Here is a 60,948-nt window from a genome sequence, read left to right on the forward strand (position 1 = left end):
TGCTATTTTCTTGATCTTTGAAATACAACATGTAGTGATTTGGACAAGCATCTATCTTTTAATACCCCATACCTAGAGTGTTGACAATAACCTCTGCATGGTAGAAATTTTGTGGCAAATTTTCATCTTTGGGCAACATAGTCTTCATAATAGAGCACAAACGATCAAAACATGATTGACTCAAATTATACTCTGACTTCAAATTCAGTAGTTGAAGAACTGTAGGCAAGATAGTGCGACTCTTGCAACCATTCCATAATGGCTCATAAGCATCTAAATAAGTCATAAAATTTACTAGCTGCATCGTTTGTTGCTTCTTCCTCTATTCTAGTTGGTACATCACTAGGACCCATAACAGAACTCAGTTCTGGTCCTGCGACATCAAATATCAAATCTACATATGGATTATAGTGCACCATATCCACCAGTGCGTCAAAATTATTCCAAAATTCTTCACCATGAAGCGTCCAATTCTGATAACCACTCACAAAACCCTTTCTGTATAGATGATGTCTAATGCCATGAGGTTCTACAAATTGATTGTTCTTACACATCATGCAGGGGCACCTGACCCGACCGGTGGGATCTATTGTACGATCACTTGTCGTTGTAAATTTAATAAAACTATCAACATCATCCATATATTCAAGTGACATCTTATTATCAAGTATCCTATGGTACATTCATTCACAGTTTGCGGCCATTTTATCCTATAATGTTACGAATATTATCTTCAACAGTTAAAAGAGAATCATAATAATGCGTCAATGAAGAAAATATCTAATTTATCATGCATTGATGGTGGGTGTAATGATTTAATATATATATATATATATATATATATATATATATATATATATATATATATATCACAAAGATATTTAAAAAGATGAAATCACATTCACAAACACGATACATTCAATTTAAGCATGTTTTTATAATACAATTTTACATGAAATGCATAATCAAATCGAAAATAACTTCATGCAAGCATGAATAGTCATGTCAAACATTGCAATACATTCAATCATTCATAGCACAACAATGTAAAAAATGTACCTGCAATAAACACACTCCAATATCCCGCTAACTACAACCATGACTAGCATGAAATTCGAACTAAAAAAATAAAAGCATTTCTATTCTCATACATTCAAATCATGCTCAGCATGATCTCCAAACTCCAGCAAAACAGTCCTACAGATCCACAACTAAGTGAGTGTGTGAGTAGGAAAGTGTTGCATCTAAAAAAGTAAATAACATGTGATGTGCTTGCATCACTTACTCACCATGGGTATTTACCCGATTTGCATGCTTTTGCATTTGCATTTTTCTTGTTTCTTTTTGCATGACATTTTAAGCCGTATGCGATGTTTAGCATTAAGCATCACGCATTTTGCTCTGCTACGCACCTGCAATGCATATTTATATACGAGCTAAAGGTGCACATTTTGCTTAGCATTCTTGTATCCACTTTCCCCTACCTTGGGGGTTTCGGGGGTTGCACATGTCTCGAGTATACGAGCTAAAGGTCTTAGGCCATCGGGCGCGTGCGGCTTCATCGTGCGAGCTGCAAAGACACAACATATTAGCACACTAAATAATAAAAATGAAATAAGAAGAAGGGGTAGGGGACACACCCTTGTCGAATAGGGAAATGAAAAGGGGCAAGAGGCGAAACTCTTGTGCTTGAAACACAAAGGCACCAGGAAGCCTCGCCCTTGCCTGTCGAAGGGATAACAGAGGCAGGGTCTAGGCCCCTGCCTACCGAAAATCAGAGCAGGCATGAGCCTTGCCCCTGCCAATTTGACCAAGCCGATGGCAGGGGCTTCACCCTTGCATGATAGATTATAGAGAGGCAGGGGTGAAGCCTCTGCTTGTTGGAACTTTGAAATGGCAGGGGCTTCGCCCTTGCCTGACGAAAACTTAAGATGAACGGTCGGGGTTGGATGCCCGGTGAGGCTGCCAGAGAGGGAGGGTGGGGTTGCCGGCGAGCTGCAGGCCAACACGAGGGAAAGGGGCGACAAAGAGAGGGTGGGGTTACCCGATGAGGCTGTCGGAGAGGGAGGGTGGGGTTGCTGGTGAGCTGCAGGCCAACACGAGGGAAAGGGGCAATAAAGGAAGGGTGGGGTTGCCCGGCGAGGCTGCCAGAAAGGGAGGGTGGGGTTGCCTGGCGAGGCTACCGGAGAGGGAGGGTGGGGTTGCCGGTGAGCTGCAGGCCAACACGAGGATGGAGAAGAGAGACGAGAGACAAGAAAGAAGATGAAAAAGAATACAACGACGAGGGGGGAAGAGAACACCTGAGAGGGCCGAACGTGGAGTGGGGGTCATCGACGTTGGGTGGCCGAAATACGAATAGCGGGAGAGAGGTCTCACCCAAGGGAAAGGGGCGACAGAGGGGGAACGACCGAGGGAGGAGAACGAGAGGTGGTCGGCGAGGTCTTCGGAGGGTGGTCGGTGGGTCGTCGGAGAGCGGGGGCAGAGATGGCAAGCAGCGCAGAGGCGTTAGGCGAAAGAGGGGGGAGAGAGAGAGAGAATAAAGTTAATTTTATGCCCTAAATGAGCCGTTTTACATAAAAAATTAGCGGCGAAAAAATTGTCTCAAAATTCATGGCTAATTAGCGACAGAAAAATTTGTCGCTTATCTGTCGTGAAGTTGTGATGGAGTTTGAGATAAAACGTTTTCGTCGCTAATTAGCGACGGATTTTGAGACAGAATTTTTCCATCGTAAATTCTACAACTAATTCTAATTTTAAGGATAACTAATTTTCTCTCGCTAATCCATCATAAAATTGGGATGGATTATTTTCGTCGCAAATTTTTGAATAATTAACGCTTTTCTTGTGGTGAACACGAGCTGGCTCGTGTACATAGTATATACTTTTTATATATTATACTTGAAAATATATATAATTTTTATAAATTATACTTAATAGTTCATATTTTATGTATATATTCTTCATTAGTCTTTTTTATATATTTTATGCATTCTTCTTTTTGTATATTACACAATATAAAAATATATATTTTTTATCTATACGAGCACTATCGAGCCAAGCCGAGCTGAACACCTTGTGTTCAGGCTCAACGCATTGCATTGAGGTTGCCACTGATGGTGGTGTGGATGAAAGAGAGAGAGAGAGAACTTTTGATAAGAATTTTTTTTCCATAGTTTAGGTGATAAGAATTTTTTTTCCATAGTTTAGGTGAAGAAATTTTTCTCATAAAAAATTATACCTTTTAGAAAATGTTTTTTTTTAAGATTTTCTCTTGTTTGGGACGTTTGAAAAATATGCACTTTTTTTTTCCTACTTTCACTTTTCTTACTATTTTCTTACTTTCAAAAGTGACCCGGGTTTTGGAGAGATTTTTCCTTGTCTAAAAAAAAAAAACTGCTATGTTAATTCTGAAATACTGGAGAAGTAATAAATTACATGCTCTTAATAACCAAGCAGCATATTGACAAATATCACGAGATTTATGAAAAATCTTAAGATAATATCGTGAGAAATTGCCTAAAAGTTTAAAACGGCAAAATTTAGCCAACACCCAGATTGATTTATGAAAATCTCGAGATTTGGATCTGATCCAGCGGACTTCTGATTTGGTGTCACTATCCGTTGGCGATGAATGAATGACGTTTAAATTTAGCCAACACCCTGCTTGCCCAGAATACACTGGTGGACATGATTAATTCTCCAGCCAACATGCCGAAATCTAAGGTAATTTCGTTTCCTTTCTTTTTTTTTCCCTTTTTTGTTACGGTTCCATTTACACCCTGTTTGGAAACTAGTAGCTGGGATAGGAAGTGACATTTCAGAAAGTGGCAGCTGCCAAATCCTAGATTTGGTAGCTGTCAATTCCATTTTTTAGTTTTAATACAACGCCACTTCCCACCCTAAATGTATTAACTCTCATCCCAGCCACCAGTTTCCAAACAGCCATCAGAGGTGGTAGTTTGACCAACTTTTTGCCAAATGCATTAACACCTATCTCAGTTCCTAAATTTCAAAGAGGCCCTTAGTTTTCCCTCTAAAATGCTTTTGAAAAAGTTTAGTCTCATAGGAGAGAGAAACTTTTAGGGGTTTAAATTGGGATTTTTTTTTTTATTTGAATAATTTAGAAACCCACGTGATTTGGGGTTTCATGCAGACGATGATGCCTAACACGTGAAGGCGCTTTGCTCGTACACTTATCATAAGTCATATTTTTTTATTCATTGGCAGCTTTTTGTGAATAGTTTATAAGTTAGCTGGCTTCTTATAAGTTCTAAACAGAGCTGCCAATGAATAGGTTTTGTGCCTAGTATCGACCCAACCTGAAGCTGAATGTCCGGGTATGAACACAAAAATGCTGACCCGAATATCATTTGTTTCAACCCAAACCCAACTCGAGTAACATGTTGCTTGCCAGATATCCAGTCTGACCTGGCCGAGCCCAGATTTTATGTATTTTAAATAAACACCTTCATTTTAAACACACTAATAAAGCTTAAACTCGGGTTTTATCAGGTCATGAAAATGAAATCTCAAACCCAGATCCGTATAATTTTAAAAGTTTAAAATGCATATAAAACACTTATGCCGGGTCGGATAACCTAAACACCCCATCCACATATTATTTGGGACGGGTTTGGATCGACCTGAATATTTTTCGGATTGACACTTTTTATGCCCATACCCGAAAATTCGGCTTAGGATCGGGTTGAGTATCAGATACAAACCCAATCTATTGACAGGTCTAGGCCGGCCCATCCCATCACGTTTCCTCTCGTTAAATATAAAAAATAAAGTCGCATTCGCACTTGGCTAAACCAGCTTGAACTGGGCTTGAGCTGGACCCAAGGCCAACTGGTGACCAAGCTCAAAGTTAACAAACCAAACCTGAACTCAGCTTGTGTGCAGTCCTAGTGCAAACAGGTCAAATTTAATTAGAAAACAAACCCAAATAATTAGGAGTCTCGGGGGTAAGCTCTTTGATTTCTACGTCAATTATCACTTGCCAAACACGAAGGTTCAGCTTGGTTCTAACGCAGTGTTCATTAAAGACACCGACCATGTCCAGTATATAAATAGAAGAGAAAGGGGTATGTATTCCTCAGCACAGGAGAAGCTTAAAGGCATGTGGTTTCCCAAGATCTTTCCTCCTTTAATTCATTGTTTTCTGGTGGTGCTCTTCCTTGGGTTTTGCTTCCACTTCCCTGTTTCCAGACTATTTTTTTTTTCTTCCACAAAGTTTGAACAAATAATTAATATTGTTGTATAGTAGTCATACAGAAAAAACCAAGGATCTCATTTACCATTCAACTCTGAATCTAAATTAACAAGACTTGGGTATTTACTTGTTTTGGGGTACGTGTATACACACACGCATCTAATATAGATGAGGATCTTTTAGGAGCATTAAGAATGACTGATCCATAATGCACTAAAAATTTCCATCGAAAAAATCGAATTTTTAATCAAAACATCTAGATATGAAGTATGGCTCCTAATGAGATGAGTAGTAGTATATTATGGTACTTCAAGCAGTGGTCAATATTTTCCCTTTACAAGGTTTCATACCCTTGGGCCCAATTTGCTTCAAGCAACATAAGCATTCTTTTGAATCACCTAACCTGATTCTCTGTTATCTCCATTATCAAATGCATGGTATCTTTCTGTAGATTTTATACAGTTGGCAATATGATAGTTTTTCATAATACCAAGCAAACTTTTTAAAAGGTTAGGTATAACTCATACATGACAACCAAAATATAGCTCATAAATTCCATTATATTCATAAAGAAACAAAGTGGGTGGGGATACAAGATCTTGGTGCCATTAGGAAATATGAGTTGGATGTGGATTGGATTCAGACCTGGATGCAGTCAAATGTATGTGGATCCTGGGTTTTCGATTAAAAACCAACAAAAATACCATTTTAGAGTCACGTTCCATAGATAAATAATTGAGTTCAATTAAATCGAAATCTGAAATACTCAACTGGTTTTTGGTTGAATATGAACTTTTGGAACCAGATTAAGGTTGCCTTACAAAATGACATAATTTGCCCCATAGATATTAGGGGAACATTGAACAAGGTCGGGTCAGATTCCAACCTGAGGTAGACCCACTTTCAGTTAAAGGAATGTCATAAGTTCGAAACACATGGATCGCATCCATTGTCACAAGGTCGAAGCTAGGTGTTCTCCCCTGTGGACAGGGGGGACTTCAAGGGTTTTACCAGTTGGAGGCCAGCCAATGTGTGGTTGGTGATGGGAGGGTTTTACCTTACTATGAAGAGGAGAAAAGTGATTTAAGGTTTTTGAAGAACCTGCTCTCACTAACCAATTGTTTGGCAAAAAATACATTATTTATTGACGAAAACTTATTACAATAATAATATTTATAGGTCTCTCTCTCTCTCTCTCTCTCTCTCCAACCTCGGGGTTGTAACATAAACAATGGATACCTAATTTCATTTTCATGAATGTCCACACGGAAATTTAGAGTAACATTGATAAAAAATGAGGCCATCAGAATGAAATTGGGTTAGCTTTTCTTCTAACCAAATGAAAAATCTTGCAAGATAACATTGTCAAAAACTACACAGCGGCATTTATTAATGAAACAGGAATTGTATCACCACCAGCTTGACCATCAAAGATAGGAAAAAGAGATATAATAAACACAGTGATGATGATGGTTGTGGTCAGATTAGAATCTGCATGGAGATTCAACAATAGTATCCAAGGAGGGTGTCCACTGCAGAGAAGACTTGCGCCTGCTTAGGCACACAGGGGCCTTGGCCAAGTTGGCTTCAACATTCTTTGATTTGAGCTGAGAAGGGAAGAGGAATAGCTCACCCAACATTGGAAAAATCCTTGCAAAATTCTTATAGCACACCTGCTTTGTAGCTAGAGAGGCCTTGAGTGAGAGAGACTCCATTTCTCTCTCTGTCAGGACAGAACAAAGCAATTCAAAGGGTAAGAGGAAGTACATCCTCCGCTGCTCAAGCTCTTGGTCTGCTGATACTGCCAGAATCCGGTGTCCGGCATGAAGGCGACGGGGATCACAGATGAAATGATGTGGGTTTTGCAGCATTAGCTCAGCAGCCTTCACAGGCCTTCTGTATTCCTCCACCCCTCCATCAGTGTTCAGGACCTTGACAGCTATTGATGATGAATTGAATGGAATTGGAGAGCAGGACATGTAGTTCCCCATGTGTTGAGAGAGAGAGAGAGAAAGAGAGACGATCTTCAAATGATCCGTGTAGACATGGTTTTATTGACTCTCATTCAAGTTGTTGGCATTAAATAATCTCAAAACAAATGTGAAAAGGACTAAAGGAGATATTGACATGATATATGATAAAAGTAACTCCTTTAGAATTGGTCATTTGTTTGTATTTAAAAATATACATGAAAGGAATACCAGCTTTCCATAATGTATCATTGGCATTGAGTTGACAACCCAACATTAGGCACCCCTTCTTATTGGGACACAAAGTAGTGACCCGTGGTCCCTACCATCCATAGGATCAAGACTCTTCCAACCACACATTCTTCTAAATTTATAGGATGCTGACAGAGTGCTCTCAATGTGTAATCCGGATCTGAGACCTACCAGACTGAGGTCTGCACGGTCATCTGCCTAATTCACAAAAAATGCTCATTCAGTTAAATCAGCAATAACTGCAGCTTTGGCATTGCTTGAACTGGAACCATTTCATACCTAAGATTTGGTCTGTCTGGAAAAGAAAGGGCTTGGACAACTAGTCAATCAAGTTATGATGACTGGGACATGATCAATCTATGATGCATCCAGTTCAATCTGAAGCTGGATCTAGAATCTAGATAAGGATCATAGTTACAAGGAAGCAAAATGGATACGGGAAGCAGTGTGTAAAGCCAAAGCTAAAAAGTGAGTGTTAAATAGTATGAAGTGTGAAGCAAGCTTCATTTTGAAACAATTATGGAAGCGTGTGAGAAACAAAAAAAAAGAAAACATGAAGGAAAGCAGGGATAAGCAAAGGGAAAGCAAAACAAAATTACAATAACATGAAATACAAAACACAAGGGAGAATTGAGGGGGAAACAAAAAAGATGCAAGAGAAAAAACGATTTGGGAAGCAAGTTTTCCTCACATTTCCCCAGGGAAGCGTGCCGCTTCCTTAGGGAGATGGTTCCGGTAACTATTGTTTGCTAAATGGTCAGACAGGGACAAAAGAGTCAAACCCCGGGCGTCCAACTCTTTTGTCCCAAGAAGTGGGTGTCCAGGAGGCCCGTGTCCTAGGACGAGAACATGGAATTACAGTCTAGTGGTGGTGCCAGACATTCGTGCAAATGGTTTCTGAAATGTGGAGCAGGAACAAAATCCTAACCATTGATGTGGTTGTTCGGGTGTTGAACGTCACAAACTAGACTCATCTAAGCTAGCTCAATCATTTCGCATGTCAAAGTTTAAGGGCGTGTGTGTAGAAATTCACTGCCCTATTTTTGTCCTTGAGGATGGATATACAAAGGATTTCTCTAATTTTCAATAGAAGCTTTCATGATTTTTACCAAAGAGATTCTCGAGTTTAGAAGGAATTCTTTTCATAAAGCAATGGAACACATGGTTAGGCCAGTAGGGCTTCCATTAGGACGTGGATTTTGACAAACCAACATCACTGGCTTTAGGTGATTACCTAGAGATAGAAACACCATTTTACATCCCTTTCACCCCTTATTAGTTCTGTCGAGTGATGGGGTCCTAACTGATCAGGTCCACTTTTCATGATGTGCCCAATTTAGTTGGCCTGGTCCACTTTTCACCCCTTATCAGATATTAAATACGCTTCTTTCTCATATGGATCTGCAATGTCCAAGATACGGTCATTAGCCTATTCTGGTTCAAGTTGTCCCCTCTTTTCATGCTATGGCGTAGTAGAGGTTGGACGCGGACTTGAGACCAGTTGGAACAAACAAGAACACGACCAGATTTTCAAAGTCCTACTTATTTGTTCCTTCAACAGGGTAGGGACATTTGATACACCTAAAACAAAAATCTTACCCCTTGAGTTTTCATATTTACTATAAGCATGTAAGAGATCTTTGTTAATTCACAAGGATCTTAATGATCTCAGCGCATGCGGACGCACACACTAGAGAGAGAGAGAGAGAGAGAGAGAGAGAGTAACACCCCAAAATTTAGGACTTGTAACTTTTTATGAAAAGTTTGAAAGCTTTGAAATCGATCATTTTATAGAGTTTAAAAGAGTTATTCAACAGAAAAATGTGTTTAAAATAGCAAGTCAATAGACCTTGAGCGCAATACTAACGCAAACTTTACTTCACACAACAGATTTGAAACTCCGTACATTTATGAAACCAAATAATTTCATAAATGTAGTCTTTAATAATTTAAGGTTTATACAAATGAGGGATTTTCAAGGAAACTTTTATGCGAAATTTCAGAAATGTCTTCAGGAGAGAAACGTCAGGGAAATAGTCTCATCTTGATCTCATCACATCATCGTGTCATCGCAGTCCGTACAGACCCAATCATCAACTGTGCTCATATAATGAGTCAGTTCACGAAAAACTAGTAGGTGAACAAGTAATACAGTATGAAACAAAACTAAAACAAAAAATTTTATGCTAGCATAATAAGCAGTTTAGTTCAGGAATTAAGTTATACTAGCATGAGCAATTGATTATTTAAGCAAATAAGCATATAACTATCTTTATAATCACACGATATAAGCAGTTAATTGATACAGATAAATAATTAATTAACACAAGAGGCTCAATCACAAGTATTGTAAATAAAACTAACATATGCATCAAATTCACTTATTATACACAATTCAACAAGTTAACGTGAACAAATCTAGATTCGACAATTAATCTGAACTAATCTAGATTCAACATTAATGTGAGCAAGATAACTTTTGTTTCGATATTAACTAGCCTGCGGGTACGCACAAAGCACAAAACGTAGAAACAACTCAGACTAATCTGAGGGTTTATTATGTCATGTATTTTAGATACCCCAGTTAGCCAGCTGAATTTGCTTCTAAGGCGACGACCAATGACTGAAAGAGAATTCTCCAAAGGTCACTTGTTCAAAGAATGCATCCAACTTCTACAAAAGTTCATGGGATCTACCACCTAGGATAATTTTCGGCAGTCCCGTCCCCTAACTCCGATGACTGGGGATGCCGAGTCATTTGCCTGAGGAGTGGTTGTTAACAACTCATCCATCAGAGTTTTTGTATCATCTCATCCTCTCTATTGACAGAAAACAACGGGTCAAATGGATGCGTCAGGTGTTATTTAACTGAAAACCCATTCTATATGCTCTAGTCTCTCAACCCACTCGAGCATCTTGCCTATGAAGGCAAATCATCACCATTTATATGATTTTTATTTCATCATTGTGCATTTGCACGTTGCGAGGTTACCATAAACCTCTCATCCAATCATCGTAGTAAAAATATACCATACCTATCTAAAAGTACAACTACAATGAGAGGGGTATGAGTTTCTCAAAAAGAAACTCCAACTCTAATGTGTTGTGAAAGAAAAGATATAATCATTTTAATACATTTGACATGCTCTGGTCCTTTAAACCAACACAAGCATCTTGCCTGTGAAGGAAAAATATCACTATGTAAATGATTTTCATAATGTGTCATATGCATGCTTCGAGGGTTACCACAGACCTCTCATCCTACTCATTGTAGTACAAACAATACCGTACCTATCTAAAAGTACAACTATGATGATAATGGCATGGGTTTCGCAAAGGATAACCCAACACAGAGTTTCACAAGTACATGATGTAAGTAATTCAAAATTTAACATGCCTAATCTTGCGAAACAGGAAACAACTTACATAATTTAGGATTTCCATGGATCTGAAATGCTTCTCCCAAGTGTACCAACTTAGGGAGAGCTGGTTGCTAAATTGTAACTCACAACATTCTCTAGCTTTTCTTTGCAAAACTGCGAACTCGAGAAGCTGGGATTTATGCAAGAAATCCTTTTCTCGAGATTGAAGTGTTGGTACGCAAATTTACGTCTTTTCGAAAAGACCAAAAATGGTATGTGCTCTTGCACACCCTGCTAGACTTGCATTTAAGGAATAACAAGTACCAAAAAATATAAGTTTGCGCTCTAAGTGCGATGGCAAGGAAAAACAATAGTAAAGCGAAAGCAAAAGCCCGTGCACATAAAGCGTAACGACAAAGCAAGTGCAAAATAGTAAATGCAAAAACAATCTTGTACACTATAGCGTGGCGGCAAAATAAAGGCAATAAGCAGGAAAGACAGAAAAGCAGTTAGAACAGAAAGTAACTCTGAAAGCAAAAGCCTGTGCACATAGAGCGTGACGGCAAACTAAAGACATGAATAGTAAAGATAAAATGCAGTAAAGACAGGAAAGTAATTGCGGAAATAAAAGCATGTGAACATTAAGAGCGACGGCAATTAAAAGCAGTAAAGACAATAAAGTAAATGCAGAAATAAAAGCTTGTGCACATCAAGCGCGGTGGCAACAGAAAGCCGTAAAAACAAAAAAGTAAAAAGGATCGCGAAACCGCATCCTTGAGTTAAAGGCGTATGTATATAGGTATACGTATACATAAATATGGTCCATTGTCCTTTCTTTTTCCTTGCTTTATTTTAGTTCGTTCAGTGTCCTTTCTTTTTCATTTTAATTTTTAATTACTTTATTTTAGTTTGTCCATTGTCCTTTGCACAACTTTCTCCTACCTTGGGAAGCCGCGGTGTTGCAAGCATCTTCGAGTGTAAGTAATGAAGGTCTCGGGCCGCAGGGCACGAGCGAGATCCATTGTGCAAGCTGCAAAAAGCAAAAGTGTGAGTATACATACAATTGTTCGAAAGGAAACAAAAAAAATGGTAGGGAAAAGGTGGGTTTCACTGCCAGGATGAGCTCGTCCTTCATTTAAAGACAATAAGGCCGAGGGGTGGACTCGGTTGTCAGGCTGAGCCCAACCCCAACTCTCAAAGCGCAAGGTCGAGGGGTGGGCTCGGCAATGAGCCTGACCCCGACCCGCCAAGGGAGGAGGAGGGAGGCAGGGGTTCTGCCCCTACTTGCCAGGAGACGCAGAGGCAAGGGCAAAGCCCCTACCTGTCGGAGAGCGCAGAGAGAAAAGAGAGGGTCATGTCCCCTCCTCTGTGTACAGAGGGAATAGGGAGGGGCTCGGCCCCTGCCCTGCACACAGAGAGAGCAGGAAAGGGGGCTCAGCCCCTCTCCTGCACACAGAAAGGGGGCTCAGCCCCCTTCCCTACTGACCTAACAAGAGGGGGGGGGGGGGGGGGGGGAGCACCCTCCCCACTATTGCGCATAGAGGGCGAAAGAAGAAGAAGACCGCATGGAGAGAGTGGAATGCACCTGGGGTCATGCAGCTCCGACGAGTCGAGGAGGGGGGGCTCTGCAGAGGGGAGAGCGATGGGAGGTCGCAGGGAGGGTGGTCAGTGCTTTGCAGAGGAGGCGCCAGACGATGAGGATCGGGGGTTGTCAAAAGGGAGAGAAACCACAGGGGGGGTGTCATGGGTGCCTACTGACGCAGGTGGCCTCCAGTGAGGCGAGGACCTCAGGAGGAGGGAGAAGGGAAATGAGTGAGAGAGAGAGGGTTCAAGGGTCGCTCGCAGGGGAGAGGTGGCTGGAGAAGAGGTGTCGGTCGGGGTCGGGTGCCCAATGACAGAGGCGAGACACAAAACCCTTCCTCTGCATGCCTTTAAATAGGGGGGGGGGGTCTTTTAGGGTACTCGAGTTTGGGTCCGGGTCGGATCCGGATTTGACCCGGGTCCAATTTTTTCTCTCTCTAAAAAATTTGGGTTTTACATCCTACCCCCTTAAAAGAATTTTGTCCTCAAAATTTCCCTTAAAGGTTACACTGTAGAGATCATAGTCTAAGTTAATTGATGTCAACGAGGATGCACAACATGTGTGTGTATTTGACACATAAGATTTTAAAGTGATCAGGAGTACTTATAATAATTTTCTTAGAAAAGTGTTGAGTTATCCAAAATTCATACGTGATTTCATTGATGGACCTTTGTCTGGCAAAATCCGTACTTGAAACACAAAAGTTTTAACCTAAGACTATTAGAGTGTCTATTTGTTATCTTCTACTTATTTTGTCACGGAGGAATAGACATGGTCTGCCACTTCTCTAGTTTTTTTTTTTAATGGGGGTCTCTTTATTTTATCATTATCAGGTCATCGTTTATTGCTCACACTATTTCTAACAAACTCTTTGTCCTAAATAACCTTAACTTATTCTCATTTCTCAAGGCCTTGTACGGTCAATTGTCTTCTGTTGTGACTTTGCTTAAGGTGTCATTCTTTCCCAGAATGACCCACTTTTTTTACAGAAGACACAAACATAACATCATATTAAGATCTAAAATCAATACAGATCTGATTATCTAATTATGTTACAACAAAAAGCCAAATCTATAGATTCATAACTGGCTATCTCAATCAATCTCAGAAAATCATCACAACTCACCATTACACTTTGTTTAATAAAAAATCACAAGATCAATGCCGGATCACCTAGTCTGAAAAATGTACAACCTCACAAGGAGTTACCGCCCTAAATAGTCTACCTAATCTTGGACAATACACTTCCTCACAGGAATATATCGTCTTTATGGCTACCTGTGCTTGGACACTGTACTTTCTCACAGAGATTTACCGCTCTAGCTGGAGTACCTGATCTAGTCATATATACCCTTATAGAGAATTCTTTGAGGACAGGTCTTCTATAGGTACCATATTCAGTGATACATGCATCAATATAAATGACCGCTTTCAGGGTCAATAGCCACCAACACGGGCACAAGCATGTATATCATCAATATGTTTTGCATCACTTCATATGACACTTAAATCATAAAATGAGACATTTAACCAATAATGTTTCACGAACCATAGTTCGCTATTGAACTTAAACATTTATCGCATGCATTCATAGCATTCATAATTTTAAATAATGTGGCATTTAAATCACATCATACAAAAACATATTATCCTACACATCATATCATCGCCACAAGAAATATTGCATTTCGTAAATTAAACCTCAAAGCATGCGTAAACAAAGCATGAGTTCCATGTATACAAACGTGAATAGGTATATTTCATAATATGAAGCAACTAAACCTCAACATACGTAACTCTTACGTAGTTTGAGTTATACACACAGGATTCAAGTCATATATGTATCTAAGATATTTAGATCATTGCATAATTTTTATGTGCTTTCATAATTCTTATAGACAATAAGTCAAATCATATTCGACCATTCCAGCGTGAAACACACACATATACCTTCTAAGTAATTTAGTTATATATTCATGATACACATTAATCATGCTATACATGTATGATATATTCACTCAAACAATCATAATGCAATCATTTGCAATGAAGCTATGTAGGCGTGATGTATCATTTGTCTAATAAGTCAAAACTAATCAATTATAGGCATGATTTGTCATTCACCTAATAAGTCAAAACTAATCATTTATATGTGTGATGTGTTATTCACTTATACGCTAACATCAACATCATAATCATAAGGATCTCGGAGCACATTTGTCTTGAGAGAGAGTCTTTCTATCGTCCAGGACTGACAAAACTTGGAACACGCATTCTACCTAAGTGACCTAGTTTTCAGCCATATCTGGGTCAGTCTTGTCGACGAAAGTTGGAGGATCAAGTTTTAGAAACTTTTCATATGATAATGTTGTATGCTGGCTTGGATCAGAAAAGGGAGCTTGATCCCATTGCGAGCAAACTTGGCTTCGTATCGCCTTAGCTAGGGTACTAAGAAAATCCATCACGAATCTCCATTGTTTCGACCATTCGTCTGCCAGATCATCATTCGTGCTCTGCACCATCCTTTATATGTCAAAAGATGCATGTATCAAGATTAAAAGAACTCGAAAGAACAAAGTCAAAAGAAGGTTTCATATTCTTATATTTTTTATAGGTAGCATACAAAATCCCAGCAAAGCTGGTAAATATACAAGAAGGAAAAAAATTATCTGCAAAAGGCAAAGGAGTTCATAGACTCCTCTTGTGCATTCAGGGGGCCTTCCACCTCCGCTGCACTAGATGCAACGTTATGGTTAACCCGAACATGTGACAACATACGATCGTCCTCCAGAAAGTGTATTGTTGCCCAAGTCATGGCTAGCGGCTCCAGCTAGGCAACAGGAGGCGTAAAGCCCCACACATCTGTAAACGTGGGTGGGGGAGGCTTATTAGCACAAAATTCTGCCCAAGACGTCATACATCCGTTCCTTTCTATGACAGGACCCCTACCCCTTAATGAGCGGCCACACGTCCTACGCATGCCACTGCTCTGACCAATTCTGACATCAAAAGAGGGATTCATAACTTTAAGCAAAAACTTTATGCAATTCAATTTTAAGTATAAGAGACTTTACTTACAGTGCGATGCAGATGTCGAATGAACAAGAATCACTATTTTCCTTGTCGCTCTAATACCAAGTTGTAACGCCCCAAAATCCAAGACTTATAACTTTTTATGAAAAGTTTGAAAGCTTTGAAATCGATCATTTTACAGAGTTTAAAAGAGCAGTTCAGTGGAAAAGAGTGCTTGAAATAACAAGTCAATGGACCTTGAGCACATTACAACGCAAACTTTCCTTCATACAACAGATTTGAAACTCTGTACAGTTATGAAACCAAATAGATTCTGAAATGCAGTCTTTAATAATTTAAGGTTTATACAAAAGAGGGATTTTCAAGGAAACCTTTATGCAAAATTTCAGAAATGTCTTCAGGAGCGAAATGTCAGGGAAAGAGTCTCATTTTGATCTCATCATGTCATCGTGCCATCACAGTCCGTACAGACCCAATCATCACCTATGCCCATAAAATGGGTTAGTTTCACGAAAAATTGGTAGGTGCACAAGTGAGACAATATGTACCAAAATTAAATGAAATCATCTTATACTAGCACGATAAGCAGTTTAGTTCAGTAATTAAGCTATACTAGCATGAGCAATTGATTATTCAAGCAAATAAGCAGTTAACTATCACAAGATAAGCAGTTCATAATCACACGATATAAGCATTTAATTAACACAGATAAACAATTAATTAACACAAGAGACTCAATCACAAGTATTGCGAATAAATCTAACATATGTATCAAATTCATTCATGATACGCAATTCAATAAGTTAAGGTGAACAAATCTAGATTCGACAAGTAATCTGAATTAATCTAGATTCAACAGTAATATAAGCATGATAACTTTTGTTTTGATATTAACTGACATGCGGGTACGTACAAGGCATAAAACATAGAAACAACTGAAACTAATCTGGGGGTTTATTATGCCATGCATTTTATATACCCCAGTTAGCTAGCTGAATCCGCTCTTAAGGGGATGGCCAATGACCGATAGAAAATTCCCCAAAGGCCACTCGTTCAAATGATGCATCCAATTTCTGCAGAAGTCCATGGGATCTACCACCTAGGATAATTTTTGGTACTTTTGTCCCCTAACTCCAATGACCGGAGACGATGAGTCATTTGCTCGAGAGGTGGTTGTTAACAACCTGTCCATCAGAGTTTTTGTATCATCCCATCCTCTCTCTTAAAGAAAAATAGCGGGTTGAATGGGTGTGTCAGGTGTTATTTAACTGAAGACACATTCTACATGCTCTAGTCTTTCAACCCACTAGAACATCTTTCCTGTAAAGGCGAATCATCACAATTTATATGATTTCCATTTTATCATTATGTCTTTGCATGTTGCGAGATTACCATAAACCTCTCATCTAATCATCATAGTAAAAATATACTATACCCGTCTAAAAGTATGACTACAATGAGAGGGGTATGAGTTTCTCAAAAATAAACTCTAACTCTAATGTGTTGTGAAAGAAACAATATAATCATTTTAATTTACATGTAACATGCTTTGGTCCTTTAAACCAACACAAGCATCTTGCCTGTGAAGGCAAAACATCACTATGTAAATGATTTCCACAATGTACCATACGCACGCTTTGAGGTTATTACAAACCTCTCATCCTACTCATCGTAGTACAAACAATATTGTACCTATCTAAAAGTACAACTACGATGATAGGGGCATGGGTTTCTCACAGGATAACCCAACATAGAGTTTCATAAGTACATGATGTAAGTAATTCAAAATTTAACATGCCTAGTCTTGCAAAATAGGAAACAGAAAACAACTTGCATAATTTAGGATTTCCATGGATCTGAAATGCTTCTCCCAAGTGTACCAACTTAGGGGAGAGCTAGTTGCTAATTTGCAACTCACAATATTCTCTAACTTTGCTTTGCAAAACTATGAACTCGAGAAGTCGGGATTTGTGCAAGAAATCCTCTTTTCGAGACTGAAGCGTCGGTATGAAAATTCACATCTTTTCGAAAAGAGCAAAAATGGTATGTGCCCTGAGAGACTTGCATTAAAGGAATAACAAGTACCCAAAAATGTAAGTTTGCACTCTAAGTGCGGCGGCAAGAAAAAACAAGAGTAGTAAAGCAAAAGCAATAGCCCATGCACATAAAGCGCAATGACAAAGCAAGTGCAAAATCGTAAATGCAAAAACAAGCCAGTGCACTATAGTGTGGTGACAAAATAAAGACAATAAGTAGGAAAAACAAAAAAACAGTAAAGAACGGAAAGTAACTATGAAAGCAAATGCCTATGCACATAGAGCGCGACGACAAAGTAAAGACATGAATAATAAAGACAGAAAACAGTAAAGACAAGAAAGTAAATGCAAAAATAAAAGCTTGTGCACATCAAGCACGATGGGAACAAAAAATAGTAAAAACAGAAAAGTAAAAATGACAAGGATCGCAAAACCATGTCCTTGAGTTAAAAGCATACGTATATAGGTATATATACATATATATGGTCTATTGTCTTTTTTTTTCTTTGCTTTATTTTAGTTTGTCCATTGTCCTTTCTTTTCTATTTTAATTTTTAAATACTTTATTGTCCTTTACGCAACTTTTCCCTACCTTGAAAAGTCACAGTATTGCAAGCGTCTTCGAGTGTATATGATGAAGGTCTCAGGTTGCAGGGCATGAGTGGAATCTGTTGTGCAAGCTACGAAAAGCAGAAGCATGAGTATACATACAATTGTTCGAAAGGAAAGAAGAAAAATGGTGGGGGCAAAGGTGGGCTCGGCTGCCAGGCAAAGCCCATCCTTCGTTTGAAGACAACATAGCCGAGGGGTGGACTCGACTGTCAGGCCAACCCCGACTTGCAAAGCGCAAGGCCGAGGGGTGGGCTCGGCAGTGAGCCCGACCCCGGCCCACCAAGAGAGGAGGAGGGAGGCAGGGGTTCTGCCCCTGCCAGTCAGGAGACGCAGAGGCAGGGGCAAAGCCCCTACCTATCGTAGAGCGCAAAGAGAAAAGAGAGGGGCCCATCCCCTTCTCTACATATAAAGGGAATAGGGAGGGGCTGAAAGTGCACTAGGATCGAGGCAACGAGCACTAGAGGGGGGGTGAATAGTGCTTTTAAAAATTTCTGCGGAATATTGAATGATTTTGCAAATCTCAAAGCAAACACACAAAGAACACAAGATTTTATCCTGGTTCGGTCTAACCCGACCTACATCCAGTCCCCAAGCAAAACCCGCTTGAGATTATCCACTATCAACCTTGTTAACTACAAGATCACAAAGACCATAATCGGTCCCACTTTCAGTAACAATCCTACTGAAAGCAAACAACTCCTTTACACCAAGGAGTCCTTCTTTTTACAGAAAAGAAATAACAACTTACAATACAACCTATGAGCCTTCCTTTTGAATGCAAATGAGATGCAATTGGCTTTTGAGGTTGTTGAAACACTCTACTCACGAATTCACTATCTCTCAAAGTGATTTGAGTGAAAAACTGAAGTGAAAATATCACGTGAATGAGAAAACAAATACTTGAATGAATAGGAGTGAAAAGCAAGAAGTAATTCAATATAATTCTATTGAATTTTTATTGTTTTTGAGTGTAGAATGCACTCATATTTATAGCTGAAAGTTTTCATACGTTGAGAGTATGAAAGGGTGTCAAAACGGTCCGATCAAAACGTTTGAAAAATGAAAAGACACGCCTTTTTGAAGTTTCAGGAAAACGGCAAAATTAGTCGACTGAAACATCAGTTAGTCGACTAATAGTTAGTTATTAGTAGACTGACAGTTATCGTCGGTCGACTGATCTGTTAATCGAGCCGTTTGAAAATCTGAATTTTTGAAACTTAGTCGACTTGAGAAAAGTTAGTCGACTGATAATATCATCAGAAGACTGAAAAACCTTTTAGTCGACTGCTGCTAAAAACTTCTGAAAAAACAAACATTCTGTTCGGTCGACTGATAAAAAGCATTAGTCGACTGCTGCTAAATTTTTTCAGAAAACACATGTTTTGTTCAGTCGACTGATAAAACCATTAGTCGACTGCTGCTAATTTTCCAGAAAACAGACATTCTGTCCAGTCGACTGATAAAATCTTCGGTCGACTAATTTGACAAGAATGACTTTTTAGAAAATATGGCGCGAAAGGATTAGTCGACTGGTAAGTCTATTGGTCGACTAATAAACATGAAAATTTAAGAAGAGAGTTTTCTAAAAAGATTTTCAAAAGTGTTTCTTTTAGAAAAGTTTTTCTAAAGACTTTTAAGGTGAAATGCAACCTAAATATGCACTCTAAGTAAGGCTCTTACAAGAATCTAAGACTTTTAATGAATTAAACATTTGCACACTAGTCTTCAAAGATTCTTCACTGAATTCTTCAATTTCTTCATAGCCTTAGCTGAAATGCAGTTGATTCCACTTGCTCATCATTAAAACCTTGTACTTGAAGTATCATGTATGGCTTCATTGTCGTAACAATCTCCCCCTTTTTGATGATGACAAACTTAATCAAAGATGAAGCATTTAGATGCATAGATGGAGATTTTACTCCCCCTATCAATATGCTGCAAAACATTAAAAGTTAGCACATTTAAAGCACATATATCACATATTGATTGGTTTGCATTTCCATTCATCATTTCTTCATGCATTTAGAAATACATTCATTCAAAGATTTTTTTTTCTCTTAATTTTGCATTTCTCATGCAAGATCTCCTGCAATGTAATTCTATCTTTATCTTTTTCTCCCCCTTTGTCAGAATAAAAAAGAGTAAGGGCAAAAATAGCATAAGCAAAATAGAGATACAAGTTTAAAAATATTACAACCCATAAAGTATGAAAGTTTAGACAACAAAGATCATAAAGTATAAAAAATTCTCCAAGTAATTTCGAATCAAACTCGATTTCAACATCACGAACAAGAGAGGACAAAACTCCAGTTTCATGATTCATTTGTAAATTCGTGTAAAACAAGTGAATAAGAAACGGATAGTGAAGGGTATCTGCACAAGCATCAAAAAGATGTGAAATACTAGGAAATAATTCTCTTATTTTGTAATCAGAAAACAAGTGAAATAGAACATTTCGGCCTGGTAAAATAGGTAGTGCAGAAATTGATCCAAAAGTATCATAGAGAAGAGGATTGCGAAGTAATCTTAGTGAAAAACCATGTCTTGAAGTAGGTGTAGGAGAAGGAGAACCTAAACCTTTTGCAGATGCAGACTTCGTACGAGGCATGGTAAAAAAGTTACCAAAAAAATGTCGGCTTCCAAATGACGTCCGACAAAGGGAAAAAGCTTTCCGGCGATAAAAAATGAAGGTCGATGCGGTGGCTAACGGCGAGGAGAAGTCGGCCACAAGGGGATTCCGGCAAAGCACTGTCACGGCAAGAGAGTTCCGGCGTCTCCCTGTTACGGTAAGAAAATCCCGACGAAGATGGAGTCGAACGACACTCCGAGGGTTTTTCGGAAGAGAGAGAGGCAAGAGAGAAAGAGGGGGTTTCGTTTTTTTAAGGGTTTCATTTTTAAGAAAAACGAAAAGGTTTGAAGTGAAACGATGCCTCTTTAAAAAAAAAACGGGTTTTAAAACAAATCCAAGGGGTGTCGGGTCCCTTCATTTAAATTAAAAAAAAAAAAAAAAAATTTAGTTGACTAAAACTTTATCGGTCGACTAAAAAGTGCGATTTATTCTAAAAATATCATCAGTCGACTAGAAATATATCGGTCGACTAATATGATGCGATACATTCCAAAATATAAAACACCAGTCGAGTATAATTTTATCGGTCGACTAATATAGTGCGATTTTGAGATTTTGTTCAAAAATTAGCATTTTTATAAATCCAAAAACGAGCAAATACCTAGTTCTCTCCTAATTCTCATAAAATCTTCATTTTTAAGAGGTTTAGTGAAGATATCGGCATGTTGTTCTTTAGTGGAAATAAAATTTAACGAAATATCTCCTTTTAACACATGATTTCCTAAAAAATGATGTCTAACTTCAATATGCTTAGTTCTTGAGTGCTGAATTAGATTTTTCGAAAGATTTATAGCACTAGTGTTATCACAATAAATAGTTGTTGTGGAGTAATTCAAACCAAAATCTTTTAAGGTTTGTTTCATCCAAAGTACTTGTGAACATGCTAAACTAGCCGCTATATATTCTGCTTCAGTTGTTGAAAGTGATACTGAATTTTGCTTTTTACTAAACCAAGAGACTAAGGAATTTCCTAAGAAATGACAAGTTCCACTAGTACTCTTGCGATCAGATTTACTTCCTGCAAAATCTGCATCACTATATGAAACTAAATCAAAGGAAAATGATTTTGGGTAAAACAAACCGAAATCTGAAGTATCTTTCAAATAACGAAGAATTTGTTTTACTGCAGTTAAATGAGATTCCTTTGGATTAGCTTGAAATCTTGCACACATACAAACACTAAATATAATATCAGGTCGACTAGCAGTTAAGTATAATAGAGATCCGATCATACCTCTGTAGAGCTTAGTATCTACACTTTTACCATTTTCATCTTTATCAAGAGAAGTAGTTGTACTCATAGGATTCCTTCTTGATTTCGATGAGTCCATCCCAAATCTCTTGAGAAGTTCTTTTGTATACTTAGCCTGATTGATGAAGATTCCTTCTTGAGTTTGCTTTATTTGAAGTCCAAGGAAGTAGTTTAATTCGCCCATCAAGCTCATTTCAAACTCTTCCTGCATAACTTTAGCAAATTCTTTACAGAGAGAATCATTAGTAGAACCAAATATTATGTCATCAACATAAATTTGTACAATAAGAATATCTGAATTAAGATTTTTAATAAATAAAGTGGAGTCTACCCGACCAATGGAAAAACCAGATTGTTCTAGAAAATTTCGTAGTCTTTCATACCACGCTCTTGGTGCTTGTTTGAGTCCATACAAAGCGCTTTTCAATTTTTAGACTTTTTCTGGATATTTCTCATTTTCAAAGCCTGGAGGTTGCTCTACATAAACTTCTTCATTGATGTGTCCATTTAAGAATGCACTCTTAACATCAATTTGATATAACTTGAAGTTCATGTAACTAGCAAAAGCAAACATCGTTCGAATTGACTCTAATCGAGCCATTGGTGCATAGGTTTCATCAAAATCTATGTCGTCTTCTTGATTATAACCTTGTGCCACTAGCCTTGCTTTGTTACGAATGACTTCACCATTTTCATCCAGCTTATTTCGGAAGACCCATCTTGTTCCAATTACTGGATGATCCTTTGGTCTATCAACTAGATCCCAAACATCATTCCTAGCAAATTGGTTAAGTTCTTCAGACATGGCTAAAAGCCAAAATTCATCATCACATGCCTCATTGATATTCTTTGGTTCTAATTTAGATATAAAAGCAACATTTGCAATATATTTTTCCAACTGCCTTCTAGTTTGGACACCACTCTTTATTTCACCAATAACTTGTTCATGTGGATGATTAGGAACTTCTTTCCAAACCGGTTGAAGAGGAATATTTTCTTGAGAAGTACTTTCTATAAAAGGTTCTTCTTGAAGTATTGTTTCTTCTTCTTCGCTTAGAGGTATAACCTGCTCACAATTCTCATCAAATGCAACATGTAAAGATTTTTCAATACAAGATGTTCTTTTATTGAAAATACGATATGCTTTACTTCTAAAAGAATATCCAAGAAATATTGATTCATCTGATTTTGAATCAAACTTATCAAGATTATCTTTGGTATTTAACAAGAAACATTTACTACCAAAAATTTTGAAATATGAGATCTTTGGTATACGATCATAATATAATTCAAAACATGTTTTATGTAAAATTGGTCGAATAAGAACACGATTTAAGACATAACATGCTGTATTAATTGCTTCAGCCCAAAAATATTTTGGTAAATTTTTATCTTGAAGCATGGTTCTAGCACATTCTTGCAAAGTTCTATTCTTTCTTTCAACAACTCCATTTTGTGGAGCCGCTCTAGGAAAAGCAAAGTTGTGAGATATACCATGTAAATCACAAATCTTTAGAAAAGATTCATTTTCAAATTCACCACCATGATCACTACGAATTTTAATAATAGATGTAGATTTTTCATTTGTAATTCTTCTACAAAGTTTAGAAAATTCTGAAAAAGCATCATTTTTGCTTTTTAGAAAAATCACCCATGTAAACCGAGAATAATCATCTACTATAACAAAAGCATACTTGCTACCATTCAAACTTTGAATTCTAGATGGTCCAAATAGATCTAAATGTAAAAGTTCAAGAGGACGTTTTGTTGAAACTATATCTTTTGCTTTAAAAGAACTCTAGATTTGTTTACCCCTTTGACAAGCATCACATAAGTGATCCTTTTTATATGGTATTCTAGGTAGGCCTCTTACAGGATCATTCTTGGATAATTTTGAAATAATTTTAAAGTTAACATGTCCAAGTCTCTTGTGCCATAACCATTGAATTTCATTTGAAACAATAAGACATTTTTCATTAAAAGAGGGTAATTCATCTAGATATAGTTCATACACATTGTTTCTTCTTTTACCTTTAAAAATGATCTTTTTAGATTGAAAATAAAAAATTAAGCATCAATCATTTTTAAAAGAGACATGAAAACCTTTATCACATAATTGACTGATAGATATTAAATTATGCATTAAATCATCTACTAAAAGAACATTTTCTATCAAGGGAAATTTTGGATTACCAATATTACCAATACCTATCACTTTTCCCTTGTTATTGTCACCAAAGGTGACGGTTCCTTCATCCTTATTTTGGAGGGTGGAAAATAACTCCGGCCTTCCAGTCATATATTTGGAACAGCCGCTGTCCAATATCCATTTGCTCCTTATGTTGTGTACCTACAACAAAATCAGAAAACAGAGCATTTGACCTCTTTCTATTTTCGGGTCCATGAGAGTTAGTCTTAGGAACCCATATCCATTTGGATTTTAGTTTCCTTTGATAATAAATATTCTTTCTATAAAAGGATTTAGAATAAACGTGTCTAGAATAATCATATCTAGATGCATTTCTATTAAAACTAGAAAGTTTAGTTTTATGAACAAAAGGTTGAGAATAATGTCTTTGATTTTTCACCACATAGTTTGGTCTATTTTGAGTATCAAAGAAGCTATATCCCAATCCGGTTTTATTAACCGAGCATCTTTGAGAACCAAGAAGTTTTTCTAGATTCTCTTGACCATTTGTGAATTTGGTCACTATAGAAAGAAGATCTTTTGACTTTTCTTTAAGACTAAATATTTCATTTTGTAAGAGATTGGTTCTAACTTCAATTTCTTTTATCTCAAGTGCTTGGCAAGAATTTTCCTTCTTGAGATCTTCTATTTCTTGAAGTAACACTTTATTTTGAGAGTCAAGAGTTAAATTTTCAGTTTTTAACTCTTTATTTTTAGAACTAAGACTCTTAAATTTAGCATATAAATCATTAAATGCTTCAAATAACTCATCATAGTCAAATTGACTTACCGAATCTTCTTGTGCTACAAAACACATGTTGGCGACTTCTTCATTTGATTCTTCATCGGAAGAGGAGTCACTATCATCCCAACATGCTTGAAATGCCTTTTTCTTCTTGAATTGGTCCTTGGGCTTGATTTTGAGAAGAGGACAATCTTTCTTGATATGTCCTGCCTTTTTGCAGTTAAAGCACTTTACTTCATTGGGAATGAAAGAATCTGCTTTCTTTACCTTTCTTTGAAATCTTCCTTTTTTGATGAATCTTCTGAATTGCCTTGTGATGAGGGCAATATCTTCATCTTCATCTTCTTCTGAATTTTCTGAGTCAGAAGTAGCCTTAAAAGCAAGAGATTTCTTCTTAGGCTCTTCTTCTTGTCTGTCTTGAAGTTGGACCTCATATGCCATTAGGTTACCAACTAAGTCTTCAAGAGTGAGAGTATTGAGATCATTTGCTTCTTCAATAGCAGTGGTTTTTCTCTCTCATTCAGGAGTTAAACACCTTAGAATCTTTCTGACTAAATCCACTTGTGAATATTCTTTTCCAAGGGATTTCAAAGTGTTAGTTATATCGGTCATTCTAGTTACCATGTCCGATATAGATTCATTTTGCTTCATTTTGAACAATTCAAATTTATGAACTAAAGAAGCAATTTTAGATTCATTTACCTTTGACGTACCTTCATGAGTTACTAGAAGAGTATGTCAAATTTCATTTGCTGTAGAGCATTGAGAGATGTGATTGAATTCTACCTTGTCAACGCCACAATATAATGCATTCATGACTTTGGCATTCAGTGAAGCAGTCTTGTTTTCATCATCGGTCCATCGGCTGAAATCAGTTGATGGAGTTTGGTACTTTTCTGAAACAACTCTCCAGATATCGAGATCCATGGATTGCAAGAATACTGTCATTCTTACTTTCCAGTATCCATAGTTTGTTCCGTCGAAGAGAGGAGGACGAACAGAGGAGCTTCCTTCTTTGTGCTGAGATGTTGTAGTTGCCATGCTAGATGATGGTCAAATCAAAGTAATAGCAAACCTGCGCTCTGATACCAAATGAAAGTGCACTAAGATCGAGGCAAGAAGTACTAGAGGGGGTGAATAGTGCTTTTGAAAATTTCTGCGGAATATTGAATGATTTTGCAAATCTCAAAGCAAACACACAAAGAACACAAGATTTTATCCTGGTTCAGTCTAACCCGACCTACATCCAGTCCCTAAGCAAAACCCGCTTGAGATTATCCACTATCAACCTTGTTAACTACAAGATCACACAGACCATAATTGGTCCCACTTTCAGTAACAATCCTACTGAAAGCAAACAACTCCTTTACACCAAGGAGTCCTTCTTTTTACAGAAAAGAAATAACAACTTACAATACAACCTATGAGCCTTCCTTTTGAATGCAAATGAGATGCAATTGGCTTTTGAGGTTGTTGAAACACTCTACTCACGAATTCACTATCTTTCAAAGTGATTTGAGTGAAAAACTGAAGTGAAAATATCACGTGAATGAGAAAACAAATACTTGAATGAATAGGAGTGAAAAGCAAGAAGTAATTCAATATAATTCTATTGAATTTTTATTGTTTTTGAGTGTAGAATGCACTCATATTTATAGCTGAAAGTTTTCATACGTTGAGAGTATGAAAGGGTGTCAAAACGGTCCGATCAAAACTTTTGAAAAATGAAAAGACACGTCTTTTTGAAGTTTCAGGAAAACAGCAAAATTAGTCGACTGAAACATCAGTTAGTCGACTAATAGTTAGTTATTAGTAGACTGACAGTTATCGTCGGTCAACTGATCTGTTAATCGAGCCGTTTGAAAATCTGAATTTTTGAAACTTAGTCGACTTGAGAAAAGTTAGTCGACTGATAATATCATCAGAAGACTGAAAAACCTTTTAGTCGACTGCTGCTAAAAACTTCTGAAAAAACAAACATTCTGTTCGATCGATTGATAAAAAGCATTAGTCGACTGCTGCTAAATTTTTTCAGAAAACACATGTTTTGTTCAGTCGACTGATAAAACCATTAGTCGACTGCTGCTAATTTTCCAGAAAACAGACATTCTGTCCAGTCGACTGATAAAATCTTCGGTCGACTAATTTGACAAGAATGACTTTTTAGAAAATATGACGCGAAAGGATTATTCGACTGGTAAGTCTATTGGTCGACTAATAAACATGAAAATTTAAGAAGAGAGTTTTCTAAAAAGATTTTCAAAAGTGTTTCTTTTAGAAAAGTTTTTCTAAAGACTTTTAAGGTGAAATGCAACCTAAATATGCACTCTAAGTAAGGCTCTTACAAGAATCTAAGACTTTTAATGAATTAAACATTTGCACACTAGTCTTCAAAGATTCTTCACTGAATTCTTCAATTTCTTCATAGCCTTAGCTGAAATGCAGTTGATTCCACTTGCTCATCATCAAAACCTTGTACTTGAAGTATCATGTATGGCTTCATTGTCGTAACAGAGGCTCGACTCCTCACCTGCAGTAGAGGAACAGAGGGAGTAGGAAGGGGGCAGGGAGGGAGGCTCGATCGCCTTCTCTGCCGAGCAAACAAGAGAGAGAGAGAGAGGAAGCATCCTCCCCCCTGCTGCGCATAAAGGGTGAAAGAAGAAGAAGACAATGCAGGGAGAGAGAGGCACACACCTGGGGTTGTGTGGCTCTGGTGAGTCGAGGAGGGGGGGCTTTGTAGAGGGGAGAGCGACGACAGGTCGCAGGGAGGGTGGTCGATGCTTCGCAGGGGAAGCGTCGGACGATGAGGATCGGGGGTTGTCGAGGGAGAGAGAAACCACTGTGTGTGTGTGTGTGTGGTGGGTGGGGGGGGGGCTGCCAGTGTCAGGTGGCCTTCAGTGAGGCGAGGACCTCAAGAGAAGGCAACGAGCGAGAGAGAGGGTTCGGGGGTCGCTCGCAAGGGAGGGGTGGCCGGAGAAGAGGTGTCTGTCAAGGTCAGGTGCCTGACAACAAAGGCGAGAGGCAAGGAGGGTTTTGCATAATGCAAAACCCTTCCCCTGTGAGTCTTTAAATAGGCATGGGAGATTGTCTTTTAGGGTACCTGGGTTCAGGTTCAGGTCGGATCCGACCCGGGTCCATTTTTCTCTCTAAAAAATTTGGGTTTGAGAGAGAGAGAGAGAGCACCTACCCGTCTCATTTGTTGATGGAAGTACAACCTTAGAGCTGCAAATGGGCCAGACCATCCTGGTCTTGGCCCATCCAAAGCTGGATTCATGTCCCATCCGGACCACTTGTTTTCATGTTAATTTGTTGCCTTCTTTTCTTTTCCAGTTTATTGTGGCTATAGCGTATAGGCAACACCACAGAAGACAGGTATATACTTGTGTTTGTACATTTCCTAGTATCTGTTCCTATTGCTTGTCCGAATCAATTATTTTTGCAACTCCAAAATTATTGAGGTGACAAGAAATATGCTCTCTGAATAAAACATGCTTTTGTGGGGCTAACACCATGCCAACTGTCTGCGCTCTCAAGTTCTTCACATTGACAACTAATATTCCCAAACAATTATCTAACGAATGTGACATATTATGTCATCGTTCTTCACATTGACAACTAATATTCCCAAACAATTATCTAACGAATGCTTCTGTTAATTTTGATGTCAAACTTGACATTTGATTGAATGGAAAATTTCAATCTTTGTTCCAATCGGTAGTATTAGTTTTATGTCATAATTGTTCATGCGGCTCTACCTGCAACTAAGAATACATTATCTCTGTCACAAATCATTGATATTCATGGCAACCAATCTTCCCTTGGAGATCTTTACGCCATGATGAAGGTAGACAATGAGGGCCTAACTTTGCACAAATTGCATATTATTTGTTTCAGAACAAAGGCACATTGCCAATCAAAGGTATAAATATTCAGAAGAAACATCCATAGTTGAAGATCCTGACTATTCTAACCTTCATTCATCTGTCAAACATTCTCTTCCCTGGTGAAAGTCCAGAAGAGATGAATATCTGGAGCACTGACCATACCAAGTCAAGTATCAATAGTTGGACTGGTTAGAGTCTTACTATCATAAACCTGCGTCGTGTCAGAATCCTATTGAGGACTATCCCCCAGCTTGTCTATTGATTTTCCAGCCCAAACCCAGCAGACCCACCCACCGACACACACACACACACACACACACACACACACGAATGCACACTTACACACACAAAAGGTATAAAGACTTTGCCGAGTGGGCATACCACTTGAACAACATGGACGTGAATTTCTTGTAAGAGTGAAGATCAAGTCTAAAATAATATTGAAGTATGCATAAAGTAAACCAGTTCTCTACATTCATGTTACCTCCTTTTGCAGGGACCTTACGATCAGTGGATGTGAACAGTATGCAAAATAGCTGGCATGGGAAAACCACTTGTTCTTGGTTTCATGGTGACATTAACCATAACAGACATGCTAATCTTGTTTATAGAGATAGCAGGGAAACGACACTGGGATAGAATGGACAGAATAGCCTAGTGCTATTTGATTGCTCTACTGATTAACTTGAAATTGGATGGCTGCTGAACCAACAGAATGAAAGTTCTGCCGTTCAAAATAATTGAAAGGAAACTTCCATCAAAGGTACAGAAAGATCCCACACAAATCACCCTTTTTATTTATCTTCATTTCCTTTTTCTCCCCTTCAAAGATCAGTGCCCACAGAATGAACATCTAGCGTGATAGATCATCAACATCAACAACACAATGGTCAAACCTTAGCCCGATTACAAGCATGTATCATACTACATTCATCAAAAAACAGCAAAGGTAGAAAATCATGAATCCTCCATATCAAGACAAATGATCTCAATTTTTCATAAAGTGCTTTTCACGACCAAGGTGGTGACTTTGTTACCTTCTAGTTGGTTGATCCTGTGTTGAAGCACTCTCAAAGTGTGTGTCAAGTCGCCATGGAGAATGTATCCATGCCTAGGTGACATTAACAAAAAGGAAATCCGATTTGATGGTATGGGTCTGTAATGTTCTGCCCTGTCCTGTACTAAATGAACTGCCTCCAATCCATAGAAGATCATCAAGTTTTGTTACACATAAGTATATCGGCATTACCCTCATATCTTTACGAATCTGGATTTAGACTCTCCAACTGCACTAATTCATCAATGGCATCATTGTGGATAAATATATTGCCAGTCCTTGGAAACATGCAGTTGAGAAGCCTCCTCCAGGTTCCCATTCGAGGAACAAATCCATGCTGTATCATCTGTCTTAGAATCAACTCAGCATCATCTAGTAACCTTGCAGTACAGAGCCCTTTAATCAACAATTTGTATGATCTAAAACTTGGAGAAAGGCCTTCTGAAATCATCCTGTACGTAAATATTTTTGCATCAACAAACTTCTTTGTATCCAACAGACCATATATAACTGCTAGGTAAGATCCAGAGTTAGGGAAACATCCCTTCGACTTCATTTTATCCAATAAATCCACTCCCTCCATCACTCTCCTTTGTTTGCAGAGCCCAGAAATTAATATATTAAACGTTATTGTGTCATGATGGCAACCTGCTCTATCCGTTCTTTCATAGAGTTCAAAGGCTTCATCCACATTGCCTTGTTCACATAGATAATGCATGAGTGTTGCATAAGTTTTTCTGTTAGGCTTACAGCCTTGTTTAGGCATTTCTCCAAGCAATGAATATGCAGCACCTATTTTTCCAAGTTGACATAAGGCCTTGATGAGAATATTAAAACAACAAGTGTCAAGCTTGACACCCAACCGAGGAGCTCTCAAGTATACCTCATGAATGGTCTCATATCTCCTTGTGCAAACTAGCATATTAAGCACACAATTAAAAGTTGCAACCGTAGGCCAACAGCGAAATTCTGGCATTTCATAGAGTGCTTTGACAGCCCGTTCAGGGTTGTTTGCCACATGAGCATATAACTTAATTAAATTACGAAAGAACTCATCTGACATCTTACATCGCTCAATTTTTATTCTCACCAAGAGCTCTTCAATTGCATCAAACATTTGTGCATGAGAAAGCCTCTCAATTATCATGCTGTAAAGAGCCTCATTAGGCTTATAGTCCTTACGGAGAGAAACTTTCTGGAAGGTATTGATAATCAGCTCAGGATCTCTTAATCCACTGAAGATTTTCAAGACCTCATTTGGAGAAAGCCAGTCCCTGTGATCTACTCGCTTGACATCAGATACCACTTGAGTCAGTGTTGAGAAAGAAACAACTGCATTTCTCAGCTTAGGACTAAAACCAAACTTGCAGCAATGAAAATGAAATTGGTTGCAACCTTCTTTTGAGATGAGTGCACGAGTACCCATTGCAATGGCCTGTCAATTCCCAGTACTACGAAACAAATAGCACCTTCTCTTCTGGTTCAAAAAATTCCTCTCAATTCAGGCATAAAAATCCAATACTGGTATCAGAGCACCATGCAGTCTAGTAATTATAACCATGCTTGATCCGCATTCAACTTGCAGCATGTTCAATTTCATTGCCAACGTGTTCTGCTTGTTGTGGTTCAATCATAGTTGTCTGCAGCAGCTTCCAAATTTGCTCATAAAAAGAGTCTAGGAGTATTTAAGCTATTGAGGTAAGCAAATCTGCCTCTTTGAGGCACTTAGGCAAACGCTTATTCTGCAAACCTGTTGCTGCACACAGTGCAGTCTTTTCCAGGCTGTCAACAAGGTGGCTTAGTAATAAACTCGAAAGGTTGCTCTGCACACACACCGTCTACTTTTCTCCTTAACTGGATTGTTAGAAGGCCCCTTTACAAGAGGAAAAAGGACTCTCCGCTAAACCCTCACCCAGTTGGTTTGGGCTTTTATACAAACTCTTGATGTGCATCAAACATGGTGCACATCAGCTCTTCATTGGGCACTTCTAACTGTTTACTGAGGCATTTCAGCAAACGGTTAGCACGCACTCGTGTCGCCGTGGGCTTAAAGCCCTCTTCAACATACCTCCCTTTTCTTTTCTTCTAAGAGGGACTATACTATATAAATAACGGATTACTTCGTTCCTGATGCCATAAACAACACATAAAAAGACAATTTAGCTCAAGAAAAGAACAATCTCGCTCTCTCGCTCTCATTAAAAGCAAATAGTAAAACAAATTCCTAGCCTCTATAAATCGAATGAATTCACTCACAAACAAAACATGCAAAGAAATGAGTTCCCACAAGAAGACTCCCTCACCCACCTCTCCATCCATCCCAAAAAGTTGGTTGCAGGTGGCTCAACCAGTTGGTGGTGACTGGTGATGCAGAGATTCTCAGAACCACGTCCTACTTCCCTCTTCCTCTTCAACTCATTCAGAACCCAAAACCATGAGAGAGAGAGAGAGAGAGATGGCATCCTCTGTTTCACCTTTGGGCAATGTCATAAGGACGCACCATTCTAGCCGTGTATCCCTAGAGACACGAATCAGACATATGACACGCTAACATGACTCAAACACGCATCTACATTATTCTAATCTTTTTAATAGTTTTAATAATTCTAAGTTATATTTTAATTTAATGTGATCTTTTATTGATTAAAAAGCAAAAGAAAACAATGATCTCGTGTCCTATTTCTGATCAGTTATAACTACGGGTGTGAACGGGTCGAGTTTGGTTTGGATCCAGGTGGTACCAGACTTGGACCTGATTTTTGGGTATGGTATTGGGTTCAAACCCAAATCTAATCGAGTCTACTATAAGAAAAATCATACCCGGATCCTCTAAGAACTACGTCAACCCCGACCCAGATCATACCCAGTAAAACCATATTTTTTATCATTTTTACATTGAAAAATTGTGAGTCTTTGGGGTCTGGGTCTGGAATAAAATTTCACAAACTATACACAGGTCCATGTATTAATCAGACCTTTGGGTCTGGATTCAGGTCTTATTATTTATCACCATACCCAGACCCTATAGGGTTTGGTTCGGGTTGGGTCCGGGTAAACCAGGCCCGTACGTTGACACCCCCTAGTTATAGCCACATCTCAAGTAGAGTAATAAACAAATTAATAATCAAATTCGAATTGGACATAGGGATTCACATATTGATCTGAATCGATACGTATAAAAACTCCATCAGTTGCTCACAATGAGTTAGTTTGCTCGCAAATGTGATAGATACTAAAAACGATAAAAAAAATATTGGCTACACATGGTTCTGAACCCCTAGTTGGAAATCACAGGGGGCAGGTTATGCTGATCAAATCAAACGTCATTGATGCATTCAACATGACCAATTTAGTAAAGGGTTGACTAGACTCATGCATTATGAACATTAGTTAGAACTCACACCTGAACACCAAAGATGCATTCAATTTCATAAAAGGTTGACCTTTGGATCGTGCACTTTGAACATAAAAACACAATCTTTTGAGTGATGAAGTCATGCTATACATGTTAGGCCAACCCGCATAAAATCCTGCATACACATCGGAAAATCATGATCCAAGGGCTGATTCCTTTTCAATCAAGCATCTCCAGCACATATGGAGGGACTACTTGAAAAAAAAAAAACTAATGTATTTCTCACTTGGGAATTTGGAACCCAAAGTAACTTTGGTTTGTTGGGCCACATGTGATCGACAGAGAGAGAGTGAGAGAGAGAGAATTACTATATAAAAACCCAAATTTATTTATATACTATATGTATCCATACAGAATGCAGTTTTACTATAGAGGAACTGGATCAAGTCCAACAAACTTACATTAGATGGAAAACCCCATCTAACCCAAACAGGATTTCTTACAATAATGGTTAGATGACATACACACGTACATTTGTAATTCCATGGATGAACGTCTCACTCTCTCTCTCTCTAGAGAGAGAGATTAGTTCGAAGAGCGTGGCTTGCGTTGAAGGATGAAGAAGGCAGCTGGGAGAGGTGGTGGCAAAGAATCACTAGTAACAAGATGTTGGTAAACTTTAGTTGGAAGCCTTTGGAAAACTTCTTCCACGACCTTCTGACCAAAGTGGACGCTCACCAACTCCTCATACACTGCCCAGAATGCAATGCTAACAGACTGGGAGAACTGCTCAAGGTTGGATTCAGTTCCATCCTCCCCACATCCACTCAACCCCCACCCTTGATTAAATACTTGTGCCATGTGGATGGTGTATTGGCCGTTCATCTCCACCAGCACCTTGAACTCTTCAATGGTTGGGACATAAAGAGGGATCTGGAAGGAGTCTAGCTCCTCTTCTTTCACCTTGCCCTTCATTTATGTCAACTCAATTAGTAAAGCTAAAACCACACGATATGATTCAGGCATATTTTTAGAAAATTGATTTAATTCAAAAACCTATTTTAACAACATTCATTCAATGAATTGACCAAGAAATTTTTACTCACCTAACAGAATAATATATAGAAAAGTTTTCTCATTGAGATCTCCAATCTACATGATAGATATTCCACATCAGCTGCAAACCTTTTTTAAATCTAAATCCGAACCAAATGTTTTTTCCTTTCTGCGGTGTTTTGCACGTCATGGAAAGCCTCATCTTTTTGTGGGGCTTTATGTTGCAATTAGATGTTCTAAGAGATAATTTGCATGCCATCGAAAGCCTCATCTCTCTCTCTCTCTCTCTCTCTCTCTCTCTATATATATATATATATATATATATATATATATATATATATATATATAGAGAGAGAGAGAGAGAGAGAGAGAGAGAGAGAGAGAGAGAGAGAGTAGTGCAGAAGCAGCTACTCTCACCTACTATAAATCACAGCTGCAGGTTGCATCTTTTCAATCGGACCTTATAGATGTACTTAACACAGTTTATTCGATAGGAGAATCATGTTTTAAATCATTTTTTGACATAAAAATAAGATTTTTTAAGTCATGAAATTTTTATACATTTTGTGCGATTGATTTTTGATGATCATAAAAAACCTGCATCACATGATTCAAAATCTGTAAATTCTAATCAACAAAAAATGCTCAATTTTTTTTTTTTTACAATTTAAAGCTTTTATTAGGTGGGAGTAGCTGCTCCGAGTGCACTCTATCATTACTATATATATACGTTTGTGTGTGTTAAATCTGACACATAGATGTGTTTTAGCATGATCCATTTGCTAAGTTCAGGTAGTGAGATCATGTTTTTCCAATGAAAAAATACCATTTTATGAGTCTTTAAATTTATAAAAATACTGAGACATTGATTGTTTGAAAAATTATTATAACCTAGGCACATGTTGTAATCAGCTGATCTAAAAGTCTTCCTACTAAAACAAACCAGGTAGGTCACATCCATAAAAGCTAGATTCTGAAAAAAAAAAAAAAACACAAAGTAAAACTTGTCGGCCTGCTCCTACGATTAGGAGAAAGCTCTCTCTCTCTCTCTGCCACGTAAATCACATCTATAATGTTAGATTCAATCAAATCAACTTGCATCTATGAGTATTAGATTGAGTCCAAACAACTTTTGCATCTATGAATTTCAATTCTTGATGACATACATACATACATGCAGGGCCGGGGCTCAAGAGAAGTTGATGCCCTAGGCACATTTATTTCTCAGCCATGTTTCATTGGAGGCCCTCAGCATGTGAAATATAAGCATTGACCCTAGGCGGTGGCCTCAAATCTCAAAGAGGCCATCCGGCCCTGCATATATACATGCATATCTGCACAGAGACTTGTTCCTATGTGCATGTGTGTGGGTGCGCTCTTACCTCAAGAACAAGCTCTTGAAGGATGGGCTCCAAAGGGAAAACTGACCAGCCAAATTCTGACATAGTCAAGTCAATCATTTCATGGCGGCAAGCAAACTGTAGGGCTAGTAGTCCTCCTTCAACCAGCTCATCAGCCCTAAAACTCAAGAAGTCTAACATGTCAGCTTTAAATTGTGTGAAATAGGCATTTAGGATGCCAGGGCCACCACCACAGATGTGCACCCTCCCCTTGTTGATGGCCCCAACTGGTGTCTTTGAGAGCCAATGTAGCTAGGGCCATTGTGGAATTGAAAAATATGGATCGAATCTCGAGGAAATAACCGCCAGTAAAAGGATCCTGGCACCCCTGCCACAAAGTATCGACGGTCACAACGAGGGATGTTGCTGAATAGCAATTAAGTCGAAATCATTGGCCGTCTGATCATTAAAGAAGACTTGGAACTCAAAAGTGTGAGCTTGGTGTGGTGACTTCTTCACCATGGCCAACATTGCATCTATAATTGTTTGAACGTACGGTGTAGAATGTATTGGGCCCCACAGAACGTCCTAGATCAACAATCCTGATTGCATCCTTCTGTTTTGAAATGTCAAACTTCGCCTGGATGGCTTCCATTATCATCTCCTTCACACTATCATACCTGAGCCTCTGCCATATTCAGTAGACTTGTTAGGCTTTTTAGTTATTTATGAGAACCATCTTGGTCATACTCCGTTATGTGTATCAAATGTCTCAAAGCTTGAAGATTTTTTTTTTGTTATTCTTTTATTCATAAGTCGAAGAAATCACGCCTGACACTCAGATCTGATGATCGCCATGTCTCAGCCTGCCATATCTATGGAGGGTAGATCACGTGCAGTGGCACGCTAAAAGTGTTTAATGTGATCTGCCGACAAATAAACCAGGCAAGCCCACTGTACAACAGGGATCGGGTCCAAGGGTTTTCTGTTCATCAGGAGTAGTCCCCCACCTAGATGGTCCCCCACAAGAATTTGTGGTTATGTTCACCTTCTGGATGGATGGGCTGAAACTAATGATCTTCATGATCAAATTGGGCTTTAGGGCATTGTCGGTGCTCTTTTCAAATTGTGGGTACGTAGATGGATCCGCTCTAGGGGTGTCAATCGGGTCGGGTTGGCGTGTCAGCATACCTCAACCTGAACCCGACCCGTTTATTAAACGGGTCGGCTGTGGCAAACATGAACCCGACCTGTTTAATAAACGGGTAACCCGACACGACCCGCCAACCCATTTAATAAATGGGTTGGGTCGGGTAAACGGGTTTTCAGGTTCGCGGGTCAGGTTGGCGGGTTGACGGATCGGGTTGGCAGGTTGGTGGGTCGGGTTGACGGGTCAGGTTGGCGGGTTGGCAGACGAGTTGGCGGGTCGGCGGGTCGGGTTGCACTACAAGAAAATTGTTAATTAGCGACGGAAATTTGCGACGGATTTTTTCCGTTGCTAATTAGCGACAGATTAGCTAGAGATACAATATGTCGCTAATTCGCGATGGATTAACGAGGAAACAACTTTTATCGCTAATCTGTCGCTACTTAGTGACGGATTAGCGACTGCAATTTTTTGTCGCTAATTCTTATTACAAGAACACCATTTTAGCGATGGATTTAGAGAGGGAACTCTGTAGCGACGACGTAGCGACAGAATATATTCCATCGCTTTTTTGGTATTTTGATTTATAACGGCTTAGCGACGGAATTATTCTGTCGCTAAGCCGTCGCTAAATGTCGCGTAAATCCCTAATCCCATCCCTCTTTCTCTTTTTCCTGTTTCGCTGTCTTGCTCCCGCTCGCCGCCCTCTCCCTCCCGCCGCTCGTCGGCTCTCGCCACTGCCCGGCCGCCGCCGCTCCCCGTCCACCGCTCGCCAGCCGTCCACCGCTCGCCAGCCGCCGCTCGCCAGTCGTCCACCGCTCTCCAGCTGCTGCTCTCCGTCAGCCTCCCGCCATCGCCCGGCGACGCGCAGGTAATCATTTGCATCTGCATTTTCTTCTTCTTCTTCTTCTTCTTCTTCTTCTTCTTCTTCTTCTTCTTCTTCTTCTTCTTCTTCCGATTCCTCATCTGCATTTTTGCTTCCTCTGAAACTATCTTTTTATGATTATGTCTTCTTTTTCATTTTTTCCATGATGTTCAATGCTTCTTCTGACACCTCTTGTACGAGAACAACTTTCAAAGCTTGTTCTTTGAGCAAAGATAAGCAAACTGTTCTGAGCGATTTCCTCCATTTCTGTTATTTTTTGCATTTTGTTTTATGGTTTTCATGTGACATCTTTCTTACATTATCTCCCGCTATTTTTCTATATTTTTTTATTTATTTATGTTATGTCCATGATGATTATTTCTTCTTCTGACACCTCTTGTATGAAAACTATCTCTTGAAGTTGTTCCTTGAGCACATGCAAGCGACTATCTGACCTATTTTCTATAATCTTTTTGAGGTTTTAACCGAATTACCAGTTTGTTTTCCAAGTGTTATTATTTGGAATATTTGTTTGGGCTAATGTTTGTTGGATGGGAAGATGTAACATCTTGTGCCATGTTTGTGTTAAGAAAAGGATTTTTGTCATTATTTTCCTTCTATTTAGTTTAATTTTCCTTTCCCTTTATTTCTTTTAATGATTGGGGAAACAAAGGGCATGATAGAAAAATATGAGTTTTAAAAGATTTTGATTGAGAAAATGGGAACACAGAAATCCTAAAGAGAGTATATCATTATCCCATTTTTAATTGGTTGTGGTTTAGTTTATTGTATATTTTGCAAATGGTTTCTTAGTGTGTCTCTCTTTTTTATAATCTGTTAGGCAAGTGGTTGTTTAGTATTTCTCTGTACTGGTTTATGAAATTTTTGTTTTGTCACCTCTTGTATAAGAATGATCTTCTATAGATCGTCCGTTGAGTAGAGATAAACAATTTATGATCCATTTCCTATTTTTTCTTTGTTCTATTTTTCTTTGTTTAGTATTTTTGCTTCCTTTGCATAAGTGTTTGTGTTTCCCTAATTAGCTTCAATATTCATTGCAGTACATTACTTGCACACTTTATTTCATCGCATTTCATCATTAGATATATCATCAATAGTTTAGTTATTTTTTGCATTGCATAAGTGTTTGTGTTTCCCTAATTAGCTTCAATATTCATTTTAACACAGTGTTTTTTGCAAATTTCTCAACGGAACTCGCTTGTACCCCGCCACCCGTGGTAAGTAAGTGACAAAAATAATGCAAATCGGGTAAATACCCGTGGTGAGTAAGTGATGCAAGCGCATCACATGTTATTTAATTTATTGAATGTAACACTTTATTGTTCACACACTCACTTAGTTGTTGATATCTAGGACTGCTTTGTTGGAGTTCGGAGATCATGTTGAGCATGATTTTAATGTATGAATATGGAAGTGTTCTTATTTTTGAAGTACGGAGTCCATGCTATGCATGGTAGTAGTTAGTGGGATATTGAAGTGTGTTTGCTGCAGGTACATGTTTGACATTTGTTTGATATGAATTATTTCGATGTATTGCAATGTTTGATGTGATTGTATCCATGCTTACATGTAGTTACTTTCAATTTGATTATGTCTTCCATGTGAAATTGTATACTGAAAGCATGCTTCAAATGAATGTATCATGTCATGAATAGTTTGCACATGAAAATATTAAGTTATCAATGCATGCATCATAATTCTTGTGATTGTATGACATCATATATTGCATGATAAATTTGATATTTTCTTCATCATAGCATTCTGATGGTTCTCTTTTAATTGGTTAGGATACTATTCGTAACATCATACGACAGAATGATTGCAAACCGTGAATGAATGTACCGTAAGATAGTGAATAATGAGTTATCGCATGAATATATGGATGGTGTTGACAGTTTTATTGAATTTGCAATGGCAAGTGTTAGTACGGTAGATCCCACAGGTCGGATTAGGTGTCCCTGCAAGATTTGTAAGAATAATCGATTTGTAAAACCTCATGGCGTTAGACATCACCTATACAGAAAGGGTTTTGTGAGTGATTATCAGAACTGGATGTTTCATGGAGAAGAATTTAGAAACGATTTTAATGCACGGGTGAATGTGGTGCATGATAATCCATATACGAATTTGATATTTGATGCCGCAGGAACAGAACTGGGTTATGCTATGAGTTCTAGTGATGTAAGAACTGCCGTAGATGAAGAATCACCAAACGATGCAGCTAGTAGATTTTATGATTTACTTAGAGATGCTGATGAGCCACTTTGGAACGGTTGTGAGAGTCACACTATCTTGTCTGCAGTTCTTCAACTAATGAATTTGAAGTCCGAGTATAATTTGAGTTAATCATGTTTTGACTGTTTGTGCATGATTGTGAAGAGTATGTTGCCTAAAGATGAGAAATTGCCACAAAATTTCTATCGTGCGAAAGTTATGGTCAACGCTCTAGGTATGGGTTACAAAAAGATTGATGTTTGTCCAAATCACTGCATGTTGTATTTCAAGGAGCAGGAAAATGACATATCATGCCCGTCATGTGGGCATCCTCGGTTCAAGCCAAAGACAAGAGGCAATGGTAGCACGAGATCAAAGGAAGTTTCATACAAGTCGCTCCGCTACTTTCCTATCACTCCTAGATTGCAGCGATTGTATATGTCTTCAAGGACAGCTAAACACATGAGATGACATGCAAATAAAGTTCGACACGATGAAAACAAGATCACGCATCCTGTTGACGCTGAAGCTTGGAAGCACTTTGATCGTACTCATCAGAACTTCGCAATGGAAGTGCGAAATGTTAGACTCGGTCTATGTACAGATGGATTTAATCCATTTGGGGGTAGATCAACTCCATACTCATGCTGGCCAGTATTTGTAACTCCATACAACCTTCCACCAAGCTTGTGTATGAAACGTCCAAATCTTTTCTTGTCTCTGTTGATCCCTGGTCCGACCTCACCTGGCCAAAATCTTGATGTATATCTAAGGCCATTGATTGATGAATTAAAAGTACTGTGGGATGACGGTGTTACCATGTATGATGCCCACAAAAAACAAAATTTCAACATGAAGGTCGTTGTTCTATGGACAATAAGTGACTTCCTTGCATATGGTATGTTATCTGGTTGGAGCACACATGGGAGGTTGGCTTGTTCGTACTGCATGGAGGATTCCAAAGCTTTTAGATTGAGGCATGGAAGGAAGCCTTGCTGGTTTGATTGCCATCGTCGATTTCTACCCAGCGATCATCCGTTCCGACGTCAAAAGAATGCATTTAAAGCAGGCACAACTGAAACGGAAGGTCCATCCTCAAGATTGTCCGGCATAGAGATTCTAAGAAGATTGCGATACTTTACAGATGTATTAACAGATGCCCGCAGTCCTACACTTTTCCGTGGATTTGGGAAGGATCACAATTGGACGAAAAAATCTATTTTTTGGGAACTACCGTATTGGCCGACCCTATTGATACTACATAATTTGGATGTGATGCATGTAGAGAAAAATGTGTTTGATAATGTATTCAATACAGTAATGAATATTAAAGAAAAAACGAAGGATAATCCGAAGGCCCGTATGGATTTAAAATTAATATGTAAAAGACCAAAATTGGAACTCAAAGAGTATAATGGCAAAGTACTGAAACCAAAGGCAAAGTACATGCTCAGACCTGATCAAATAAAACATGTATGTCAATGGTTGAGACAACTGAGATTTCCAGATGGATATGTCCCTAACATTGCTCGGGCTGTGAAGATTGACGATGGACAGTTATATGGGTTGAAGAGTCATGATTGTCATATCTTTATGCAATGATTGATACCCCTAGCATTCCATGATATGTTAGACAAACCTATATGGGGGGTATTGTCTGAGTTGAGCGGATTTTTCAGAACATTGTGCGCATCGGAGGTCGTTGTATCAGATGTAAAGAATCTCGAGGACTCTGTCATCACCACTGTTTGTCTGTTAGAAAAGATATTTCCGCCAGCATTTTTCGATGTTATGGAACATTTGATCATACCTCTGCCATATGAACTAAGGGTTGGTGGCCCTGTGCAATATCGATGGATGTACCCATTTGAAAGGTATATGTTTTTTTATATTTGTCTCTTTAATGACAGATATTTAAAATTTGAAATGTATATTCTTGTCAAGATGCATGTTCGACCTAAAAAAAAAGGTTCGTAATAAAGCAAGAGTAGAAGGCTCTATTTGTGAGGCGTACACTTTAGAAGAAATTTCAAATTTCTCATCTATGTACTTCGAACCTCATATTCCAACACGTTACACATGCCCGCCCCGTAACAATGATAGAGAACAAGTAACTGTAGCTGACAAGCTGTCGATATTTCAACCACTTGGGCATGCATTTGGTAGTTGCTGATCAAGGCTATTGACAGATCGAGAGCAAGATGCAGCACACATCTATATTCTTTTTAATTGCTCAGCGATCGACCCATACATCGAGTAAGTATATGTATATGCAACTCAATTATAAATCCTTTTATGTTCTATATGTGGATACATGGCACGGTAATATAAGTATTTGTGGTTTGCAGACGATTTGATCTGGAGTTGTAAAGCGAAGTTTCACATCTCACTGATGCAGAAGTACAAAAAGAACGTGAAACTAAGTTTGTGGAGTGGTTGAAACAGTTGGTAAAGAAGCTAACATAAATTTTGTACTTATAAACAACACTAAGTTACTTAATTGATCGTGATCACAATAATTGTTTATGTTTGTGCGTAGGTTCGCCATGGTGATGTTAAAGATCAAGGAATATGTGATTTAGAAAATGGTCCGACCAAAGTTGTGCAATGCTACAACGGGTATATCGTAAATGGTTATCGATTCCATACAAAAAACTACGGTATAAACAAATCAACGATAAATAGTGGCGTGTGTGTCAAGGGTAGCAGCTACGGTGAAAATGAACATGATTACTACGGTGTTATAGAAGAAATAATAGAGTTGACTTACTTAGGCATGAATAACAGGGTTACGATATTCAAGTGTCATTGGTTTGATCCAACTGCAACAAGACTCGACAAAGCTTCAGGCATTGTGGAGGTGAATCATAAATCCAGGTTTGGAACATATGAACCATTCATATTAGCCTCGCAAGCTCAACAAGTTTATTATACTTCATATCCGAGTATAAAAAAGTCAGATAGAAATGAATGGTGGGCAGTTTGCAAGGTGAAATCCAAACTATACCCCGAGTATGATCAGTTACAGGAAGATGAGTTAGCTGGAGACAGTGATTACTATCAATCAGATGATGTCTATGACTTCGCTTATGGTCACGATGTTGCGCATGATATGCATGTCATATCTCCATTGGTCGATAAAACATTCATAGAGGAATGTGATCCAAATGATGTACCAAGTGGATGGGCAAACAATGAAGAAGAAGAAGAAGAAGAAGAAGAAGAAGAAGAAGAAAGTCAAACTAGTGACGAGGAAGAATTCTCAAGCTAGTGAGCAAAATCTTATACTACAAACCTCTATTTAAATGCATTGTAATACTTGATGTGAGTTGTATTGCAATACTTGGTGTGAATGATTAAAAATTTTATTTGAATGTATATTAATACTTGATACGAATGATTCGAATGCATTGTAATACTTGATGTGAATGATTTCAATTATCTGAATGTATTATAATTAATACTTGATACGAATGATTCGAATGCATTGTAATACTTGATGTGAATGATTTGAATTATTTGAATGCATTGCAATGCTTGATGTGAATGACTTGAATGCATTGTAATACTTGATGTGAATTATTTGAATGTATTGTATGACATATGTTATTTGTTAGAATATGGTTCGTGGAGGTTATAGTGGTCGCTCATCCAGTAGTAGCCAGGCTCAGCCTTCATCTTCACGGGCTCTTGTGATAGGTATATCATATAACTAATTAGATGCTTGATTAGTTCAAATGCACATTCTGAGAATTTCTAATGTATTTTTTTACAGATGATGTTGCGCCTGTACACGACCCACCTACACCAGTTGATCACACAAGTCAACAGCCAACACAGGAAACATGGTCTTCTCAGGCTGGCACAAGAAGACTCATTCGAATAGTGTATATCGATAATCGACCGTAAGTATTTTGTTTTCAATTATTGCATATCTTTTAAATATTTTATATTGATATTTACTGTGTAACAATTCATGTGCAGCACGAGGTTTGAGCCACAAAAAGTAGTATGGGAGATTAGGAATTCACTTCTTCAACATCTACCAGGACCAGTTGCTCAATGGAAAGAGTACCCAAAGGAGGTGTTAGACAGATTGTGGTCCTCATTCATGGTATACAGTTGTTTCTCATAGTTAATGTGTTTCATATTTAATTTATTTAAGCAATGTCTACTAACTTTCTGAAAATATTTGTAGGCTTCGAATCGCTTCGCAACTACGGTGGAAGAAAATGATGCAAGGAAGGTGTGGCAGAAGATGGCTGCCAATCGATTTGCAGACATGTTGTACACTATGAAGACTGCAGCAAAAAAAACATCTGGCGTAGTAGATGATCCATTACTGTGGAAGGGCCATAGTCCTATTACTATCAGAAGAGATTACTGGGATGAAATGTGCGATAAGTGGGTGGGAGATGCATTTAGAAATCGCTCTGCAAAGGCTGCACAAAATCGATCGAAGATGCCCGAAGCCCATCTACACACAGGTGGATCTCAGACATTTGGGAGCCACCTAAAGAAAATGGTAACTCATCAATATATAATATTAATTTTATAAGTATTGTTGTAAACTTGTGTACTAAATCTTTTGTCATTTAACTTCGCAGGAAGCAGAAAAAGGAGACAGTGTACCATATAAGAATATGTTTATAGAAACACATAAACGGAAGACCATGGGAGTCTTTGTATCAGAGAAGGCGAGAACGACAACGGTATGTATTAATTCTATTAATAATCATTGCAATATATATGCAAGTTATCATAATGTTATCATTAATTATTAATGAATACTTTAAACATTATTTTGTAGGAGGCATATAAGCAACAGATGGTAGAGCGATATGGCGATGACGCTACTCAGCATCCATCATTTGATCCTACAGCATGGGTGACTGCAGCAGGTGAACCCAAAAAAGGTCGCGTGTTCGAGTTTGGGAGTAATATGAACATTTCACCAGTTATTGGTTCTTCTAGTTACGGCTTACCGACTTCTTGCGCCGACATAAGCTCCAAGCAGCCGACTATTCTTTCCGGTGATAATGTACGCCAGATCATTAATGAATCACTGAATAACTACTTTCAATACACTGTCGCCCCCTTTCTCCGAAATGAGATCAAGGTCGTTGTTCAGGATAGGGGATCTTCGATTCCAGGTCCCTCTCAGGTATAATCACATATTCAGTTTTTTGACTGCCTTAGAGCACATATGAGCATGCTATAATAACATATAGAGTTTTTTTATTGCATTAGAGCACATATGAACATGCTATAATCACATATAAAGTTTTTTTGTCTGCCTTAGAGCACATATGAGCATGATAGAATCACATATAAAGTTTTTTTGACTGCATTAGAGCACATATGAGCATGATGGAATCACATATAAAGTTTTTTTGACTGCATTAGAACACATATGAGCATGCTATAATCACATATTCAGATTTTTGACTGCCTAAGAACACATATGAGCATATTATAATCACATATTCAGTTTTTTGACTGCCTTAGCACACATATGAGCATGCTATAATAACATATAGAGTTTTTTTACTGCCTTAGAACACATATGAATATGCTATATATCATTTATGATAGAATCACATATAAAGTTTTTTGCTTTGCCTGCCTTAGAGCACATATGAGCATGCTATATTCACATATTCAATTTTTTGACTGCCTTAGCACACATACGAGCATGATCGAATCACATATATAGTTTTTTGCCTGCCTTAAAGCACATCTGAGCATGGTAGAATCACATATAGAGTTTTTCTAGATGCCTTAGAACACATATGAACATGCTATAATCACATATTCAATTTTTTGACTGCCTTAGCACACATATGAGCATGATAGAATCACACACACACACACACACATATATATATATATATAACTTTTTGTCTGCCTTAGAGCACATATGAGTATGATAGAATCACATATAAAGTTTTTTTTACTGCATTAGAACACATATGAGCATGCTATAATCACATATTCAGTTTTTTGACTGCCTAAGAACACATATGAGCATATTATAATTACATATTCAGTTTTTTGACTGCCTTAGCACACATATGAGCATGCTATAATAACATATAGAGTTTTTTTACTGCCTTAGAACACATATAAACATGTTATATATCATTTATGATAGAATCACATATAGAATTTTTGGCTTTGCCTGCCTTAGAGCACATATGAGCATGCTATATTCACATATTCAATTTTTTTACTGCCTTAGCACACATACGAGCATGATCGAATCACATATATAGTTTTTTGCCTGCCTTAAAGCACATCTGAGCATGGTAGAATCACATATAGAGTTTTTTTAGATGCCTTAGAACACATATGAACATGCTATAATCACATATTCAATTTTTTGACTGCCTTAGCACACATATGAGCATGATAGAATCACATATATATATATATATATATATATATATATATATATATATATATATATATATATATATATATGTATATATATATATATGTATATATATATATATATAACTTTTTGTCTGCCTTAGAGCACATATGAGCATGATAGAATCACATATAGAGTTTTTTTATTGCCTTAGATCACACATGAGCACATGATAGAATCACATATAGTGTGTAATTTATTTCATTATATTTTGTTTATCAATACTGACTATTCTTTTCTTGTGTAGGCTGCTAGCGATAATCAGGGTAGTGGAGCTGAAGGGACAGATAAAGACAATGAACAAGAAGACGCACAAAATCTTGGCGATGATTAGAGGACTGTGTTGAAGAAGTTCTATTTTTTTTATTTTTTCTAATTGTAATTGTTGAATTGTAAATAATTAAACTTCTTAATTTTAAGGTGGAATGATTAATTGTTGTAGATTCTTGTTATATGAATTTTTTTGTGTGGTTTGTTTTTTATTTACAGGAAATATAAATTGTACAGGAAATAGAAATTGTACAGTTCTCGGTATTTAATTTTCAAATAATTTTTTTTTTAATTTTTTTTCGTGTTTGCGACGGATTAGCGACGGAACCATCCGTCGCTATTCATATTAATCTAGCGACGGCATAGCGACGGAAGCAAATCCGTTGCCAAGTCATGGTCGCCGTTTAGTATCGGCGGATTGGCGACGGAATATAGCGCTCGTTATTCCGTCGCAATTAGCGACGGACCTGGCGACGGAATAATTCTGTCACCAGTTAGCGTCGAAATATTCGCGACGTAAGCATACTGTCGCCTCGTTGTCGCTAATCCGTCGCTAACCATGTTAGCGACGGAATGTGGTCGTCGCTAATCTACTGCTTTGTTGTAGTGTTGGCGAGTCGACCCACCCGCCTAACCTGTTTATTAAACGGGTCAGGCGGGTTGGCATACCCCTGACACGAACTCGACCCGTTTAATAAACGGGTTAGGCGGGTCGACCCATTTATTAAACGGGTTCATTTTTTCCAAACCCGCCTAAGAGGCGGGTTGGCGGGTCGTGTCAGGTTTTGCCACCCCTAATCCGCTCTCCCATTGTACGGTGCCCTTTTCAAATTGTCCATGTCAATGAGACAAGGCAACCCCAATCTATGATCAATTGTCATACATGTGCGAAATAGTCCATGTGAACCTGCTGATATCCTGCCAACCAAATATAACCGACATTAATGTTTTAAATTACGTGGCTGAAATCTCTCCTTGCCTCTATTGGTGCCACTAAAGAATAAATGAAAATAACTATAGCCACTAGTCCCTTTGTTAATAATTGGGCTATAGGGCATTTTAATTACAAAAAATGACGGATTGTACTTGTAAACTGACACACTTTTAAAAAATATCTAACAATTAGACAAAATTTTTGCATATCTAAAATTACATTTTTACACATCCACAAATATATATATAACGATGCTAACAACTCATATTTGCAAATGTCCACAAAAATGTGTGAACCTATTGTTACTAAAAAAATGACACCACATTCACGAATATAGTCTGACCTTAGTGTGATTGTCCTCAAAATGTGTGAACCTCCTTTTATTAAAAATAAAAAATCATGTTTGAGGACATTCACATGCATGATTTGTGAACGTCTTCTCTTGTTTCTCTCTTTTGTCTCTTGTCTCTTGTCTCTTGTGTCTCTCTCTCATCTCTTATATCTCTCTCTCATGTCTCCCTCTCTTCTCTTTCTTGTCTTTGTCTCTCGTCTCTTTTTTGTTAAAACATGATCACATTCTTCAATTGCACATGCCTCAATGCAACAAGGCATTAGAGTGGTAAATCCTTTAGAATGTATCGGTTTCTTGCTTGGGTAGCTTATAAAAACATGGGCCAAATTTAATTTGTAATGCCTCGCCTCTACTACGAGTTTTCTTTTTTTGAAACAGAGTGAAAGTCTTTTTTGAACTAATTCAAAATCATCCTTAAACTCAAGCATGCCACACAGTTAGAATCAAACCATTATAATTCAAATGTCATCTACCCACAATTATTCAATAAACTCAAAACATATGTCATCTAATGCTTGCAAATAGCCCTATGTAGTTAATTTCTAATGCATGCATCCATGCATTCTATCTCATTTCATGCATTAGTTCACAATTCACATATAATAATAAACATATATAACATTTATTTGTATGTACGCTAGATGCATATATACACATCAATTTATGTAAGCATTTATATGTATGCCTCAACTGCGTACGCACAATCACAACACAATAATATTTGTGTGTATACCTTAATTATACTCTAAGCCTCGGTAAAGATTAAGAAATTATACCTATAAAGAAACGGGTTCCTCGTTTGGCATGACAAACGAGATGACGACGATAATATAGACTGCGATGTGGAGCATATGGCAACACGCATGTATAGTGGCAGCGGCATGGTTCTTAAGGCAATGTGTAAGAATATCGAGGCTATGCATGATTTACAAGGTAACACACAACATGGATTTCGAGGTGATGCATGGCATAGTTCTCTAGGTGGTTGCGATAGTGGCAATGACATTGGGTCACTGTCAATGTTAGCAGAGCTCACCCGACCCAATGGCGATGGTGGGGCGGTGGTGTGCCATGACAGCGACCCTTCTTATTTTCTTTTTATTCTCTTCTTTTTCTTTCTTTTTCTTTTCTTTTCTCTCTTCTTTTTATTTTCTTTTTCCTCTTCTTTTCTTTTCTTTTTCCTCTTCTTTTTCTATTTCTTTTTTTCTTCTTCTCTTCTTATTACAAGTTCGGATCAAGTGCAATCACATGGCACAAAATTTGTGAATTAAATAATTACTCATGATATATGTATCTTTACTTGTTATTTGAGAAATCTGAAGTCTTTCGATTTTATTTGAGAAATCTGAAACAGACTTATGAAGTTATAAAAGTAGTTAAGTCTGATAGAGGTGGTGAATATTATGGTCATTTTACTGAGATGAATCAAAAGGAATGACCATTAATACGACTTTTAAAAGAGGAAGGCATTGTGCCTTAATGCACTATGTTTGGTAGTGCCTACCAAAATTGTGTAGCTGAAAGAAAAAACTATGCACTTAAGAAAATGGTTCAAACGATGTTAAATCACTTAAACTTTTTCTTGACCTTGTAAGGTAAAGCTCTTAGGGCAGTAGTGTAAATATTGAACAAGGTTACTACAAAGGTTATCCAAAAGACTCCTTATGAGTTATGTACTGGTAGAAAACCTTCATTGTTATATATATGCATATGGGGATGTCCAGCTGAAGCTAAATTGTATAACCCATATATAAACGTCTTTGATCTTAGAACGACTAATGGTTTTTTCATTGGTTATCCTAAAAGATCAAAGGACTTTAGGATTTTATTGTTCATCCTATACATAATAAATAATAGAAACAGATAAAGCAAGATTTTTTTAAAATAATTTTATTAAGATAGATGCATCTGCGCCCGGGTGTGGTGTCAAATAGGCAAGGGTTCCCTCACTTTGTTGGATGGGTGGGGGTAAAGAAGTTAGTCCAAGACCATAAAATTAGGTTAGCCACTTGGAACATAGGGTCTTTAACTGGTAAGTTGGTAGAGTTAGTAGATGTTATGTGTAGGAGAAAGATTGATATTTTATGTCTACAAGAGACCAAATGGGTAGGTGAGAAAGCAAAAGTGATAGAACCTTGGGGATATAAGATTTGGTATACAGGAATAAATAGGAATAGAAATAGAGTAGGGATTGTTATTAGTCATGATTTTATAGATAATGTAGTTGAGGTCCGTAGGAAGGGTGATAGGATTTTACTTATTAAATTAGTATTAGGTAAGGATATTATTAATATTATTAGTGTTTATGCACCTCAAGTAGGTTTAGATTAATCCATTAAGCATCAATTTTGGGAAGATTTGGATGAAGTAGTACAAGGGATATCTTATGGAGAAAATCTTTTCATCGGCGGTGACCTTAATGGACATGTAGGCATTAGTAGGGATGGAATTAAGAGTATCCATGGAGGCTATGGTATAGGAGAAAGAAACGAAAGTGGAGAAAGGATTTTAAATTTTGGTTTGTCCTATGATATGATATTAGCAAACACTTGGTTTAGGAAGAGGGAGTATCACCTAGTAACATTTAAAAGTGGGGTTAATACGAGTCAGATAGATTTTTTCCTACTTAGAAAGAGAGATAGGGGTTTTTGCATCGACTATAAGGTTATACCGGGAGAAAGTATAGCTACACAACATAGAGTCTTAATTTTAGATCTTAGAATTAGAAAATGTCGCAAAAGGGGTAGACATAGGATAGATCCTAGAATCAAGTGGTGGGCACTGAAAGGATCTAAACAAGGAATGTTTGTAGAGCAGGTAGTTAAGGAAGCTGATTGGTGTCTCGAGGAGGATTCAGAATCAATGTGGAATAAGATAGCGGGTGGCATGAGAAAGGTGGCTAAGGAGGTATTGGGTGAGTCTAAAGGCGGTGCACCGCTAGGTAAGGATACATCATGGTGGAACGAGGATGTCAAATTAGCTATTACGGTTAAAAGAGAGTGTTATAGAAATCTAAGTAAGAGTTGTGATAATGAGAATTTGGAGAAGTATATGATAGCAAAGAAGGAAGCTAAAAAAGTATTTTGAAACGCGAGGGATAAGGTATATAAGGAGTTTTATGACAAGTTGGATACCAAAGAGGGCGATAAGGATATTTATAGGCTTGCAAAGATGAGAGATAGGAAATCGAGGGATCTGGGTATGGTTAGATGTATCAAAGATGAAACACAAAGGGTTTTAGTCAAAGATGAGGAGATTAAGGAGAGATGAAAAGATTATTTTGATAAGCTATTTAATGGAAGTCATACTCAGGATCTTAGAGACTTCTCCATTCCTTTTCATAAGATGAATTGTGACTTCATGTGCAAGATTCAAAAGAAAGAAATTGCAGAGGCTTTGAAGAAAATAAAATCAAGAAGGGCAGTTGGCCCAGATGGTATACCTATCGAGGCTCGGAAATGCTTGGGTGAGAAAGGTTTAAAATGGTTGACAAATCTTTTTAACAAGATTTGACGAACAAATAAGATGCCTAATCAGTGGTGGAAGAGTGCTTTGGTGCCTCTATATAAGAATAAGGGTGATATACAAGATTTCACAAAATATCGTGGTATAAAACTCATGAGTCATACCATGAAACTTTGGGAGAGGGTGATTGAGTATAGGTTGAGGAAGGTTGTCATGATATCAGAGAATCAATTTGGTTTTATGTCTGGAAGATCAACTATGGAAGCTATACATCTTCTTAGACAACTTATTGAGAGATATAGAGAGAGGGACAAAGATTTGCATATGGTTTTTATTGATTTGGAGAAGGCATACGATAGAGTACCTAGGGATGTTCTCTAGTGGACAATGATGAAGAAAGGTGTTTCTCTAAAGTACATTAGTATAATTAAAGATATGTATGAAGGAGTAGTAACCAATGTCCGCACGTGTGGAGGGGTGACAACCAATTTTCCTATAACAGGTGGGTTACAACAAGGATCTGCATTAAGCCCTTTCCTATTTGCTATAGTGATGAATGAGCTTACGAGATCAATTCAAGAAAATGTACCGTGGTGTATGTTGTTTGCTGATGATATTGTTTTGATTGATGAGTCTAGAGCTAGGGTTAATGCTAAGTTAGAATTATGGAGACAGACATTGGAAGCAAGAGGTTTTAAGTTGAGTAAGAGTAGGACAAAATATATGGAATGTCAGTTTAGTAAGCAACGAAGTAGTGATGGGAGTGTAGTGAAGCTTGGTGAGCAAGAAATACTGGTGGATGATTGTTTCAAATATTTGGGATCTATCATTCAAAAGTATGGAGAAATTGATGGAGATGTAAATCATAGGATAAAGGTTGGGTGGATAAAATGGAAAAGTGCAACTAGAGTGTTGTGCGATCGTAGAATATCATTACGGTTGAAGGACAAGTTTTATAGGACGACTATTAGGCCCGCTTTGCGATATGGTACGGAATGTTGGGCTACCAAGAGACATAATATTCAAAAAATGAGTGTAGCTGAGATGCGTATGCTTAGATGGATGTGTGGAAATACAATAAAAGATAAGATCCGGAACGGGGAGATATGTAAGAAGGTAGGTGTTGCACCCATTGAAAATAAGATGAGAGAGAATTGATTACGGTGGTTTGGACATATTCGACGAAGGCCTAATGATGCTCCAGTTAGAAGGATGGAAAAATGGGAAAATATATTAGTTAAAAGAGGTCGGGGTAGGCCTAGGAAGACTTGAATGGAGATGATAGGAAAGGATATGAATGCTTTGAACCTCACCGAGAACATGGCATTGGATAGAAATGATTGGAGGAGAAGGATTCATGTGAAAGACCCAGAATGATTTTCTTTTTTGGTTCATATCGCTGACCTCAATTGTTTTGGGATGAAGGCGTAGTTGTTGTTGTTGTTGTAGATGCATCTCAAAGTCTTGCATTTAAGAAATTGCAACATTCAGTTTGTATACCTTCAAAGGAAAAAGACCAAGTTTTCTCGATTATTGTCCCTTTACATGATGTTAGAAAAAATTTGGTTAATAAATATCAATCCCAGGTAGAACAAGTTATTGATGAGGATATGATGTAGAGGTTCAATTTAAACCACCTGTAGCACTGTATGGAGGTACACAAGGACCAAAAGATCTATTATCCATCTAGACTATCACTATAAGAAAATCGTGGATTTGCAACGGACGATATCCATAGCTAATCCATCGTTAAACTGTTTAGCGACGGATTGGCGATGAATTAGCGATGGATAGCACCCATCACAAATTTTTGGTCGATAATTAGTGACAAAACTTATTTGTCGTTACTTTCGTCGCTAATTTACGACAGATTAGCGACGAACATGATCCATCGCTAGTCTGTCGCTAAATAAGCAGCACAAATTTTGTTTTGCAATGGCCATTATTCCTCGCTAAATTTAAAAAAAAAATGCTCCCTGTCGAGCGTTATTCCGACAGCAATAAGCCGGACTTGTACCACACCCGACAGACATTGCTCAGGGTCTTAGATCAGAGAGAACTGGCCCGCCACTGAAAGGTCTTCTGCACAGAACCGACGTGCTCTCCGACGTCGCCGTCCTTCGTGAAACTTTTGTCTGGCGGCCGCTCTGCCTCGTCGTCATTCTTCGATATTAGCTCTTTTGCTTTTCTGCTTCCCTTTTCCCTGCCACTTGGCCAGGGATGCCTTGATATGCTTCGCCGACGACGGTCGAGGAAATGGCCACCGAAAGAACCTCTACAGCGTCAGTGACCTCGTCGGCGATGGCGTCAACCCGGCCACAATGAACTGCTATGTGCCCTCCACGAAGAAGTCGTCCAAACTTTGTCGCCCTCCATGAAGAAGTCGGTTTAAATCGAGCGATGAAGAGGTCTGTTTAAATTTTGAATGGGGAAAGAGGGAAAATTTCGCGCTCTAGATGGGTCAGTTTAAATAAAAAATTAGCGATGGATTTAGAGAGAGAATTTTTTTGTTCCAAATTTGTCACTAAAATATTTTTCCTGTATTGAGAATTACCGATAAAAAACTGTCATCGCTAATCCGTGGCTAAATAGCGACGGATTAACAATGAATTCTTTTTTCGTCGCTAATTTCACAAATCATACGAATGTTAGCGGTGAATAGTTTTCTCTAGCTAATCTATCATAAATTTGCGATAAAAAAAACTGTCGTAATTTTTTGTCGCTAATTAACATTTTTCTTATAGTGTATGTGGTGTATTTACAAGAGTCAAATTATTTCATAGACATCGATGATGATCCCTTAACCATTGTAAAAGTCATTGAAAATGAAAAAGCAACACATTGGATCAATGCCATGAAGGAAGAACTTGACTCTATGGCAAAGAACTAAGTATGAGATTTTGTACCTCAACCTAATGTAGTAAGGCCCATTGGTTGTAAGCAAGTTTTTAAGACCAAAACAGGCTTCAAAGGGCAAGTGGAGAGGTATAAAGCTAAGCTTGTTGCACAAGAATTTACACAGACGAAGAACATTGATTATAATGAAACTTTTTCTCATGTCTCAACTAAGAAAATATTGAGAATAATCATGGCTTTCGTAGCTCATTTTGATTTAGAGCTATATCAAATGGATATGAAAATGACTTTCCTGAATGAAAATCTAAAAGAGGAGGTATATATGCAATAACCTTCTGATTTCAGTGTGAATGACTCAAATAACTTAGTTTGTAAATTGAAGAAATCAATTTATGGACTTAAATAAGCCTTCCATTAGTAATATAAAAAGTTCAATCAAGTGATTTTGAACTTTAGATTTACTGAAAACATTGTTGATCAGTGCATAAACCTTAAGGTTAGTGAGAGTAAGTTCATAATTCTGGTTTTATATGTTGATGACATTCTTCTTATAACTAATTATTTGATTATACTATATGAGATACGATTTTTTTCCTCTCATTTTGATATGAAAGACATAGATGGGGCCGCTTATATTCTTGGAATTGAGATCTATCATAATAAAACTAAGGGTATTCTCAACCTCTCATAAATCTTATATATTTAAAGTTTTTAAAATATATGGGATGTATAATTGTTCTCCTGAATCAGCACTCATAGTAAAAGGGAATAAATTAAGCCTAAAGGATTGTCCTCAGAGTGATAATAAAAAGGCTCAGATGGCAAACATCTTGTATGCTTCGATGGTTGAGAGTTTGCAATATGTGCAGACCTGCACACAACCAGATATTGCATTTATTTGGATATTTTGTAGATATCAGTCTAATCCAATCATTGCACACTAGAAGGCAGCGAAGAAAGTCATGTGATATTTGCAAAGAGCGAAAAACTATTTATTAACATATATAAAGGTTGACCACCTATAGGTTATTCGATACATTTATGTAAACTTAAGAGGATGTCTTGACAGTAGAAAGTCTACTACTAGATACGTCTTCCTATTAGTGGATGGTGTTGTCTCGTAGAGAAGTGAAAAGCAGTCTATAAATGCAGCTCACACTATGAAGGCATAATGTATTGCTTTATACGAGACTTCACCTTAGGCCATATAGATCAGAAACTTCATTGTGGGGCTTACTATAGTAGACTCTATTTAGAGGCCGCTAAAGATTTTATGTGATAATAAAGTTGTCATGTTCTTTTTGAATAACAACAAGAGCTTCACCTTATGTCGACACATAGAGTTAAAGTACTTTGTTATTAAAGAAATGACTGAGAATCATTTAGTGTATATTGATACAATCAGTACAAAGGAGATGATTGCAGATCCTCTTACTAAAAGGTTAGCATTGAGATTGTAAAACCCAAAAAATGAAAAATAAATTAAAAAAATAAAAAGAAAATTTTCTTCAACATGAAGGATAGTATAATATTATAATATATATTTTGGATCCAAATATGGGCATATCAGATTCAATATGAGGATTTAGATATAGCAAGCGGGTTTGAATTCTGGATGGATTCAAAACCCAGTTGGAGTTTGATTGGCCTTTTAATATATCCAAATATGGTGTAACCTCAATCAAGATCTGAAGTTCAGTTGGGAAGCCTCTGAGGATCCAAAATTTTTAGGAAGATCTAACCAGGATCCGAGATCTATTAGAAAACCCATTTATATATAAATAAATTCAAGTAGACAAACTTACAATGAAATGAGATGTGGTGTAGTAGAGAGGTTCGTTGCCTCTTTGGGAGTTGACGCAGGTTCAAATCCCACAACACCCACATTCACAGCTTAATGAAGAAACATTATATTCTTCTTTTTGACAAAAACACATAACACATATACGAGCATAAGTAAATTAAAGAAGACCTCAATTGCAATAAAATAAATTGTAGTGTAGTAGAGAGGTTCGTTGCCTTTTTGGGGAGGGATCGAGGTTCAAATCCCCGCTGCACATGGGTTTTTACTTTTTCATACTTTGATTTTGTTTTTTTTTACAAAAAAAAATTGGAAGTAAACATTAAGTACATGTTTTAATTATGCAAGAGATAGGCTAGCTGAAAATTCTAAAATAAGAAACTTAAGATTCAAAATCTGGATTTTTGAAACATAAATAAATTCCCCATCTAAATACATGTTTTCCTTTATATGTAATAATTAGATTTTTAATAGAGGGAAGGTCAAAAATTTAAATAAGGAAGCCCGACCCTCTTCTCCAAAACCATGATTTTTTTTGTGATAGGGTTACCTTTTTGGGCTTGGTCAGGGAATTAAAAAGTAGGTTTTGAAAAAAGATAGTGAGAAATCAAAATAAGGAAAGGTTGAATGGGCGTGATTGAGGAGCGGGGAGATGGTTTCAACATTTGGAATATTTTTGGCATGAAAGTAAAAAGAAATAAGAAAGAAAGAATGATAGAATCACAACACACGATTTTGGTGTTGGAGCATTTTTTCTCTTTTTCTCTCTTCCCTCTTATTCCCCACAATTTTCCTCCATTCCCTTTCTTCCCTACTACCTCAGCCCTGCCAAGCCATCAAACCTAGTGGGGTGTTGGACGAGGGAGCCATCGAAGGCAGGATTTTGAGCTTAGAATAGGCCACGCCGCACAAGAGTGCTCGGTGATTTGAATCATCAAAAGAGGTAGGGGCATTTTGTTTCTACATAGTTGCTTAGGAATGTGTGATACACTTAAGTATCGATAGTCCAGATATGTACAACAATACATATCTATGAGACTAGAGGCATGAATGGTACCAAGTGATTCATAGTCTAAAAAATAAAAATAACATAAGCCTTCTCATATGATTAGTTTAAATCTATATAAACAAAAAATTTAAATCTGCGATATTAGAGCATGTAGCGATTATCTTGTCCTCATGTGAGTTGTTTAAATCTGTATCAACAGAAAATAATCTTGCATTTTTGGACCATATAGGGATTCTCATTTTGTCATGTAGTTTAAATTGAATCCATATAAAAATGGATATACATTTGCAAATTCTGGACCGTAGATTGATTGTCATGTTATCACACTATTTATTTCGGATTTGCACAAACAGAAAGTAAATAGGTATGACCGAATTATATTATGTGATTTAACATGTGAATCCTCGTGTTACTATGCGATTTAGTTTAGATCGAAAATATATATAAGAAAATTAAGTGTGATCGGATCATATTGTTGTTGCATGTTAGATCAAATCACCTCATTGTTGCACATAAAATAAAACTTTATGTATTGTGTTACCATTAAATTACTTTAGATCTGTACAAAAATAAATAAATATATACATGGTTACCTCTTGCACTGTTTGATAAAGATCATAACAGAAACAATTATGTATGTCCTTCACTCTGGTTAATGGATATCATATCAGAAAAAAAAAATTATCTAGATATAACCTTGTATTGTCCTTGCTATTCTTTAACTCCAGTATAGAATCACTTTCCAAGAATGTGTGAAGTATGGAGGCCAGCATGTAAGATCATGCTAGACCACACTCTGATATGACCGTCAAGCCTCCTTCATGGTGGGTTTGACGACATGTTTAGAACATTAGAATCCCAGAAAGTTTAGGATTCCAAATGTGAGAAAGTAACACATGAATAATAAATGTATATACATGTCTTGATTTTCCTTTTAGTCACCATATAAAAATTAAAATGGTTTTGTATACATAATCCATGAGTATTATTATTGTTGCAAGATATCATAGTATGCCTATGCATTCTTTAGATACGTGATATTAGATATGCATAAAAAAAGGGGATATATACATATAACATATTGAATGTAAACGTTATACACCATGTTTGTACTGTATAGTTCCTATAAGATAATGGTGCACACATGCACTTTACTCAAATCTGATCATGGTTTATTCAAAAGGATTTTTTTTCTTTGGTTCATACACGTGCATTGGAAATCAGGGATAGGCTTTGGGCGACTAGATCCCAGCCGATGTCCTCTATGGTTGTGACAACATTGGCTTAACCGATGGCATGGTTCAGTTGACCCTATATACCAAACACAACGTGCTCGGCAGGGCACACAACACCCTATCAGGGTCATTGTCGCACTGTCAGCGAGCAAGGCACACCGGACTGGGGTCTGCATAGACCCCAGCCTACCACTTGTTGTTGTAGGTGCTCGATGATACAGTGCAAAGTCAGTTGGAGTTGTCTTGACCCTAGCTACTGTCAGCACTTTGATAGCCAGCACCACTACCATAGTAGGCCGGCTGGGCCTGTTGACCCAACCGACTGCTAAAGAAGGGCAGCCTGGTGTTGCTGCTCTGTTGTGTTAAGCAGTGGTAACTATTGTTTCACCCTAGTGGTACATCCAGCAGGATGTGTCAACCTAGGCCATCTCGTCAATCTTGGGTTACCAATAGGATACGCCGCCTTGCTGATATGCCATGATTAGAAAAGAGAAAAAATGACAACTAAGTATGACAATAAGTTTTTGGTTTCATGGAATGAGTTGACACCCATTCGGGTTTGGTCTGCTGATGGACCGACAGAGGTCTATGAAATCGAAATGGGGAAATTCAATAAGCCTATGGCATGTCATGTGCATGCGAGTTGTCAAAATCACTTAACAGGTAATAAAAGAGTATAACAACAAACAACAACAACTATGCCTTCATCCCAAAACAATTGGGGTTGGCGATATGAACCAAAAAAGACAATCATTCTCGGTCTTCAACATGAATCCTTCTCCTTCATTTCTATCCAATGCCATGTCCTCGATGGGGTTCGAAGCATTCATATCCTTTCCTATCATCTCCATCCATGTCTTCCTAGGCCTACCCCGACCTCTTTTAACTAATATATTTTTTCATTTCTCCATCCTTCTAACTGGAGCATCATTAGGCCTTCACTGAATATGTCTAAACCACCGTAAACGATTCTCTCTCATCTTATTTTCAATGGGTGCAACACCTACCTTCTTACGTATCTCCTCGTTTCAAATCTTATCTTCTTAGGTAATAAAAGAGTGTTAGGCAAAAATATGATCTTGTGGTTGCGGATAATTTTCTTGGTGCTTACTCACACCATGACAGACCTGCTTGTACTTGTCACCACCCGAGTGAGGTATGGAAGTTTGGTGCCCCATGAGGTTTCGTGATATAAAATAGAATAATATACAAATCTATAAAGAGAACACTCTTAACAAAAAAAAAATCGATATTTCTGGGTATACCTGAAAGATGGTATATGTTACTGGATTCTCTAAGTTCTAGGTACACCTGAAAGACTGTGTATGATACCAAACTTGTGGTCTACATAGAGAGGTAGATGGTACAATCTCCATGGGACATTCTTGTACTTGTGAGAGTGAGGCATCTCACCTGATCCCTATCCCTCAGAGTTAGGGGACCAGGACTACCAATGTGTTCTAGGTGGTATGTCTAAGTCTTCTGCAAAAGTTTCTAGGATGCATCCTATTTTTACTTTCTGCCATTAAGGAATACTCTTTGGGTATTCATACGGCCAGTCACTCGGGTCACCTAATGATATTTAATAAACCCCTGAGTGGTCTCAGTCCGCTACGACGTTTAGCTTGTGTGTACCCACAGTGTGAGTTAATAAGACAAAAGTGAATCTTTATCGTATTACTTTTGTACTATTCATTGTTTAAGATGGTAAATGTTGGGATCAGAACTTGGTGAATAGTTATTGTTTTGTAGTTTGTGTAATATATGCAAATATAGACATTTTATTTACATAGACACTTGCATGTTTACCTATACACACAACACTATGCACCTATACATTTTGATCATGCATATTTTTTGCATTTTATTCATACTATTCTATGCATGATCCAGTGAAAAATTATATTGAAAAACTCATTCTTATCGGTGTTTTGAGAAACCACGTTAAAATTGAAAATAAAGGAAAATTCACATATTTCAAGCTCTTCCTTGTATTTTTCAATGTTTTGATTAGTTTATGACTTTTTGACTAGTAGTTTAATTAGTTTAGGAATGGTTAATTGATATTTTAGTTGATTTAGAAGTATTCTTTAAGAAACACATTTTTAGAGGAGTATATTTTTGGAATATTTGAAAATTAAGTGGTTTCTTTTAGAAAATATGTTTTTGACCTAATTTAGAGTATAAATACTATTATTTTATCAGAGAGGGTATCTTTTCTTCAGAGAAAATTGTGTGGCTCCTCCTTCCCTTCTCTCTTCTCTCCCCCCCCCCCCTTCTCGTTCCCAACTAGTTCTCCCTTTTGCTCTTTCTTCCTTCGGTTCTTCTTGCTTCTAATCTCTTCTGGCGTCGATTCTTCTTACCTCTATTGACGGAGGCATGCACAACTCAGAGGTAAGACCACATTCTTTTCAACCCCTCCATCGGAGGTGAATTGTGCGGTTTGCCTCTTCTCCCCTGTCTCTCTGTAGTTTACTCTCTAGACTAGTTGTTATTTCTTTCATAGCATACATTCATCATGTTTCATCTTTGCATATAGTTTAATTTAGTGGTTGCATATCCATTGCATATAGTTTAGATGAGTTTTATTTTCATCATCTGAAAATATAAAAATAAAAAATAAAAAAATAAAATAGATTAAAATAACCTAGTCGATTTTCTTGATTTCAGTGTAGAATAATATTATTTTATTCAAATTGGTAGATATAGCAAAGAGTAATTTTGAAATTTTAGTGTTTTTTAATTCAGTTCATGTTAGATTTAGCTTAAGTTAGTTCA

The 60,948-nt window shown here is 37.7% G+C and overlaps 2 protein-coding genes, 2 non-coding genes and 1 pseudogene across 5 annotated transcripts; 2 read left to right on the top strand and 3 right to left on the bottom strand.

Annotated features, from left to right (window-relative positions):
• Positions 1–6,571: 6,571 nt before the first annotated feature.
• On the bottom strand, positions 6,572–7,206 carry LOC149832142 (uncharacterized). Its single transcript, XM_090012365.1, has one exon. It carries the CDS (start codon positions 7,204–7,206, stop codon positions 6,700–6,702), a length of 507 nt encoding a protein of 168 aa, XP_089868491.1. The 3' UTR covers positions 6,572–6,699.
• A 22,813-nt stretch (positions 7,207–30,019) lies between these two features.
• LOC149832143 (uncharacterized) lies at positions 30,020–31,243 on the bottom strand. Its single transcript, XM_090013171.1, has one exon. It carries the CDS (start codon positions 31,241–31,243, stop codon positions 30,020–30,022), a length of 1,224 nt encoding a protein of 407 aa, XP_089869297.1.
• A 2,310-nt stretch (positions 31,244–33,553) lies between these two features.
• On the bottom strand, positions 33,554–36,229 carry LOC149832144 (loganic acid O-methyltransferase-like; annotated as a pseudogene). The gene is made up of 3 exons (XR_016433214.1): positions 35,907–36,229; positions 35,611–35,862; positions 33,554–34,141 (listed from the first exon to the last, which is right to left on the bottom strand). The product of XR_016433214.1 is annotated as a loganic acid O-methyltransferase-like (transcript).
• Positions 36,230–37,739: 1,510 nt separating this feature from the next.
• LOC149832145 (small nucleolar RNA snoR1) lies at positions 37,740–37,834 on the top strand. The gene has a single exon (XR_016433489.1). It is a non-coding gene; the product is annotated as a small nucleolar RNA snoR1 (small nucleolar RNA).
• Positions 37,835–37,944: 110 nt separating this feature from the next.
• LOC149832146 (small nucleolar RNA snoR1) lies at positions 37,945–38,035 on the top strand. The gene has a single exon (XR_016433488.1). It is a non-coding gene; the product is annotated as a small nucleolar RNA snoR1 (small nucleolar RNA).
• Positions 38,036–60,948: the final 22,913 nt, after the last annotated feature.

This window comes from Nuphar pumila, chromosome 7 (genome assembly GCF_984573655.1).
Source record: "Nuphar pumila chromosome 7, dmNupPumi1.hap1.1, whole genome shotgun sequence".
Taxonomy (NCBI): domain Eukaryota; kingdom Viridiplantae; phylum Streptophyta; class Magnoliopsida; order Nymphaeales; family Nymphaeaceae; genus Nuphar; species Nuphar pumila.

Excerpts from the sequence above, each read along its gene's own strand:
- LOC149832142 (XM_090012365.1), bottom strand. The coding sequence starts at position 7,206 with ATGGGGAACTACATGTCCTGCTCTCCAATTCCATTCAATTCATCATCA.
- LOC149832143 (XM_090013171.1), bottom strand. The coding sequence starts at position 31,243 with ATGGGTACTCGTGCACTCATCTCAAAAGAAGGTTGCAACCAATTTCAT.